Raw genomic sequence first — 72,089 nt, 5'->3', positions numbered from 1 at the left:
TTCTGTAGATTATTCTTCTCATCCCTGCAAACGCAGCAAATATTAGGCCTTCCTTTTCAAATCTTCTGAACACTTTTTAGACACGGACCCTATTCTACCTATGTCTAGCCAACACTAAAACGAAAAATTAATAAACACCTATCTAAAAAGCTAAAATTTTAAGAAAACTCCTAAATCGAAAAGAAAATCATATAGTTGGCTAGATTGTACATCTTGGGTTGCCTCCCAAGCAGCGCTTGATTTAACGTCGCGGCACAATGCAGACACCTTGATTACTCAGACTTCATCAAGATAATAGGCCCTATCACTTCATGCACACTTTCAGATTTCCCCAAGTAGAATTTTATCCTCTGTCCGTTCACCTTTAACCTCGTCCCTTCGTTGTTCTCGAGGTCAACCGCTCTATGTGGAAATACTTGAGTTACTCTGGATGGCCCGGTCCACTTGAACTTGAGCTTGCCAGGAAATAAGCACAACCTTGAGTTGAACAAGAGCACCAGATCACCGGTAACAAATTCATGCTTTTCAATCTTTTGATCATAAGGTTTCATATGCTTTTAGGCGAAACTCATCCAGCTCATTCATGTCCTTCAGCCTTTGACTCGATGCGGAGCCCCAATCCAAATTCAACTTCTTTAGCGCCCACATTGCTTTATACTCTAGCTCTACATGAAAATGGCATGACTTCCCATATACAAGTTGGTAGGGGGACATACCTATGGGAGTCTTGAATACGGTTCGATAGGCCTATAGAGCATCATCAAGCTTTCTTGACCAATCAGTTATTTTGGCGTTCACAGTCTTTGCAAGGATTTTCTTTATCTCTCTATTTGACACCTCAACATGCCCACTTGACTGCAAATGATAAGGAGTAGCTACATTGTGACGAACACCATATTTCTCTAATAACACCTTGAACAACTTGTTGCAAAAGTGACAACCTTCATCGCTGATAATTGCCCTAGGTGTACCAAATCTGGAGAAGATACTCTTTTTGAGGAATGCGGTGACACTATATCCCTCATTGTTTGAAAGCGCAATTGCCTCCACCCATTTTGATACATACAGCCAACCACAACAAAAATATACGCCATCGCATGCGAACTCACAAACAGAACCATGAAGTCAAGACCCAAGACATCGAATAACTCAATTACCAATATCAGGTTCATAGGTAGCTCTTGCTTCTTTGAAATTCCTCCTTCTCGTTGACAACGATCACAAAACTTGGCAAAATCATGAGCATCTAGTGGATGGTAGGCCAGTAATACCCACACTGCAAGATTTTATGAGCAGTCTGAATACCACTATGGTGCCCACCAACAGGCGATGAATGACATGCCTTAAGTATACTCATCATCTCAACCTCAGGAACACAGCGACAAATAATCCCATCAGCACAAATACGAAACAAGTAAGGCTCATCCCAAAAGAATTTCTTCACATCAAACATGAAATGTTTTCTTTGGTGGAATGACAAATCTGATGGAACAAAATCACTTGCCAAGTAATTAGAAAAATATGTGAACCAAGGGATAAGATCATAAGAAGAAGCCAATACTTGTTCATCAAGGAACACATCATTAATCTCAACTCCATCCTCAAACTTGATCATGGATTCCTTCTATAATCTAGACAAATGATTAGCAACCTAGTTTTTTGTGCCCTTTCTATCTTGTACCTCAAACTCAAACTCTTGCAACAAAAGCACCCATCTAATCAACCTTGGTTTTGCATCCTTTTTAGCCATCATATACTTCAATGCAAAATGGTCAGTATGCACTATGACTTATAACCAAGCAAGTAGGACCTAAATTTCTCGAATGTGAAAACCACAGTAAGGAGTTCCTATTCAGTTACAATATAGTTCGACATAGTAAATCAGATGAAGAATCTTCTCTCGCCTCTGTCCTAATACTACCTTAAGCGCCGGCCCACTTGCATCACACATCACTTCAAACGTTTGTCCCCAATCCGGTGAAATAATGATAGGTGTGGAAGTTAACTTGCTTTTCAGTTCTCCAAATGCTCTCAAACAAGCATTATCAAAATCAAACTTACACTCCTTTTCGAGTAGTTTACCAAAGGGTGTGCAATTTTTGAGAAATTATTTATGAACCTCCGGTAGAAACCTGCATGCCCAAGAAAACTCTAAAAACCTTTGACAGAGATGGGTGGTACGTGGAAGCTTTTCTATTACCTAAACTTTGGCTTTATCAACCTCAATACATTTCTGTGAAATACAATGACCCAAAACTATACCCTCTTTCACTATGAGGTGACACTTTTCCCAATTGAGCACAAAATTACACTCTTTACATTGTTTTAGTACCTCAGCCAGATGCATTAAACAACCATCGAACGAGTCACCTACCACAGAGAAATCATCCATAAATACCTCAATTGTGTCCTCCACCATATCTAAAAATAATGACATCATACAACACTGGAAAGTCCCTGGAGCATTACACAACCCAAATGGCATCCTTTTGAAGGCGAAAGTCCTATAAGGACAAGTGAAGGTGGTTTTCTCTCTCCATATCGACTAAGGTACACCCAGTAGCAAGGAATGGTCTCTCTAAGATGATGGGGACCTCAAAATCAACCTCACAGTCAAGTATCACAAAGTGTGTCGAAATGATGAACAACTCCACATTCACAAGAACATCTTGGAGCACTTCAATGGGCCTCTTCACAGTTCAATCGGCCATAAGTAGACACATCACAATCGGTTTTGGATCCCCTAAACCCAACTTCTTATAAATGGACAATGGCATCAAGTTAATAGTGGCACCTTAATCACACAAATCTTTCACAAAGTGCATAACCCCAATGGTACAAGGGATAGTGAAAGCTCCAGGATCCTCTTTCTTTTGCACAAGTGACCTAGTAGCAATAGCACATCAATGTTGCATCCTCTCATCATTCTCAAAACTAACAGCCCTTTTTGTTGTCACCAAGTCTTTCATGAATTTAGAATACCCATGCATTTGTTCCAAAGCTTCTATTAATGGGACGTTTATGGACAGTTGCTTCAACATAGCTATGAACCTGTGGTATTTTCCCTCTTCGGTCATTTTCACCAGTGTCTGTAGGAATGGAGGTAGAGGTCTAGGCATGGGAATTACTTTTTGGGTCACCTCAGCTTCCTTTTCAATATCATCGTTTGGAATTTCAGTAACCTCAATCTCATCCTCATCATTTTCTATCACTCATTCAACCTCACACGGCATGGGGGTTAATGGTCTACTTTCCTATGCTAGTAGTGACTGTCATACAATGCCCATCATTTTTCAGATTCTGGATGATGTTGCTAGGAAGTGTGCCAGACTGACGTGAGTTCACAATGGTGGACAACTGACTAAACTGCTGCTCAAGTTGCTTGATCGACACTGCATGTGCATCAACTCTTTGACCGATTCTAGACAAGTCATTTCGCATCTGTTTCACATTCTCATCAGTTCCATGAAACCTCTTCATCATCTTTTGCATCATATCCTCAATGTGTGACATACTATTTGTCGCGCCCAATTTTTTCGCAAAATGGGTTTTGGTGCATGACCTAACAACTCTTTTGGGCTTTGGGTTATTGAATAGTCACCACCTAACGAATTAAGGCGCGTTAGGGCACCTATCTAACCTAGTTAAATCTAACTAAGGTCAACGAACCAAAGATTAGGGTAAGGGTTCAAGTTACCTCGAGGGGAAGGTGCTAGGCATCCCTCGAGGTCCACAAATGTGGGTCCCGTCCATATCTCATGAAATTTATGTGGGGTTTACAAATAGCATTTAAGGTCACTTCATTTATTATTTTATTTAATTAGCATGATGACTAGGTGATAACTATGATTAAACAGTTAAGATTAATTAAATTATCTACTTTATTAATTAAGCATGCAAGACTAGGTGATATAATAAATGAGAAATAAATATTTAAACAATTAATAAAAAAGAGGAGCGAGGAGACAGAAATTGCACAATCAAATAGAATAAATAATTTTTATTTTTTTATTTAAACTACCCCAAATAATTATAAGTGTAAAAAAGTAAAGGGAGAAAGGAAAGGGAGACTCTGAAGAACTTTACGAATCAACACTCGAATTTTCTTTATTTCGGTCGGTTACTCGTAGGGACAAACAAAACCAAGGTTTGTCATTAAGACCGAGTCGATGTCATCATCTCCATAGTGCCTAAACTACCCCTACCCCACCACCGTATGCTTTTCGTCTCTAAAATGTGTCTAGCGTCCCCGCTTAAGCTCCAAGAGGCATTGGACTACTATTAGGAAGAGTTTAGACTAAAATAAACTCCTAATAGGCCCACCTAGACACCAAGTCAAACAAGTTGGATGATCATTTAGCACGTAAAGTCTCAAGTTGGCCTCTAGATTTTATTAGACATGCTAGCAAACACACATAATTGTGAAAAGGTTTCATGCTAAGTGTGTGAACATACAAACAGATATTATAACAGTACTGTTAATATTAGAGGGGTAGAAAGATACAACAGGTTGCAGAATTTATTTAATTATTAGCACAGATTGGTCAATAACAAGGGCAGAAATATTTAAACAGAGGCAGATTTAATTGGTAATTACTCAACTGGACAGATTAAAGTATGCAAAATATTATTATTATTATTAAAAGTGGCAGGATAGTGGTCAAATACATGAAAAAACAGTTATAGAACAGTAGCACATGGTAATATTATCAATGCAGAAATCACTTTAAGTGGCAGTGCAAATGCAGAAAATAATTAATTTTGGGAATGATTTAATTAGGTCAGCAAATTTAAAATAGCAGATTTTAAAGATACGCAGAATATAATTATTAGTTAATTTTAGGTGATTAGCAAATAGATCACAAAAATGCGAGAAATATATATTTATTTATTTATTTTTACAAAGCATGTAGCATATCAGAATGAGTTATTAGCATTTTCAGTAGCAAAACAAATCAGAACCTAATTGATTTGGGCCAGATTCAATCTAGGAAGCAGACTATAATTTTAAAACAGAATTTTACTCTTTTTATTTATTAATATGTTTATCAACATCTCAACTTATTTATTATGTCCTATAGGCATGATTTCTAAGTGTGAATATGTTGAAAACATTATCAAACCCATAAGCATGATATCTATTTCATTTAAACAAATTGTTAACCATATAGGCATGATATTTATTTAATATGTAACAAAGGTTAAACTTATATGCATGATTTCTAAGCCCAAAACATATTGAAAATTATTTAGATCCTATAGACATGCTTTCTACCTTTATTTCACTATGCTTATATTTTATATATACAAGGGAAAAAATGTCATTAATAAGTGATCGGAATATATTCAAGACAAATTCATTTCAATTATTTAACATGCTGAAAGAATGACTTTAACAAGTTGTTCTATTGATGTTATTAGTTAGATCCTATAAGCATAATTTCTAAGTGAATAAGTTGGAATTAATTAATGAAGCTCGCATTTGGTGAAAGCAATTTTTTTTAATTTTAAACACAATTTATTTTACCATTCTGAGATCTAGGCAAGAGTCTATAATTAAAATACAATTGATTAATATGCAGAAAATTTATTTACAATCCTATAATCACTAATGCTAAATGAATCTGATGAAGCCTATATGCATAATATTTCAACCCAAATAGTATATTAAGAATTACACAACTCCTATAGACATGGTATCTAAGTGTGCACAAGTTGAGATTATTTTATTATCTTAGACATGTATTAGAGCTATTTAATCCTATATGCATAAATACTACACAGAAATAATATGCTTTAAAATTTTTTATTTAAATCCATATTGATATGATTTGTGAAATGATAGAATTATTGTAAAACAAAATAAGTTAAGACAATGATCACACTAATTTATTATATGTAAGGATCTTGGTTTAAGTAAATGAAGCAAGGAGCAGCCATACGTTATCTTATTTATTATTATTGATGAAGAAAGCGATCATGTAAATCAACTAGAGCAAAACATTTAACTACATGGTTAATTTTACACTAAAATTGGGCAAGCTTTAAGTAGGTGATTGGTGACAAGTAATTGATTTTATTTTGGACAGATCTTGAGCGCAAATATTAGAATAAGAATGATCAAACATAACACAATCCTATAGGCATGCTTTCTAACACCAAGTGAGTTTGCGACAAAGTAGCAATTATCACGTAGACCCCCCCTTGGATGATCCCCCAAATTATTTCATATATAGAAGAGAGTTTTAGAGTTATATAAATATTACAAACCAAAAGTAAATAAATAATATCTACACCATTAAAATAAACTTAAACATAATAGTCTTCGTCTGGAAATCTCTTCTAGGCGACTCTTCAAACATCTTGAACCTTTAAGTTCAAACCCTGTTAAAGTTCAATGAAAAATACGGGTAAGTAATGACACATAAAAGACGATTTAATATAGTGACATGATAAATAAAAATATATGGATACACATAATATTAATTATTTCATGTACACAAGTAATATATAGGCATGTAAGAACTAAACAAGTTCTGGAGAATATATAATCACACATCGAGAAAGAAAATGATAGGAAAACTAACCCAAATGCTTCTTTTTATTTATTAACACCCAATTTGGACTTAAGATGGCTAAGATGATGCAGAACAAAAATTAAACATGTATTAAGGATACTAACCAGTTATGCAGTAAAACAAATCAGCAATGAAGATCCACACTTAATCCAAAACCAAACACAACAAAATAACAAGTAGAGAGGAGCTTTTATGTTTACCGGAAAACTTAATTTTTAAGAGTAGAGAGCAATATATTTTTTAGTATTCAAGTATGAGCAAAGTCAAGATCTGCCTCTGAATGAACTAGGGAAGAGTCTCATTTATAGTGAATAGGAGGACACACAATAAGGGAAAAATAAATTAAGGATCAATTAACATTTTTGTTATTAAGGAGGAAGACAAATTACTTATTTTACTTTATATTTTTTACCAATTACAACTAAATACGAAATCTGCTTGATTTTAAATAAGATACAACTAATCAGCCAAATTCCTTTTTTCAAAATTAAAAAGATTACCATAAACTAAACATGTAAGAATCTATCCTAATTTAAACTAAGGGAAGGGAGTCAATTAACAAACTTTCCATTTAGAATCACAACACAAACAAACGAGAATTTTTACATCTCAAACAATATATATTTCATAATTTTACCAAACAGACAAATCAAAGATGTGGTAAGAGACGATTATGGCAATAATATCAATTTTAATGAATCAAGCAACAATCAAATCAATTTAAACAAATCGTATTGCCTTAAAGCAAGCAAAAAATCATGCTTCAAGCGTTAGAAAGATTTATTGAGTATTTTAAGTAGTCAAATATATGCAAGAAAATATTAACAGATTAGCATAATCATAAGAAATCAAAGTACCACATTATTAACCGAAATCTGTCAACTCTTTACTAATATTATCTCATATGACAGCAGGTCATATTCAATCGAAAGGAGCAATATTAACATTTGAACTATTGGGACATATTTAAGCATAACTCACATAGGAAATTACCCAGAACAATGGCAAGCTTCATATCTCCAAGAAATTAATGGAGAGAATAAGGACAAGAAAATAGAACTGCAAAAATAAAAAGTTTAGAAAATCATACCTGGACAAATCTGTTCAGATCTGTCAACATCTTAAATCGGTAGAAATTTTTTTTAAAAAAAGTTAACCTAGAGTTCTTGTTTGTTGTTGTTGACTTCTTCGATTTTCACCAGAGAAGAGAGGGGTAGACCTACTGGTCGGAGTGAATCTCACCGAAGTTCAAAGCTGGTTCTCACCGGCTGGAGCTGCTACTGATGGCCGGTGCTGTCTTCACAGGTGGGAGTTGTTGGTGGTCCTTCAAAGAGATGAGAGAAAAGAGAAAAGAAAGGGAGAAAGGGATGAGAGGCAGAGGGAGATGAGAGGGAAAAAAAGCACCGGAACTGTTGTTGGTCGCTGCTCGTCGACGCTGCTGCTGATGTTGCTACTGTTTTGGCGCTCGCTGGCCGGAGAGGCGGCTATTGCTACTTCGTCGAGCTGCTGGTCGGAGCAGTTGTTGATGCTGCTAGCTTCGCCAATGATCACTGCCTCATCGAGAAAGAGAGGAGAAGAGAGCAACGAAGAGAAGGAGAGAGGGACGACTGCCACCAGCAGGCGAGGGCAATTTCGCCGGAAAGTATAGAGGGGAGGGGCTGCGGCGCTTGAGAGGGAGGAGAAAGAGAGAATGAAATCATTTTTTAGTGTTTGGGTTCTTTTCTTTAGAATAAGAAGGTTTTGGAGGTTTAATTTGAACCATTGATTTTATTAGAGATGAAGGGCTAGGATTCGATCTTGGACCTAACTTAAAAGATGGACGGATGAGATTAAATCACTTGGAATATGAATTTGGAATAAGAAAGGCTAAAATTGAAATGGAATTGGCTAGAATTAACATGAAAGCGTGGCTATAATTGCAATACAATTGAAATTGAATAGGCTATAATTGAAAGGAATTAGAATAAAATAGGCTACAATTTAAAAAAAAATTGAGGAAAATTAAAGAAATGTTATCGATTTAAAATATTACGAAATATTATAATTAAAATTACTTACATTTTTTAAAAATATTTTACTAATGTTTACAATTATTTTATAAAGCATGCATATTAAAATATATAATTTTTAGACAAAATCTATTAAAATTTCAAACTCGGCATTTTTTTAAAAATACGTATTTAATTGAATAGCATTTCCGAAATTGCTAAAGGTCGGTCAAAATTGGGTGTCAACACTATTACCAAAATCTCTATTACCAGGAGGAACATAGGGTACAACCTTATCATTCTTGCTGTCATAGTTGTTCCAGTTGTAATTATTGTCACGATTGTAGTTCTCATCCCGGACATAGTGACCCTCACGGTTGTAGTTTCCATAGTTTCGACCTTGGTTTCCTTGACCTTGGCACCAATTATTCGAGTTGCAACCTTGGGCGTTGGTTCGGAAACCCCTCGTCTGATCATTTACTAAATTTGCATCCCCCTCATATTAGTACTCCTCAACTAGTGGTTGTGGAGATCTAGTCAGATAATTCACAACATTCACTTTTTCCACACTACCACTCACATGTTCTAGTACCAAACCCAATTTTGTTCTCATTTGAGCCATCTTTTCTCAAATGTCATCATTAGCTTGGTTGGGTGCAGTTTGGACAGCGAACATGCTCCTACCACTATTTGCCTTTCTAGTGCTCTAGGCTTTATTGTTTTGGGAAATCCTCTCAAGCTTTTTAGCGATCTCCTCAAAAGTGCACTCACAATATGATCCTCCAGCAATAGTATCTAACACAGCTTCGCCATTGTCATTATGTCCTCTATAGAAGTACTCCTTCAAAGACTCATCATCTATGCGGTGATTCAGACCACTTCTTATGAACCCAGTGAACCTATCCCAAGAATTGCTTATCGACTCTCCTGGTAATGCCGTAAAGTTATTTAGTTTATCTTTATGATTTAACTTCTTGGACACCGGAAGATATCTTGTTGTAAACACCTTGTGTAGTTGATCCCATGTATAGATCGAATTATATAGTAGCTCAAAAAACCACATCGCAGCATCACTGGTCAATGATAGTGGGAAGACCCTCAAACTGATGACATATATATCTAACTCTGGTCATCCTACACAACTCTTACACACACCGGACAATTTAGCCATGTGAGCGTATGGATCGTCCAAGGCTAACCCATCAAACAACCCTCTCGTTGTAAGCATATGTATCAGATTTCTCGTTACCACAAATGTATGACCTGGAGGTAGAGGAGGAAACAATAGGCCCATCTAATCCAACTGTATTATAGTCAGCCCTTTAATGCTCATGAAACCTTGGTGCTGGCAGATTCTGAACCCTTTGTGCATTTTCGATTAAATTACCACCATGAACCTGAGTGGGCACATTAATAAAACCTGGAGGCTGCAATTATACTCTATCTCCTACACCCTCTCCGATTGGATTGTTTTATACCCCTTGATTATTCCTTTTTCGCAAAGATTTACTCAACTCTGGAACGTAAGGGGTCAATGGTTCACCTCGACTCCCTGTACTTGTCATACATTAGAGTAGAAACATGTAGAAAACAAAAACAAAAAATCAGGAAATACATGACTAAAGTTCAATAATGTAGTTAAACTTAATGTGAAAGCCAAATTCCCCGGCAACGACACCAAAATTTGATACACTCAAATTACACCCCTAAAGAAGTATAAGCGATTGTTGTCAAATAAAGAACCCAACTTGTAGGTTGAGGTCGATCCCACAAGGAATATGGTTTAGACTTAACTTTAACTCACAATTATATCTTTTTAGTCAAATTATTTCCGTGGAAAGTAAATAGGTGGTTTGTTGTAACTAAGTAACAGAATGTTGTTTAAGCAACAAGTAGACAAACTTCACGATTTGAGTTATCAATATAAAATGGAAACTAGGGTATATGTGTTCCCCCACAAGCTCTTAACGTTGTAATCCTAATAATAGTAATCCTATCTTAGTGTTTTTCATGCAAAGTTGGTAAGTTAGGTATTCCTAAGCGATTGGTCCTCCAAGTAGGGAATTTCACCACGCAATATGGTCCATCTATGAGTGTACGCTTTACTAATCCTTACCTTTACCTCAGATTAGTCATTATACCAATTTAGTTTAGTTTTAACCCTCACTTAATTGAAATCAGACTATTAGATAACATCCACTAAATCTATGTTGTTTAATCCTTTTCTCTTTCATTACCTCCTTAGTCCGGAAAGGAGGAACGAGGTGAGTTCTAACCTGTGCACCCGTTAAAAAGACTGCTAAGCGAAACAATTATCAATACATGCATAAACACTATTCAAGATTTACATAATTATTATTCATACTTTGTTAATTGCTCATAGTTCCCACAGCCCTAGTTGTGGATTTAGCTACTCATGCTTGAGAGTTCACAATTCATATTTACGTTAAAAGAATTCACGAACTTACAATGAGAATAGACGAAAACCCGAATCTTGAATTGAAATTCAAAGTAAAACTTGTATGAAAGGAATTTCAGAAATTAAATTATTAAATGTTTGCAAAATAATTCTGACAGACCCAAAACTAGAACTATACAAAAATGTCTAACTCTAAAAAATGAGGATTACAACTCCAATTTATAGAAAACAAATCCCAAACTAAACAGGAAACAAAATAAGGAAATAAGATGCGGTTTATGTTGATACCTCGACCTACGGTCCATAGGTCACCCTCCGTAGTCCAATACTTGGAAAATAAAATCAGGTACCGAAACATCAACTCTCTTATCCCCAACAACGGATGTGTAGGACGGTCCATGGGTCAACCTACAATCCGTTGATGCCTTCGTGGTTCCACACTTGGTCAAACTTTTCTGATCTTCCACCTATGGTCCGTGGATTAGACTACGATCCATCGTGTCACTTCGTGGTTTGAGTACTAGAACTCAACTTCTTGACCAGGACCTACGACTGCCCATCAAAGGCCCGTCATTGGACCTACAGTCCGTCGTTGGCAACTTCTGCAATTTTTAGCTCGCATCTTCATCAACTGCATCCAAGCCTATTTCCTGCAATAATTACACACAAAACATTATTTTTAATAACAAAATAGCCCAAGACACACACAAACTCTGAGTGAAACGCATCAAAAATACTGTAAACTCACGGTATATCATGAGTCCCATGTACTTTCCCTTAATTTAGTTGAGTTTAGTCCGACTTATCTTTTGAAGAGGAGCCTATAGCCAGTTTGGATAGACAGGTCTGAAAGATTAGGACAAAAGAGATTGTTTCAGTAAAGGTGCAGTGGAAGCATCGTCCAGTTGGTGCCTTCATTGGTTCCAACGGTGGCAGCTGCGGAATCTGCTATTGGGTTAACTATGAGGCGACTTGGATAGCAAAGTCTGATATGTATATATGTTCAGCTTTTCATAGCTCTAGTTTTTCTCTTTTGCTTTATGTTCGAGGATGAACATGATTTTTAGTGGTGGATAATGTAATGACCTGATTGGTCATTTTTGGACAGTTTCGTGAATATACCATTTTGCCCTCCCGTGATTGACCCCGAGTCTTCTATGATTGAGATTTTAAAAGTTGTTTTTGAACATTGAGTCAAAAGTTTAGAATTTGGTAGGTTTTCAGTTTGAAAGGCTAAGAATTTAAGAAAGTGCTTTTTGGTGTCTTTTAGAGTTTTGAGTGTCGGAATGGAATTTCATCGATTCCATCAGTCCAAAAATGTGTAACCTAAGTTGTGACTGTTATTAGTTTTAGATTCCGAGTCTTTTTGAGGATTTGAGGTCCTAAGTTGCGAAATTGTGGAATTTTAGCCTTTTGATTGACTTTGGTCAACATTCGGGATTCAAATACTCATATAAGAATTCTGAGAGTTTTATTGGTTTTGGGGATGATTTTACGCCTAGTTGAGGTCTTGGTTGATTTTTGTGAGGTTCCAAAATTATTTTAGCTATTTTAGGTGTTGAGTAAGTTTCGTGTGGTTTTCACAGATGTCGGATCAAGGAGACCTCATATTTGTGTTTTGATAGTTCCATTTAGTCCAGAACGTCTAGTATAATTGATTTGCAAGTGTTTTTTTATGTGCACGGGGTTTTGAACAAATCTTGAGGGTCTTTTAGATGATTTAAGATTTGGTTGTATTTTGCTGGCGTCTGCAGGCCACGCTTTTGAAAGGTTGGTCGCTTAAGCGAGCTTCGCAAAAGCGAGAGCCTCTTGGGCTGATTTTTGTGTCAGTTGTAGTTTGAGGAGGTTCGGTTAGAGAGTAAGAGGTATTAGATTTCTAGCTAGATGTCTTTTTTATTAGGTTGCTTGCTGGGTACCGTGTTGTTGGTACTCACCCCTTGCTTCTAGACTTGTGTAGGTTTCGAGGTCGGACTCGAGTGATCTTCTTCTTCTCCTGATATTTCAGGCTCGTTGAAGGACTTTAGAGGTAGTTGTTTTTCATCCCGGTGGGCCCTCTTTTCCTTCTCTTTAAGCTTTTTTCTACTTGTGAAGCACATACATTTAAGATTTTTTTTATTTTTCTTTCGAATTCTATATTTTCATTAGTGACTTGTACACGTGACAATCAGAATTTGGGGTATTGTTTAGAATGAACAAGTTTTCCACCCTTGTCTTATTCTTGCTTTATTGTTTTTTCTAGATTTATTTCATTTTAGTTGAGTTGAGGATGACTTGTCTTGATGGTAATAGACAAGTGTCATCATGTCCATTTTTTGCTAGGTTGTGACAGTTTCATTTCTCAATGCATATGGCTTTTTTCAAGGCCTTAACTTATATCTATTCTAAATAATTTATAAATCATTTTGAGGGAAGAGATCCTATCCACTAATTGTATCCAAAATTACCAATTCATTATGTGAATGAAGCTTGATGATTGGGATAGAAGATTAAGGAATAATATGGAGTTTTACTCGTTGTATGATAGAAATAGGGGTGTGGCCTCCTCCTCTCTTTTTCACCATTTAGTGATATTAGTTTATTATAGCATAGTTTCTCAGCATTATATGTATATTACTATGGTCAATTGCTCATTTATTTTGTATCTTGCTATTTTAATTATATATTTTCTTTAATCCTTCATTGAATACTTTTATTTTAAGTAGAGGTTTTTTGAAAATAATCTCTTTACCACCATTAAGGTAAGGATAAAGTATTTGTACTTTCTACTCTCTCCAGATCTCACTGGTGAATTATATTTGGTATGTTATTGTTATTGTAACCTCCAATGTGAATGAAATTTCAATATTCAAAAAATACTACTACAATATTAATTTTTTATCTTTGTTACAATACTTAAGATAAACAATATATCTGTTTCTCAATAGTTTTTAGGTACTAACAACTAGTTGTAAAAAAAATGGGAAATATTTTTTCTTAAGTTTCAAAAATAATAAATTCTTTTAGGTTTGACCTTTTAATCTATTAAGGAAAAAATATAGATACATTTACAATATTATTTTAACATATTATATATAGAACATATATATGATTCTGAATTAGAATATAATAATTATTTTATCTTATAAAGTTTCATAGATCTCATCCAAGTTAAACTTTTGAATAACTTTCCAACAAGGAAACAAATTAAAAATATATAAAAAATAAATGAGTTTGATTTTACTCTCTATTTTAATTTAACAAAATCTGGTAAAACCACACTATAAATAGTCTCTTGCACTCTGCACCAAAGTATACCATTGAAATTAACTTGAGATTAATTTTGATTAAAAATGGTCATGTTTTTGAACTTTGCTCTTAGTTTCCTTCTCATTGTTTCAGGTTTGTCTTTTATATTCTTTAGCTATTTAAAAATTTGAGATTTAGCCTCTTTAATTTTATGACATATGATAATTAAACTTCTGAGTAATAAATTTTATATACTGATAATGTGAGGAACGTTTCATGATAGATATGTATAATATATATTACTCTATATTAGGAGTGAGAATCAGAGGAGCTTTGGGTCAAGATGTTACTTTGGTAATTTGTTAATTTTTTTGTCAATTAAATTTCTCCGGATGGTGTTAAAATGCAGCTTCATGTTTTTTGGTTTTCATGGATAGCCACGTGGGGTCTTGTCATAAATTTCATTAGTTGGAAATTCTATTCATTTTGGTAACTAATTTTATTACTTCTTTTGTTTTAATTTACTTGTTTCCTATATTAAAAATAGATAATTCATCAATTTTAAAATTTGACTATTATTATTTTATGTAGTTACTTACAACTAAGAGTAGCATGTGGTTAAAAGTAGCAAAATTATCTTTATTTAAAAACAGACGAAGTAAAATATAATATTTAAAAATATAGTTCAAAGAATCACAATAATTAACTACTATTTTTATAAAAAAAAAGCATATTAAAAAATTAATTAACTTTCAAAATTTTACATGTGACACAAAATTATGACAAAGAAAATAATATATATTATTTGAAAATTACTATAAATCATAATAATTAAGAATTTAAAATATTTAAATTATTTAAAACTTACGTTCAAATAACTATAAATCACAATATTTAATAATTTAAAACATTTTAAAAAAAATATGGTTAACTCACAAAATTTTACATGTGCCAGATAGATTGAGACATGTATTATTTAAAAATTACTATAAATCATAATAACTAACAACTTAAAATGTTTAAAGATTATATAAAAGTGTGTTGACTCTCCTAATTACATTTGTGTCACATAAATTGAGATAAATAAAACAATATATATTGGGTCTCGAGCTATTTATCTAGTATATAAACATTTGAAGTCACTAAATCAACATTTTGTCATTCTTTTTGCTTAAACTTCACAACAGTTTACAACTCTTGGATAGCATAGTATTTTCGGAATCGGCTCCCCTCCAGTGGCCATCTTCTCCAGTTCGTTCAGTGCTACCTTATATTTGTTACACGTGTCTAGTTTGTGACTCAACGGACATGAATCATTTACTAACTAAAATATCTTAAACTATAGTCTCTCCTATTCTCATGACATTGTACCAGAGTTAGTTTCTTCTTTCTTTCAAATGTCTCGGTCGCAGTTGCAGGGAGATCCCTCTTCTCCTCCGCCGGCAAACCAACCTTATCCACCTAGAATTTCACACTTGCAAAATAAAATGTTGAATTTTCATCACGTATTGCAATTTATTCGTTGATATTGTCAAGACCCAGACCGTCCTGATTGACACCCACACTAAATCTCATGTGAGAGAACCACTACTATAACTCAAACCAAGCAACTAAACCAAAAATAAAGCATTTAAGTTACGGAAGAAAGTTAAATACTAAGGAAATAAATAGAGTTCTCATAAACTCTAACAAAAGCCCAACAATAATAAACTAACAATGCGGAAGTAATGCCTAGAACCTAAAAGTCAATGTACCAAAACATCTAAGGTTCAACAAGTCTAAACAAGAAGGGGTGCAACCCCAATCTAATGAACTAATCAACTAACTAGAACATAGTATATGTCCGGAAATGGTGGAAATAGACGAAAGAGAACACATGGCAGCCAGGAATAACTGGCTCACCCTTGAATTCGAACGATCACTATCTCCTAAGCGAGGTCTGTCAATAGCCGCTTGAAGATACCATGTACTCAACAAAAATAAGAGCAAGTGCAGTATCAGTACACAACCACAATGTACTGGTAGGATCACACGGATATCCCACTAAGTGTAACATACATTAGTCAATACAACAATATAATCGCATGCACATACCGAACATATACAATATCATCAACATATACGAACAATGAACAACTTCACATTTCTCAAGATACACAATTATATCAAATCATTGGTCCTCTCATGGAACTCAAACCCAAACACTTAGCATACTGGAACGTGGAGTGATTATGCCGGAACGTGGCAAACGATCCAAATTAGTTATGTCAGAACATGGCAACCGATCCATTCAACACACCACAATCACAATCACAAGTATATCCTCAAGATCATACATTTAAGTCATGATTTCATGGTAACCATCATTCATCTATCTCATTTATAACAAGTGTGATCAATAATGCAACATTAATATACATATATGTATCATAATGAAGCAAGACCAAACATACATCACACAATCATAGAATCACAACCATCACCTACCTCAAAACAAGCTTGAAACCCTAAGAAACTTGATCCTTCCCTTTCCAAATTTGTTCCGCTTGTTCTTGGTTTAAAACAATCAATATAATACGGGAATCAATAAACAACCACTAATTACCCGAATTACCAACAATTACATGAACCCTAGATCAAACCCATGATCCCAATTATCAGGGTTGTTTCCACCATAGAATCTATAACAAAACGCTCCCGTATCAATATTCACCCATTCTATTACGTTCTACGGATCAAAAAATGGATTCGGGGAGTGTCAAACTTACCTTTCGCTTCAAGAATGGTGAAAAACGAGTAGGAGTCTCATGTGGTTCGTTCCTTAGTTCTAAAAATCAAAAAGTGCCGAATAAAGTCGTTTAGGGGTTTATTTACAACTTTAAGTCGCGTCTGGCCTGCCACAGCGACCCTCATCCCACTTCAGCAACCCCGCCACAGCGGCCGAAATCCCCGCCAAGGCGGCTTGCACGAAACAGTGAGATATTTAAAGAAAATCCAAAACCCCCACTTCACAACACACCTCTAACCCACGACACTCAGAAAATACCCTTCACGCTAAGATCGATTCCGGGAGTTCTACTCGCTCGAATTCAATTCTATAAAGTCGTATGGGTTCTTTAATGAGTTATCTAACTACTCATGTAATCAAAATCACAATTAACTCACCCGTTTGTTACCATATTTCCCTACACCTTAAAGACTCTGATTTCATCCAAATCTCGACTAGGTTGGGAAACTCTAAATACTACGAAAATGTTTTCTGGCCCCAAATTTTCCTCCGTTGGCATTTCTATAACGACGGGAATAGGTCGTTACAATAGATACCAATTTACCCATCACTCGTCCCCAAGTGACAAAACCTAGGAAAATAGGCTAAGAAAGGAATGAAGTAGTACCAGAATCGACGAACAATTGGGGATACTTGTCTCACATGTCTCTCTCGGTTTCCCAAGTAGCTTCCTCAACTGATCGATGCTTCCATTGAACTTTCACTGACTTAATCTCCTTGGTCCTCAACTTACATATATCACGATCAAGAATTGCAATCGGTTCCTCCTCATATTGGAGGTCCTTGTCTAACACAATTGAGTCCCACTTTATGATATAATCTGCATCACCATGATATCTCTTCAACATAGAGACATGAAATACCGGATGAACTCTCGATAAATTAGGAGGTAAATCCAATTTATATGTTACCGGTCCCACACATTCAAGAATCTCAAATGGACCAATGTATCGCAGACTTGGCTTACCTTTTTTACCAAATCTCATCACCCTTTTCAAGGGTGATACCTTAGGAAGAACATTCTCACCGGTTCGAAACGCCATGTCGTTTACCTTTTGAGACGCATACTTCTTTTGTCTACTCTAGGCTGCTAAAAGCTTAGCTTGAATGCTCATCACCTTATCTTGAGCATCTTTCACTAAATCAACCCCCCAAAGGTTTCACATCTCCAGCCTCAAACCATTCTATGGGTGATCTACATTCCCTCACATAGAGTGCCTCAAATGGTGTCATATCAATGCTGGAGTGATAACTATTATTATGGGAGAACTCACTCAAAGGTATGAATTTATCCCAATGCCCTCCAAAATCAAGCGCACATGCCCTCAGTATGTTTTCTAATACTTGAATAGTCCTCTCTAACTGCCCGTCTGCATGAACTTAGACTCTAAGGTCTGAATTGCTTTAGCCAAAGGTCGCTTGGATACATTCAAGCACGCTAAACTACCCATACTAACCGTTTTTCGACTCAAAGCGTTTGCCACCACATTAGCCTTGCCTGGATGGTATTAAATGGTCACGTTATAATCCTTAAGTAACTCCATCCACCTTCGTTGTCTTAAATTCATATCCTTGTGAGTGAACACATGCTACAAACTATGATGATCAGTAAACACTTCACACTTAACACCATAGAGGTAATGCCGCCATATCTTAAGAGCAAACATTACCGCTGCCAACTGTAAATCATGTGTTGGATAATTTCTCTCATGCACATTCAATTGATGCGAGACATAAGCTATAACATTCTTATCCTACATCAACACAGCACCCAAACCAGAATGTGAAGCATCACAATAAATAATAAAATCCTTACCTTCAACCCATAATGCTAGATTGGGTGAGGTGGTCAAGAGAGTCTTGAGCTTGTGAAAGCTCTTATCACACTTTTCAGTACATTCGAATGGTACCTCCTTTTTGGTCAAGTTAGTCAAGTGAGTGGCAATGAAAGCAAATATTTTCACAAATAGACGATAGTAGCTAGCGAGCCCCACAAAGCACATAACTTCCGTCACAGAGCTAGGCCTCACCTAATTCTAAATTGCCTCAATATTTTGGGGATCTACCATTACCCCTTCTTTTGAAACTACGTGCCCCAAAAATGCAACCAATTTCAACCAAAATTCACACTTAGAAAATTTAGCATATAACTTTTGCTTCCCAACAACACCCAAAACACTAATAAGATGGTCGGTATGCTCTTTCTCACTTTTCGAATAGACCAAAATATCATCAATAAACACTATAACAAACGAATCAAGGAACGATTTGAACACCACATTCATCAAACTCATGAAAGTTGCAGGCGCATTGGTCAAACCAAACGACATAACCAAAAACTCATAGTGCCCATAGCGAGTTCTAAACGCCGTCTTGGGCACATCCTCAAGCCTAATTTTCAATTGATGGTAATCGAATCTTAGATCAATCTTAGAAAAAACTGATGCACCTTGTAATTGGTCAAAAAGATCATATATTCGAGGTAAAGGGTACTTGTTTCGAATAGTGACCATATTGAATTCTCAATAATCCATACACATTCTCATACTACCATCTTTTTTCTTAACAAACAAAACTGGAGCACCCCATGGGGAAGCACTAGGACGAATAAATCCTTTATCAAGAAGTTCTTGGATTTGAGCCTTAAGCTCTCTTAATTCTGCCAGAGCCATACGATATGGAGGGATAGAAATGGGACGCATACCAGGATCTAAATAAATGCAAAAATCTATATCAATATTCGGAGGCATACCAAGCAAGTCATTAGGAAACACTTCTCTAAATTCTGACACCACAAGAATAGATTCAATAGATGGAGTCTCAACCTCAACATCCCTAATATGAGCCAAATAAGCCAAACAACCCTGCTCTTCTAGCCCGAATGGAGGATACGATCTTATCTTGTTTAGGCTTGTACACCCCTTCCCACTCTAACTTTTCCTTTCCCGAAATTTCTAGACTTACATACTAAGTATTACAATTAAGCACAGCATAATAGGGGGACAACCAAGTCATGCCTAAGATTATATCAAAATCGGTCATATAAAAAATCACCAAATCAGCCCAGCTTTGAAAACCCATAAACAAAATAGGACAAGCACGATAGACATGGGTAACTATGACTGACTCTCCAACTGGGGTAGAAACATGGATAAAGGTATCAAGTATATCAAAAATCATATAAAACTCTGAGACAAATCGCACAGATACATAAGAATAAGTAGAACCCAGATCAAATAATACATTAGCCATCCAGTCACAGACAAGAATAGTACATGTGATCACCGCGTCAGGCGCCTCTGCCTCATTCTTACCCAGAAAGGCATAATACTGAGCCCTATCATCTTGAAGAAGCACTTCCCTACCTGGTTGCACGTTACCCCTGTCAGCATTACCATTTCCTCTACCTCCACGGTCTCGCTGATTAACTCCTCACCAACCTTATGGATGCCCTTGACCATTATTACCATTTCCCATGGGTACCACTGCTCTAGTTTGCTGCTGCACGGACTCAAACACACGTGGGTGGGGACAATCTCTCATCATATGACCAGGTTCTCCACAATTGTAACAAGTACAATCAAAAGAGGGCCTGCAGCCCGTTGAAGCCGTGACTCCTTGGCTATCGTGAAAATTATGAGATGGAGTTTTCGAGTAATTACCTGTAGAGGTAGGCATAGCGGACTGAATTGGCTTGGCTGCAAGCGTTGCCCTTTTGGACCCCTTGGAATAAGAACCTTGAAAGTTACCCGAGTTCTTGGCCCTTTTTGCCCATGCCTTAGCTTGACCATCTCACCTCACCCCCTCCACTTTCTTAACATAGTATGTTACCTTATTAAAGCTCCTTCCTATAGAAGTCATATGAATAGATAATACTTGCAACTCAGAATTTAGTCCCTTAATAAATAATTGGATCCTCTCCTCCTCAGTAGTCACCAATTGAGTAGCATATCTAGACAAAACATGGAACTTGGCCTCATAAGCAGCCACAGTCATACCACCTTGCTCCAACGCCATAAATTCATCCTTCTTGCGAGCCCTCAAAGTCCTAAGCACATAATTCTCCCAAAACAGAGCATGAAATTGGGTCCAACTAAGTGAGGTAAAGTTGAAGATCTACATTCCATATAAGCTCTCCACCACTGCTTAGCCTCACCTTGAAGTTGAAAGGACACAAACTCAACCAGATGTTGATGGACAATTCCCAACTTATGAAGCCTCTCATAGCAATCTAAGATAAACTCATAAGCATCCTCATTGTCAGAACCAAGAAACACAAGAGGTTTTAGCTTCAAAAACGTAGTCAACATTTCATGCTCATTACTAGTCATAAAAGAACCCAACAAAGGACGGAAGAGAGCATCATTACCTCCAGTCCAACCCACCTTGGATGCAATGCTACTAACATGAGGATTACTAGGAGCTTGAGTTGCTTGAGCAGAAGGAAGCACTCCAGGACCAAACAACCCCTTCAAGAATGACATGATATGTCAAGCTAACACTGGGTCTATCGGGGGAACATCGGTAGTCTCAGCCTGCACCTCTTCCTCTTGTCCCACATCCTTAATATTCTCAATATCAACATTCTTCTCTTTAATCTCTTTATGATATGCAGGAGGGTTCTCCTTCACAGGAGCATTCTCAATAGAAGCTCAATTCCCAACAGGCGCTACTCTTCCACGGCCTCTACCCCTAGCTCTTCCTCTGCCCCTGCCTCGATCGTGACCTCTCACTACGGATTCCTCAGCTGGAGCATTGATGGGAGCTACGGGCCTGACGCCGTTGTATCTAGTATTAACCATTTGTGGACAGAAGAATGAAGTAGGTTACATACCAATTTAATTAGACATATACCAATAGGAATCAAGTTATAGAATGAAAGGAGACAAGAGATAAATAATGAGATTTCCTAAAGTCCTATAGCCTCTCGAAAAAAAGTAAAGGCGTCCTTGTACCGTTCCGTGAGACTCTACTAGACTCGTTTTGGTACATTGAGATCAATGAACCTAGGCTCTGATACCAACTTTGTCAATACCTAGACAGTCGTGACTGGTACCCACACTATCCCTTTGGTGGGAGAACCACTACTATAACTCAAACCAAACAACTAAACCAAAACTAAGGCATTTAAGTTACAGAAGCAAGTTAAATACTAGGGTAATAAATAGAGTTCCCATAAACTCTAACAAAAGTCTAACAATGCGGAAGTAATGCCTAGAACCTGAAAGTCAATGTACCAAAGCATCTAAAGTTCAACAAATCTAAACAAGAAGGGATGCAACCCCAATCCAATGAACTAATAAACTAACTAGAACATACTCTAAGTCCGAAAATGGTGGACATAGACGAAAGAGAAACCATGGTAGCTGGGAAGAATTGGCTCACCCTTGAATTCGAACGATCACTGATATCCTAAGCAAGGTCTGTCAGTAGCCGCTTGAATATGCCATGTTCTCAACAAAAATAAGAGAAAGTGCAGTATCAGTACACAACCACAGTGTACTGGTAGGATCACGCGGCTATCCCACTAAGTGTAACATACATTAGTCAATACAATAATATAATAACATGCACATATCGAACATATACAATATCATCAACATATACGAACAATGAACAACTTCACATTTCTAAAGATACACAATTATATCAAATCATTGGTCCCTCATGGAACTCAAACCGAAACAGTTAGCATACTAGAACATGGTACTCGATCCAATGATTATGTCGGAACGTGGCAACTGATCCCATAATTATGCCGGAAAGTGGCAATCGATCCAAGTTAGTTATGTCAGAACGTGGCAACCGATCCATTCAACACACCATAATCACAATCACAACTATATCCTCAAGATCTTACATTTAAGTCATGATTTTATGATTACCATCATTCATCTATCTCATTTGCAGTAAGTGTGATCAATAATGCAACATTTATATACATACATGTATCATAATGAAGCAAGAACAAACATACATCACACAATCATAGAATGACAACCATCACCTACCTCAAAACAAGCTCGAAACCCAAAAAAACTTGATCCTTCCCTTTCCAGATTTGTTCCGCTTGTTCTTGGTCTACAAGCAATCAATATAATACGGAAATCAATAAACAACCACTAATTACCCAAATTACTGACAATTCTATGAACCCTAGATCAAACCCATGATCCCAATTATCCAAATTACGGTTGTTTCCACCATAGAATCTATAACAAAACCCTCCTCCATGAACAATCACCCATTCTATTACGTTTTACGGATCGAAAAATGGATTCGGGGAGTGAAAGGCTTACCTTTATCCTCAAGAACGGTGAAAAATGAGTAGGAGTCTCCTGGGGTTCGTTCCTTAGCTTTAAAAATTGAAAAGTGCATAATAAAGTCGTTTAGGGGTTTATTAACGACTTTAAGTCGTGTCTGGCCCGCCACAGCGACCCTCATCCCACTTCACCCGCCCCGCTAGAGCAGCCAAAACCCCCGCCAAGACGGCCAACATGAAATAGTGAGCTTGTTAAAGAATTCCAAACTCTCCACTTCACAACACACCTCTAACCCACGACGCTCAAAAAATATCATTCACACTAAGATCGATTTCGGGAGTTCTACTCGCCCGAATTCAATTCCGTAAAGTCGTACGGGTTCTTTAACGAGTTATCTAACTACTCATGTAATCAAAATCATAATTAACTCACCCGGCTGTTACCAGATTTCTCTACACCTTAAAGACTTCAATTTCATCCAAATCTGGACTAGGTTGGGAAAATCCAAATAATATGAAAAAGTTTTTCGGCCCCAAATTGCCCTCCGTTGGTATTTCTATAACGACGGGAGCATGTCGTTACAGATATCCTGAATAAAATTAGCCTTAACAATCTCGAAAGAATACATAAATTATGAAATATAGTGTTGTTCTAACCTGTAAAAATGATACATGGATCTAACTCATTTAAAGTAAAACTAGTCTTACTATACACTGCAAGTAGAAACAACGTGTTTTGAAGTAGTCATCTTCCAAATTATCACTTACTCGTTTGACTTGAAAAAAGATTCAAGAGTTGTTAGCTTTCAATTGTTGTTACCAATTGTCTGTCCATGATTGAATTCCATATCTTCTTTTATTAGAGACCTAATTTTTTTATTTTAACCGGCAATTTGTTCCCTTTTTGTTGAAATCGTTACTTTAGTTTTACTTGGTGGTAGATTTTTCTTTGTGCAATTCAATTTACAAACTTTTATTTATGGGTCTTATCAATTACAGTGTTATGAAACAATAAGAGAGCCTATCGATTATGCCGACGGAACTTCTCGGGGATGAATATGGACTCAATACAATTGGGCAGATTATACTCTGTAAATACTCTCTTAACTATGGTTAGTATATAGTAGTTAATAAAATAGATCAGATCCATTGAAATTTTAAGTGGACACATGTAACAAATATAAGGCAGCACTGGACAAATTAGAGAAGATGGCCAGTGGAGGGGAGCCGAGTCCAATATTTCCCGAGCAATGAAAGCTTTCCTTCACGTCTCAACCACCCAAACCACAGGAAATTTCTAGAAAGTTCTTCAATACAATGGATCAGATTTTTTGAAATAACAACTATCCGTGCTCAGAATGTATCTATCGAAAATAACCTATGCTCAGGATTTTGTATTTTTGGAATCCAGATATATCTTCTTAATTTTATAATCGGCTATGCTTTTTAAAAAATATATATTATAACTTGGTGCTTTCATATCATTTAAAACCTCTACTACCTAGCTCGGTGTTGGTCACTAGTTTTATTAGTATCATTTGTTGGCCTTGATTCATTACTAAAGGTTGACTATGGGTAATTTCTCATCAAATGATCCAAAGAGGGTTTTATAGTAGTCAATCACTTCATCTTCAAGTTGTACAGGTTGAGTGACTTCCAGCAATCCTTAGCATACTTATTATATTCTGAGCTACTAGCAATCCTTAGCATACTTATTATAAAAGAAACATGTTGAGAGTGAGTTTCGAACTCATGTCAACAACACTAAAACAACCTTAAGCACTCACCATGAATCATTACACCAATCAATCCACTTGTTTACCAGGTGCTCTATGTTAACTTTATACCATTGCTTCTTAATTTATACATAGATATATATAGTCTGATACAAGATTAATGGGTGCTCGAGCACCCGGTGAATTCTATGTGGGTCTGCCTCTGACTGATGCATTATCGATGCTTGGGGCAGCAGTGACATAATATTATTTGTTGGTGATCATACTCAAAAAAGAGTTTAATGATGCATTTAATTGAATGGTGAGTTAGTTACCTAGAGGGATATTTAGGGATTAATTCTCACTTGATAACTTTTATTTCTTCTTTTTTTAGTGGTGAATTCATATTCTATAAATTCTAAATCTTACTATGAGAGCACGTATATTTATTTTAACGACCATATACATTACTTTTGGAAATAACCTCTAATTAAAGGTATGTATACATCTTATTCTTTCCTGATTTTTCTTTGTAAGGTTGCACTGAATATGTTATTGTTATTGTTGACCATATATGTTACTACTTGTTAATACTTAATACAATAATTATATCAGTTAGAATATTTCAAGTCTTAGGCATGATATCTAAGCAAATCGGCTATACATTATATCAAGTCAAAAGAAAAATCATGAATGATGAAATTGTGAAAGATCAATTAAAGATCAACAACCATACGTCATGTTAAATTAAAGTTGATTGCAATAATGAAATTAGAGCATTTAACTACAAGTTTATTGCAACAATAAAGTTAATTATTATTAAGCAATAATGGAGACTTATTAATTAGTCCTAAAGGGGTGTCACATGTAATTATAATCATTTAAAATTTATTAAATATAAATTTATAAAATGATTTTAATTATATTAAATTCATGATTATATTAGTTCAAATAAATATTATCGATTAATATAATTGAGTTAATTATTTAAATTCAATAAATATGAATTTAATTAAAGTCCAAATTAATTGATTTGTGCTACTATAGATGAACTCAGTTTACTAAGCTCAATGTAATTTCATCCTAGAGGCCCATTTTGGTGCCACAATATGGCAAATGTTGTGGCATGCCAAGTCAAACAAAGAAGCCAATAAGATCATCACATGTGTCAAAAATGACAAATCCGCTCCATAAAGTACATATGTCATGTCACTTAAATCTAATTGAGCGAAGGAAATCATATTTCATACACAACTTCTCTATTCTGAAACTATAAATAGGGGTCCTCATACTTCAGAAAAGGGAACCGAAAATTCTAAACAAGAAGCTAGAGAAAGCTCGTGGTACAAACGCCATAAATTTCTTTATAAGCTACAAGTTTATGAATTCAAGCATTCAATTTCAAGAATGATCAAGATCAAGACAATTAGATTCAAGAACAAGCTCGAAACCCTAGAATTCAATGAAAAAATAAGATCAAGATAAAGTTTAAGTTCAACGAAGATTAAAGAACAAGTTTTAAAGCCCTTGAATCCAAGATAAAGTTCAAAACAAATTCAAGATCAAGCTCCAGAGCCCTTGAAATTATTTTTGAAAAGACGGAATCAGAGAAATCATAGAGATTGTAACACTCACACTTTGAAATCAATAAATATAATTGTTGCATAATTTTTCTGTCTTGATTATTATTTTCCGTACTCGAATTTTATTGTCTACAAATCAAAGTCTAATTAATTTATTTGTTCTATAATAGATAAGCCTAGTTTGCTAAGCCTAATGTCATTTCAACCTAGAGGCCCATTTTGGTGTCACGGGGCAAATGACCTGGCATGTCAAGTCAAACAAAGAAGCCAATAAGATCATGACATGTGTCAAAAATTATAAGCCCGCTCTATAAATCCCATATGTCAAGTCACTTAAATCTGATTGTGGAAGGGAATCATGTTCCAATCAGAACTTCCCTATTCTAAAACTATAAATAAGGGTCCTCATAATTCCAAAAAGGGGACCAAAAATTCTAAACAAGAAGCTAGAGAATGCTTGTGGTACAAATGTCATAAATTTCTTTATAAGCTAAAAGTTTGTGAATTCAAGTTCAAGAACGCTCAAGATTGTCATGCCCGGAGCCTACACTTTGGACGTGGCCGACACTCTAGAACCATTTCTCGCCCTAAGCAAATCCTTGACCTGACTCAATACTCAGCGAAAGACTTACTCAACAATAGAGGTACTCAAATATAAAGCTTTAACTCAATATCTCAAATAGATAAACTCAGAATATTTAGAATAAAACATTAATTTGCCAAAAGAGGCAACTCAATTCTAGAACATTAACAACTGAAAAATGAAATAGACTTTCCAACTACTACTGTTTATAAAGCCTCTAATACTGTGAGGGATGTCGTGACAAGACCCCGATCATCCAAACAAAACTAAAATAATAGAAATTAATGAGGGATCCTCTGAAAGCAAAGAGGCTCATCAAACAACTCTGGGACTGCAAGTGGTATCAATGAAGCGTATGTTGATGACCCTAATTACCTGTATCTACATCATTTCATAATGCAGGCCAAATGACATCAATACATTCAATGTATAAGAATGTAAGGAGAAATCTAAAACATGACATAAGCTTGAATTGAAATTGAAGATACATACTCACCTCGACTCAACTTAACCTCAACTCATCGACACTCAACTAAATACAATATAAAACAACAATAAAGATGCGGTTTATATAAAGCATTTAAAATAGTAGATAGAAACTCAATGTATTTAAAATTCAATAATAACTCTTATCTGTATGTGAAGATACAAAATACTCAATTTAGGAGATTCTGTAACCGACAACCATCACTATGAGCTATGTCATGATACAACGTCTCGCCCACGTGGCTAGAACTGTTCTATACCTTGTCGGAGTATAAGACATCCTCAACTAAGTGGATTCACTAAGCTATGATTAAAAACCAATAAGGAATCATCTAAAAAGTGCGACCCTTTCTACTCACATTGGATACATGATTTATGAGGACTTTGAGTTGTTTGACTCATCCCCATATTGGTGCTCAATACTACTCCAAAAATATAACTTAGCTCATATGTTTAAAAATAGTTCATCATCCTCAAACTTTGAGATTATTACTCAAAAGGTTTCTCTTAAAAGAGATAGTACTCAAAACTCCTCATGAATCTCTTAAAAGAGATAGTACTCAAAACTCCTCATGAACTCTTTTGAAAATCGATGTTTTCTCTCATTTTAAATGTTAAAACATTTACTCTTGGGAATACTTATACACTCATTTTGAAAAAATGAAACTCAACTCTCCTGATTCTCATACTCAAGCTCAAGTCTTAAAACAAGTTTTAAAAGGTTGTAAAAGACTTCTCATAATGACTCGAAAGAACTATCAAGACATTACTCTTAACTCTACCTTGAATTTGAATTATAATTATAAATTTGAGGGTTATGATTCATGTTATGAAGGATCTCTTGATGTTTAGATGTAGTTTAGAGTAGTTAGAATCAGAAATGAGTGAAGGTACACTTTAAACGAACTGAGACTGAGCAAACGATTGAAAACAGGATGAGAAGGCAACCCCTGGCGCACTGAGTGGCATGGGGCGCCAACCCCTGAACTTCAGAGGCACAGTTCTGGTGCACTGGTAGCGCGGTGCAGTAGCCCCTACCCAAAAAACCTGATGAATTTTTGTTTGTCGTTTTCTTACCCTAATTCCCCTAAAATCGGTTGTTTTCCTCAAATTTTCCTTAGATTCAATTACCCAATACAAGTACATGAGAATTTACGCAAAAACAACCCTCAAACTCATAACATTTATCTCAAGAACTCATCAAACCTATCATAAACGATTTAAGAATGAAACTTCAAGAAACTCATCTAGAATTCATCAAGAACTCAATATTTCCAATCTTATGGAAAAAATTCGCAAAAGAAACACATCATTGGCATGTGGGTGAAAGAACCCAACACTATAAAAATTTACATACCTCGATTTGGCAAAGCAAATCCTCGATTAGCAAGAAATTTTGATTGTTCTTCCTTTTCTCCTCTTTTATTTTCTTTAACTTCTCTTTAAAACCCTAAGCGTAATTTAGGATTGTAAAAATTATCCAAATCAATTTAGACCACTAAAATATTGCTAAAAACGTTTAAAGCTAATGGGGTAAAGAAAAGACCAAAATACCCCTCACTAATTCAGGTAAATTTCCCTAACTGGACATGCTGACTTCAAACGGACATGTCTCCCTCATTTGAACTCAAAATTTAGCAAACTCGGTGCCGTTGGAAAAAGGATTCAAAGAACTTTCATTTGATGTATTATGGGCCTCCTAACTCATATTGTACTGAAAGTTATAGTCGTTTGAAGTTTACCCAAAACTCACAACTTAAGCATAACTTGCCAAATTCTCAATTTGGCTCTTTTCCAATTAAGTTCTTTCTATAAATAGCTCTTTCTAAGACCGATGTGTTACAATATCTCTCCCCTTGGGAACATTCGTCCTCGAATGAGATCACTCTAAGTAGACTAAAGGTGGCAACATCTAACACCCAGATCAAACACCCAACATGAAATTTTAACACAACATAGCATATCCATTCAAAGAGTGTGTTACAAAAAGTCATTACCTTGGTTTGGAACTTCTTCGAAACTAAAGAGATGTGGGTAGCTCTTCTTCATGTCGTCCTCAGCTTCCCAAATATCTACCTCAAGAAACTGGTTCCTTCATAAGACCTTCACTAATGCTACCTCCTTGGTTCTTATCTTGCGAACTTGACGATCAAGTATCTCAATGGGGATCTCCTAATAAGATAGGTTGTCCTTAATACCAGTATATTCGGTAGGTATAATGAGTGATGGATCGTCCATACACTTCTTCAACATTGAAATGTGGAATACCAGATGGACTGCTGCTAACTCTGGCGGTAGCTCCAACTCATACTCTACATTGTCAATCCTTTTGGATATCCTGTAAGGTACAATGTACCAGGGACTGAGCTTCCCATTCTTACCAAATCTCATAACACCATTCATAGGGGAACACCTTCAAGTAAACCCAATCATCCACCTCAAACTCCAAGTATCTTCTACAAACATCGGTATAGGATTTGTGATGACTTTGCATTGTTTTCAACCTTTGTTGAATGATCTTCACTCTCTCCATAGCTTGATGAACTAAGTCTGGTCCTATCAACCCAACTTCACCAATCTCAAACTATCCAATAGGAGATCTACAGCTTCTCCCATATAGAGCCTCAGAAGAAGCCATCTAGATACTAAAGTGATAATTGTTGTTGTAAGAAAACTCAATTAGAGGAAAGTGATAATCCCAATTACCCTTGAAATCAATCACGCACGCCCTCAACATATCCTTTAAAGCCTGAATTGTGCGCTCTGCTTGACCATCAGTCTCGGGATAAAAAGTAGTACTAAGGTTAACCTTCGAACCAAAACCTTTCTAGAAAGACTTGTTGGAATTTATGTGTTCACCAGTGACCATGAGACTAAGTCCCTCAACAGAATAACAGTGCAGAAAATAAATATCACAATGTAAAACAGGGAGAAGAGTTTTACGTGGAAATCTCCTTGCTCAAGGGAATAAAACCACGACCTGTCTCACAGGATTTTCCAAACTATTTTTACTAATCTTCTCAAACAAAAGTAAAACACAGCTTACACCACAACAATGAGATTAACCTCCTAATCTCACACTAAGTAATACAACTATTACTTAACTGAGCCTAATCAATGCCTGCATTGCCCACTATATACACTAGTCCTCAACGATAAATATAGATTTTTACAGTGAGACACAAAGTTACCCATAACTATGTTCTTACAACGGCTCTCACAAGTTTTGAAACGTTTCTAACACAAGTGAAACGAATCATACAAGTTAAGGACAAATACAAACAATCAAGAACAACAGTAGATACGGAAAACACTCCATCAGTTGATCAAGTCCTTGTTGTAGGTGTTCTTGTGCTTAAGTTCTTCCTTGAAGATGGCCTTCTTTTCAAGCTTATGAATTTTCAGAGAAGATCCAAGTTTGTTTGCCAAATCTTAAGTTTGTGTTTATGAGAAGAGACTATATAAAATCAACACAAACTCGTTGATACAACCCTATTGGCTGAAGGCCTATTGTTTAGAAAGGTTGTGCATCTACCACATCAGAGGTGGCAGCTTTTCTGACAACTATCTTGTCACCTTTTCATGTAAGAAATCTTGCAAGGACCAGGTCCCTTGCAGTGTTCTTTGTGATTTCTTGAAAGGCTTGTTGGCTCACTTCCTCCTTTGAATGAATGAATTTAATATGTTGTTTGTCATGTTGAAAATATCAACCATAAAGAGTTATTACACGTTGAACAATCACCCTCGTCCATTCTGATTGGTTCAGTACACTGGCGCCTCACCAACCACTAACAGGATAGCTTTATAGATGTACCCCATTATGCACTGATGGAGAAAACTCTGCCAGGGACCAGGACTCTGCATTTGTGAGCCACTGAAACAGACAATCTCATCATCTCTTCCTATTGGTGCAGTACAGTGCACTTTTCACCTACCACCTGACGTGATAGCTTTACAGTTGTACCCCATTTGGATCTGGACGAGAGCACTCTGCCAGGGACCAAGTCCCTGCATTTGTGAGGATCATCAACACACTTAGAATATAAAATTTTCCCCTTTTTTGATGATTATACACAATTATTCCTCACACTGAGTTTATTAATTCATTTCACTGTCATCAGTCCCAATAACAAGGATTTGATTCCTTGTTAGATCTCTAAGTTTGTTAAATAATCAAAACATAACATTAGCTCTAAAATAACATTTCCCTCTTTTTGATGATAACAGACTTTTTCACTAGTTCCCCCTATCAACAAGAACTCTTCAGGTAATTGGAGCTTCATCATCCCCGAAGTTTGTCAAATCATCAAAACATCAAAATGGCATTTTCCCCCTTTTTGATGTTGACAAACAACTTATTCCCCCTATCGGCATGACTATGTCCTCTTCAAGTAGCTAGCATTTATTCCTCTTATCGGCATGACCATGTCCTCTTCAAGTAACTAGTATTTATTCCCCCTTTCGGCATGACCATATCTTCTTGCAAGTAGCTAACATCATTGATCTCATACCTTAACAATTTTCCCCTTTTGACATCATAAAAAAGAGTTAAAGCAATAAATCAAGTTGATAGAAATACAGTTCAAGCAAATTCATGGCCACTTGGGCATCACTAAGGATGAGTAAAAATGCATAAAGTAATGAGACAAGTTAGTAGAAACAAGACATTTTTTCATTCATAAACAAAAGATCAGCAATCAAAGCATTGCACATATTATTACGAATGAGAACTAAGCCAATGTCTACTAAGTTCTGATTGAAAATGAGGAGGACTGACGTAGGAGTTTAGGAAGAGAAGGGATGACTTAGGAGAAAGGGATTGAAAGAATAGAAGTAGTAGAGCATATCCCTTAGCCTGGTATTTGCAGAAGTCTCTTTTGAAGGTCACATTCTTTGCTGCCCAACCTTCATGTTGAACCTTCAGGGCTGCCAATTTTTTTTAAAAAAATTTCAACCTGGTCCCTCTGATAGTGCTATTTCAGAAGTTGAGCCTTTAGGCAACCCATTTCAGTAACCTTGTTAGCAAGAGCAACTGTCATATCTTCCAATAATAGCATGAGTTTCTCATGACAGAAAGATTGGTAAAATCAAACTTACTCAAGGCCTCTAAGATGAATAGATCAATAATTGAGGAACCATTTAAAAACAATTCTTTTTCAATTTTTTTTGTTGTTTTTTTTTAAACAGACATCCTCCTATTCAGAATACTTTGAGTTCTCAAATATCAACTTCTTCCTTTTTGAACATCAACTTTTCCACTTCTTCATTTTGCTTGGTGGAACTGGTCCCTCTTCACACTTAAAAACATCTTTATCAGAAAATTCTCCAGTAAGAACAAAAGGGTTTTACCATTTGAAGTGTTTTTAAGAGAGGAGAAAAGAGGGTTTTAAAATTTTTTGATTTTGGAAGGAGATTTAAAAAGAAATATGGAGTATAAAGGATGTTAAATGGTGTATTATGTGGAAGAAAGTGTCATTTTGGTATTCAAAAGATGGGACAACGGTCAGACACCTGAATGACAGACATGTGGCAATTGCAACGGTTCACATGCATAATTCAAACTGCATTATTAAGAGTGCTAACCTTTGAGAACGGATCGGATCCCTCTCTGTAGTTTGAATGTGATTGCCTAAATATATCCTGACCTCCCTTTTGCTTCATCCTTTTGCCATGTGTGTATACCTACAAAAGGTATAAGACTGAACTTGCTAAAACATGCATAAATGAAAAACAATGATACCTGCTCCCTTTGCATAGTCATGAGAGAGTTGATTGTTTCAGGCAGGATCCATTCAAGAAAGTTTCAGCATTCCCAACATCAATTTGATTATCTCAGCCATGTCTTCTAAGAGCTTCAAGATGTTGCTTGATCCACAAGAGTTGAGCACATCAAGCTACACTTGCCACATTCTCTACCTCAATTGTTGAAAAAGCAACTAAATTTTGCCTTTTAGTTCCCCATAAGTGAGAGATCAGCCTATAACATAAGCCACTCCTGAGGTACTCTTTCCATCAACTCGATACCCAGCATAATCAGCATCACATGTTCCTCCAAATCAAAATGACTCATGATGGAAAGAATATAACCAGGTCCCTGTTTTCTTCAAGTGTCTTTGGATTCTCTTACCAGCCCTGAAATGTGATTCCTTTGTACAAGAATGGGGTTTCTGAACTAGGTTCATCAGCATCCAGCTTCAAGTTAGTGCCCATGAGAGTATGAATTGTCTAGGCAACTATAACATGAAACCTTTTCAGCAGCTTCTCTGACCTGGTGCTAGGTCCCTGTCTCAGATATCAATTGCCATGAACGTTGTGCTATTTTCTTCCCTATAGCTAAGTTTCTATGAGAGTATACAATTGGTCCTTGCTTAGAGCTTTAGTGAAGATGTCAGCCACTTGATCTTTCATTTTGCAAAACTTCGTTATGACATTACCCCTCTTTAACATTGTCTTGACTTCAAGTATGTTAAGCCATTTTAGCAGCTCATTGATGTACATTTTAGCAGCTTATTGATGTGCCTTGAGAGAGGAAGTTTTGTAGTCTTCTCAGTCATGTGATTTAAGCATCCACTATTCATAAACCAACACTGACTGATGATACCTTCTCTCACTTGCATAGTTAATCACTAGTTAGCCTTGAGAACCCACTTGAGACGGAGTTCCCAGTAAGCAGATAACGGAGTGATAAGAAAATCTTTTGTCCAGTAAGGCAGACTGGCTTTCTTCAACTTGGGACCATAAATAGGACCAGGTGCCTTCTTCAGTCTATTCCTCTGTTTGGAATAGATTGACGCACTTCCTTCATATTTTTACAAAATAGGACAATCTCTCTTAAGCTGTCCATCTCGACCACAGTGCATACACAGCAGATCATCCGCATCAGAAACAAATTTACGGTGAGTATTGTATGCAGGAGCTATCTTCTCACAACCCAACCCTCTTCTACTGTTGTTGCCTTGAGCAAGTAGATTTGTAAGGATCTTAGAGGAATTGGTCTGTTTGACTGATTTTTCAAGTTCCTCTTTTACACGGACCAGAACCTTCTCAAGATTTCTCTCTAGAGCCAATTTGATCTTCATTTCAGCAATGTGCAACTTATTTTCAAGCTCCAACTGCAAGCTGCTGGCCTCGTTCTTTCCTTTAAAAATTGTAATAGTCGCCCCTTTTATCTTGTCCTTCAGTTCTAGATTTTCAGCTTCTAGAACAACAATTTGACTTTCAATACCAGATATTTGGACAACTAAAGTAATTTTTCCATCTTAAGAAATGTCTAGGTTGTTGTTCATGAGATCCTTCTCAATTGTCAGCTCACTTATCAAATCAAGTAATGCAACAACTAGCTTTCTCAATTTACTAGTACAAAAGATATTCAAGTTTTGCTTGAAATCTGATAGAGTTACCTTTTCATTGGCATCTTTCTCATCTGACTTTGGCATGAAAACATCATCTGAGTGTTCAGAATCATCTGAATCACTTGAGGAATTTTCCCATGCAACCATATCCTTCTTCACCGCCCGAAAAAAGGTTTCTCTTCTGCTTATCTTGGGAAGGACCTAGTCCCCCTCTCTGTCTTTACCTTCTTTAGTCTTGACATATTCTCTGTGGTCAGCCTTGCACATAGGATAGTTTCCAATGGAGTGACCTAGTTGATCACACTTGTAACACACTTCACTTGAGCTGGTAGCCTTGTCATGATTTTCTTTCTTCTAACAAGTATAATCAGTCAGATCTGCCCTCATGTCTTCACCCTTGAGAATGAGACCCTTCTCTTCTCTATGCATCTCATGAATTTGAATATGCTCAAATAGTGCACACATTATCACTACTTCAGATTTTCCTTTTCATTGCCAGTTACAAAATCATTTGTCCAAGATCTGGGAAGAGTTTCTAGTATCTTGGAAACTTGCTTTCACACGGGGACTGGTTCTTCAAGGAACATAAGCTCATTTGTAATGGTGGAGAATCTGGTGCATATTTCATGAATGGGTTCACCTTTTTTCATAGTAAAGCTTTCGAACTGAGTAGTAAAGAAATCTAGCTTAGATTTCCTTGTTTCCTCAGTGCCCTCATAGGTAGTTCTCAGCAGATCCTAGATTTCTTTGGCTGATTCGTATAGTGAGATAAGATCGTATTCAGTCATTCCAATGCCACACATCAGCAGCTTCCTGGCTTTGTGATTTTTCTGGACTAGTCTTTTGTCCGAGTCATTATATTGTTGTCGTATTTTGATAATGATTCTTGTGATCTCTCCATCCTTAACCTCTGTGGTTGGAACATAAGGACCTTCACATATAATGTCTCATACTTCAATGTCCTCAACCATGAGATAGTCTCTCATCCGAATCCTCCGGTGTCTATAAAACTAACCATAAAAAATAGGAGGTATTGTGGGAGGCTGACTTCTTTGCATGCTCACTAGTGTCGTCATATCTTTCAGGAATCTCTCTCTTGGTGTTAACTAGAGAGAGCGCCCAAGCTCTGATACCAAATATTGGAATGTATGCATCCACCAGTGACCACGGGACTAGGTCCCTCAGCAGAATAACAACGCATAAAGTAAATATCACAATGTAAAATAGGCACAAGAGTTTTACGTGGAAACCTCCATGCTCAAGGGAGTAAAACAACGACTTGTCTTTTAGAATTTTCCAAACTATTTTTACTAATCTTCTCAAGCAAAAGTAAAACACAATTTACACCACAATAATGACAATATCCTCCTAATCTCACACTAAGTAATACAACTATTACTTAACCGAGCCTAAGCAATGCCTGCATTGCCCACTACACTAATCCTCAACTATTAATATAGACTTTTACAGTAAGACACAAAGTTACCCCTAACTATGTTCTTCCAAAGACTCTCACAAGTTTTGAAACGTATCTAACACAAATGAAACGAATCCAACATGTTAAGCACATATACAAATAATCAAGAACAACAACAAGTACGCAAAGCACTCCTTCAGTTGATCAGGTCCTTGTTGTAGGTGTTCGTGTGCTTGAGTTCTTCCTTGAAGATGACATTCTTTTCAAGCTTATGAATTTTAAGAGAAAATCAAAATTTTGTTTGTCAAATCTTAAGTTTTTGTTTTTGAGATGAGGCAATATAAAATCAACACAAACTCGTTGAAACACCTATATTGACTGAAGGCCAGTTGTTTAGAAAAGTTGTGCACATTCCACATAAGAGGTGGCAACTTTTCAGACAACTATCTTGTCACCTTTTTATGTAAGCAATCTTGCAGGGAACAGGTCCCTTGAAATGTTCTTTGTGAGTTCTTGAAAGGCTTGTTGTCTCACTTCCTCCTTTGAATGAATGAATTTAATATGTTGTTTGTCATGTTGAAATTATCAACCATAAAGAGTTATTACCCGTTGGACAAACACCCCCGTCCATTCTAATTGGTTCAGTACGCTGGCGCCTCACCAACCACGGACAGGACAATTTTATAGTTTTACTCCATTATGCATCTGATGGAGAGAACTCTGTTAGGGACCAGGTCTCTACATTTGAGAGCCACTGAAACAAACAATCTCATCCGCTCTTCCTATTGGTGCAGTACACTGCACTTTTCACCTACCATCTGACGTGACAACTTTACATTTGTACCCCATTTGGATCTGGACGAGAGTACTCTGCCAGGGACTAGGTCACTGCATTTGTGAGGATCATCAAAACACCTAGAATATAACATTTCCCCCCCTTTTTGATGATTATACACAAATATTCCTCACACTAAGTTTATTCATTCATTTCAGTGTCATCAGTCCCAATAACAAGGATCTGGTTCCTTGTTAGATCTCTAAGTTTGTTAAATCATCAAAACTTAACATTAGCTCTAAAATAACAAAACTTTTTAAATTGTGTGGTGAATTGCTCACATCTATTCGAAATAATGGACATCGAAACTCTATGAAGTCTGACTAACTCTTGAATATATAATCTTGCATAATTTTCTACAGAATAGGTAGTCTTTACTGGCAAGAAATGTGCTGATTTAGTCATTCTAACCGCAATCACCCAAATTGAGTCATGTTGCCTGCAAGACCGCGGCAAACCAGTAATGAAATCCGTATTGATCATATCCCACTTCCATTCCTAAAGATCTATGTTTTGAGCCATACCACCGAGACTCTAGTGATCTACCTTGACTTGTTGGCAATTCGGGCACTTACTAACAAGCCCTGCAATACACCTCTTCATGCTACTCCACCAATAGACTTCTCTCAAGTCACGATACATCTTTGTGAAACCATGATAGATAGAGTATTTTGAGCTATGAGTTTCATCCATGATCCTCTCTTGGAGTTAATCCACCTTTGGTACACACAATCTACATTGATACCTCAATACACCATCTCCCCCTATTCAAAAGCCATCACTTTTTTCATATGAACATTTGACTTTGATTCAAGCAAAACAAGGTATTGGTCAAGTTACTCTTTCACTTCAGGCACTAGTGATGATTCAGCCTCATTCATCACCATTACTACTTTTTTATTGGGATCCATTAGCTCGACCCCAATCGTGCAAGTTTGTGCACATCTCTTACTAACTCTTTCTTGGTTTCCTTAGCACAGGAAGTACTTCCCATAGACAATATGCTCAAAGCATAAGTAAAAACATTAGCCTTACCTGGGTGATAAAGAATAATCATGTCATAATCCTTGAGTAATTCTAACCACCTTCTCTGTCTGAGATTAAGCTCTTTCTGACTGAATACATACTGAAGACTCTTCTGATCGGTGAACACATCTATATGAACACCATAAAGGTGGTGACGTCATATTTTTGAAGAAAACACTACAGTAGCCAATTTTAGATCATGGGTTCGGTAATTCTTCTCACGAATCTTAAGTTGTGTCACTACCCAGGGGTACCCCCTAGATGTAACAAGGCATATAGAACCTCTAAAGGTACCATGTAAGCATCTTAGTGTATCACAACATAAGTATAGAACAATATAAAAGAAAACACATTTCAAGTCTTAAGAAATTTTCATAAAAGCAAAGCGGAAGTCTAGACTTGTCTCAATTAGCCATCTATTACAATTTAAGTATCAAATAGGGTCACAGCCCTACCAACATAGTTCACAAATGAAATGCTAGAAAAGAAACTAGAAAGAAACATCTTCCGTCCTCGAACCATGAGGACTCACCAAAAGCAAAGAGAATATTCGATCAAAGCTTTGACCAAGAAGGAGATCATCTCAACAACCGAACCCTACACTTAATAAAAATGTAGAAAATATGGGTTAGTACAATTGTCATATTGTGAGAAAACCTTTGACATCATGTCATATTGTGAGAAAACTTTTCACATCATGTCATATTCATACATAGGTTTGCATATGAGGATAACATCCAACAACACAATAACTAGATCATAATCATAATCACTTTACTCTCAAAGTAATCTAGAAGGATGTACATAAGTCTCATAATCATGCATAATTCTCATACATTGCCCTGCAAGGACCATAGATCATAATTCACCAACACATCTAGAATTACTACATTAGACATGGATGATAACATAATTCAACAAACTTGATTACTATAAGAATGATTTCATGGCATTCATCTATAATCAACAATTCACCTCATAAGACTATAATTGAGTAATTTGGGGAATTCATGGGTTCTTGGGGAAATTCAACATAAAAACCATAGGAATTCATCAATTAATCCATAATACATCATAAATCAATCATTAGAAACATTTTTGAAAGGAAGCCATGATGTTGAAGACAAACCCTAGCTTTTGGGATTTCTAGTTTTGAAATTGGGGTTTTGGAGGGACTCTCTGGAGGAATTCTATTCATAGATGAAAAGCTACCGTACCTTGGTGAAGAATTCCCATGAAATTGAGTAGAAAATATTGCTCCTTCAACCCTAGCTTTCACCTTTTTCTTCTTCTTCCTTGGAGTTTTAGAGAGAGGACTTTGGAGAGGGTTTTGGTTTATGTTTTGGGGATTTAGAAATTATGAAGAAGATGATTTAGTTTAGTGAATTAAAAAAACCTTATATAGGTGTCCTAATTATGTATAAAATGATGTCACTTAATCCCACTTAAAATAGGAAATCCCCATAATACCCCTAATTAAAACTACCTTTTGGCAAGTACAGGCCTCACCCATGACCACACGACCACGGTCCGTGGATGGACCCATGTTGTATGCTGGTGAACCATATGTTGAGGTTTTGGGGGTTGTTTTGGCAAGCCACGACCCCCCACCCATTGGGGGTAGGCTGAACCACGAGGCGTGGGTGCCCTCCGTGGGTCACTACCAGGCAGCCTCTGTAAGGCTTTTCCTCAAGGACCCATGGTTGGTCCTTGGGGTTTAAACCTTGACGTTCTAACATGTATACATGAATTTTAAGGTACGAGGAGGTACCTTCACGGCTCTAAACCATAACGTCAAACTCTAGTTGATGTGCTGTGAAATCTTGGCATATTTGATGCTTGAAAATTAAGGATTAATACTAGAATCGAGTGTATTTATATGGATATGATGCGTTTATGTGGATATGATGTAAAACAAGAAAGAAAAGAAGAAAATGCAAAAAATTTAAGAAAGTACAGACCACTGACTGAGGTCTTCACTACTAATCGCGGAGCTACTCTTAGAAGTCGAACGAGTTCTTAGGGTTGGAGGAGCTGAAAGATGATTGAACCAAGTGAAGACCACGGATGACCTCACGGACCGTGGTCCTCAAAACAGTATGTGGTGATGGTTGTGAAGATGATCCAGTGAAGGGTCATGGAAAAGTTAAAGATGGAATTGGTCAAGTGAAGACCACAGACAACTATACGGACCGTGGTCTCTTTGACGGTCCGTGGTATTTTCTGCGGTACCTATCCAGTGTGTTGGCTTTGAAGATCCAAGTTTCAAATGTGCCAAGTGAAGATCACGAAGGGCTTCACGGATCATAAAGGTGTCTGTGGAGTTGCTTGGCAGTTCACTCCTACTTCGTGTAGGACTCTTTTTAAACACTTTATTTGAATTAATTAGGTTGATTTTAGTTTGTATCTCATCTTATCTAGAACGAATGACTAAATTTCAAATATTCTTTGTTGTAGTTTGTGTTGATTAACGTTGAATCGATTTGGAAGGTTGGATTTCCGGTTTTGAATTATCAAGTGCTTATCAATTTTTGCATATTTTCGTAAGTACTTTTTTATCGTGTTTTCATCATATAATTTTATATGTTTACGTGAAATCATGAGTGGCTAAATACCACAACTGGGATTGTGGGATCTACGACGTAACTCTAAGTGTAATTTTGTAAGATAAGTGGAAGGCAATTTATATTAGCAAATTATAATTTAGCTTTCGTTATTCATGTATTCTAATGAGTGTATGCATTAGAGTGTAGCCTGTATCTGTCATTTGTCCGAAAGAAAAATGATGGTTGGGAAAAAGCTAAACTAACCTGACGAAATAGAGTCAAAGTTTGAGTCCGAGAGGAAAGAAATTTAACACTATTATAAGCAAGCGTAAAACATGTTGACACTCTAGGATCAAGAGGAGTTGAGTAAAAATTATCTAATTAGATTGAGAAGTGTTAGATATATCTGGCTCGCCTGTATTTTGTAGAGACTAATTGCCTGAAACTCAATTACGAAAGAACATTGGATGCAACATTATGGGGAACACAGTCCTAGCTTCATTCAATCATAAATACAACATTAAAAATCAAAACTCTATTAATTGTTAACTCAGGCTTTCGCTTAACAACCTTCATTACTATAATTTTAGAACTAAACCCATTTTACTTTCCGTAATCTTTCCCATTAAGAAATAATAACAACATTTGGTTAAACAATGAAATCATTTCTATAAAGAAATTCTCTATGGGATCGACCTTAACTCACGTTGAGTTCTATAAATTGACTTCGCCCGTTTATACTTCTTAATTTAAGTGTAAGCTTGGACGTAACAAATTTTTGCGTCGCTGCCGGGGAATTTCAATTCATAAGTGTTTTACTAGCTTTAGTCAAAGCGCAGTTATATTTCCTAATTTTAAGCCTTGTTCTTTGTCTGTGTTTCTTATAGGTGAGTTCGACTGTGTATGCCAAACACCAGAAGTAAGGGAGCCCCATTGATTCCATACGATCCAAAACATCAAAAAACAATCTGGAAAATGGTCAATGCACAAAAACTTGAGGCGCACAGGCAAAGATTGGGACTTGAGGCTGAGACCGCTGCAAGAGGTGCTCAGCAAAATGTTGTAAACAACCAGCCTAGGGTGGTGGGGGAAAATGTGAGAGTGGATGAGATAGTCCCTCCCCACCGCCAACCACTAGTTCGAAGGGGTAGAGCATAACATCTAGCTCACATGATGTACGAAGAAGATGACTTGGACTTGGCCGGAGCCGGAGCCACAGGAGCGATAGTGTTACCTGTAGTACCTCTAGGTATGAAGTTTACAATCACCAGCACTATGATTCAATTGTTGAATTTGAAAGGTATGTTCAGAGGTGCAGTTGATGATGACGCGAATTAGCATTTGATGAACTTTGTGCCGATATGCAAATCGCATGAAATTCCTTGAGTGAGCCAAACAACAATGAGATTGAGGTTGTTTCCATTGTCTCTTACTGGGGAGGCAACCAATTGGTTGAATGAAATACCAGATGACTCAATCAGATCTTGGACTGAGTTGAAAGAGACTTTCTTGGAACGATTCTTTCTTGAATAAAAAAAGATGCAGATGAAGGATGAGATAAGTGCCCAATCTAGTTCTTAATTGGGAGAAGTGTCATTTCATGGTCAAGGAAGGTATAGTCCTTGGTCACAAGGTATTTCAAAAGGGTTTAGAGATCGACAAGGCCAAATTTGAGGTGATTGAAAAGTTTCCCCCACCTAACTGTGTGAAAGGGTGTTAGAAGTTTTTTTGGACATGCCGGATTTTATAGGCATTTCATCATGGGCTTCTCGAAAATGCATACCCCTTGTGCAAGATTTTGGAGAAAGAGGTGAAATTTGTTGTTGATAAGGCACGTCTAAAAGCCTTTGAATGCCTGATGGAGAAGCTGATTTCTGCCCTAGTGATCATTGGCCCAGACTGGGCTAAACCATTTGAGGTAATGTGCGAATCTAGTGGTACTGCCCTAGGAGTTCTGTTGGGGCAGAAGCGCAACAAGATGTTCCATCCGATCTATTATGCTAGCAAATCACTAAATGGGGCACATCAAAACTACACAGTCACTGAACAGGAACTACTGGTTGTGATGTATGCTTTCGAGAAATTCAGAGCTTACTTGATGGGTACTAGAGTGATAGTCCACACGGATCATGCAACTCTGAGATATCTCATGGCAAATAAAGATGCCAAGCCAAGGTTGATCAGATGGGCGTTGCTGCTTCAGGAGTTTGTTTTTGAGGTTAAGGATAGGAGAGGTTGTGAGAACCAGGTGGCTGACCACCTGTCTAGATTGGATGCTGAAAAGAAAAAGGAACTTGAGCTAGAAATCAGTGATTCGTTTTCGGATAAGCAGGTATTAGCTGCAACTCTTGATATTATTCCTTGATTTGCTGATTTTGCTAACTTTCTTATTAGTGACTTGATACCTAAGGGGTTGAAATTTCAGCAAAGGAAGAGGTTCATGCACGATGTGGGTAAGTATTTTTGGGATGAACCTTATTTGTACAGGGTGTGTGCTGACAATATCATCAGGTGATGCATCCCTAAGGTTAAGATGATACATATCTTAGAGGCTTGTCATTCCTCTCTAGTGGGTGGCCATCATGGAGGCGCTCGAATAGCCCACAAGGTACTTCTGAGTGGGTACTACGGGCCTACAATTCATCAAGATGCAATGGATATAGCAAGGAGTTGTGATGTGTGCCAGTGACAATGAGCCATCTCTCGGCGCCACGAGCTACCCATGACACCTATTTTGGAGGTAGAGTTATTTAATGTGTGGGGAGTTGATTTCATGGGCCGATTTGTGAGCTCTTATGGGCAGATGTATATATTGGTGGCAGTGGACTATGTGTCCAAATGCGTTGAGGCATCTCCTTCGCTTGAGAATGATGGCAAAACTATTGCTAGCTTTCTGAAAAAGAATATCTTCTCAAGGTTTGGTACACCTAGAGTTATTATCAGTGATGGTGGTTCCCATTTTTGCAATAAGGTATTCAATTCTCTTTTGGCCAAATATGGGGTTAAACAACGAAAGGTGGCAACACCTTATCACCCGCTGACCAGTGGCCAAGTGGAGGTTTCCAATAGAGAAATAAAGGTGATTCTGGCGAAAACAGTGAATGCCAACAAGACAGATTGCACACGGAAGTTAGATGATGCTCTATGGGTATATGAGACAGGTTTCAAGACGCCTATTCGTATGTTTCCATATCAATTGGTGTTTGGAAAGACATGTCATTTGCCGGTTGAGCTTGACCATAAGGCACTCTGGGCTTTGAAGAAGCTAAATCTTAGTTGGAGTGAAACTAGAAACCTGAGACTGGATCAAAACAATGAGATGGATGAGTTTCACTTGAGAGCATATAAGAGGTCTGCGCTTTACAAGGAAAATATTAATTTTGTAACGACCTGAGAGCACCTCCTAGTCGTTACCGGCGTTTTCGACCTCGAAGAGGTCTTATACAAGCCCTTAGCATTCATCATAGCATGCATCATAGAATAAAAACACGGAAAATTTAAAACTTTTACTTTGGAAGTTCAACTTCACTTCATATATGAAAACATAATCTAACTTCGTCACAATGTACCATCTAGACATAGAGGTATCGAAAATGGGACTTACCCCTTACATCAATAAGAAGTCAAGAAATAGGAAAGTACAACAATGTCTTTCAACATAAGCAAAGAACTAAACATAGAAGCTAGATCATAGGGTCTTGTCCTCGGACTTGAGGACTCACCAATTTGGGGAAGCAACTCCAAGTGTCTTAAGAAGTAAGCTTGAATCCTCAACGGCACGAACCTAAATGTTTGGGGAAAATGGAGAAAATTATGGGTCAGTACAACACACGTACTAAGTATGGCTACTATGCATAAAAACCATTGAAACATGCATAAAAGGTCATTCTAGTCAAAACATGCTTTTTACCAAGTAAATCCAATATGCACACAAAGTAAGCATCATAGTACAAACCAACATAATATCATCCCAACACGTAGACAACCCAAGTAATACTAGTGCAATGCAAGGAATAGAATCCCATAACCCTATTCAAAGCCAAGTATTACATTAAGCAACCTACTTCATGCATACATACATAAGATCATACTTCATCATAACTTACCATACTCATAATGATCATACATAACGTAGCTTCAACTTACATAAGTCATAATCATCATCATCATAAGAGAACACTACTACAACCGTCTCTTAGGATCCCACAAGTGCAATGTGCAAGAGAAGTCACATACCCTCCCTTACACAATGTAGAAACCCTTAAGAAAGCCCTAGTAAGAGTTCACACCTTACATTAGGGAGATATTTCCATAACCGCCATAGACCATGAGAGCTACATGGAATCCGGTGTTCTACGCCCACACCGAAAAGAGAGGGTTAACAATTGCCTAAGGTGTAACCATTCGTACATAGCAATCTAGGTGGATCCACAACTACATTTTCTTTCCCAGGGTTGTAAAGACACTCATATCATAATCTTTGAAGAGTTACAACCTCCTCCTTTGTCGGAGATTCAATTCTTTTTGGGTAAAAACATATCGAAGGCTCTTGTGGTCGGTAAACACATCGACATGTACCCCATAGAGATAGTGTCTCCAAATCTTTAAGGAAAAGACTACAGCCGCTAGCTCAAGGTCATGAGTTGGATAATTCTTCTCATGCACCTTGAGTTGTCTCGAGGCATAAGATATAACCTTACCATGCTGCATGAGGACACAACCCAAACCCACTTGGGAAGCGTCACAATATACTACTAACCCTTCGGTGCCCTCCGGTAAGGTCAGAACCGGAGCAGAGGTGAGCTTATCTTTTAACAATTGGAAGCTCCTTTCACAAGATTCCGACCATTCGAACTTTGACTTCTTTTGAGTTAAGGCCTTTAATGGAGATGCAATAGATGAAAATCCCTCAACAAACCTCCGGTAGAAACCTGCCAAACTCAAAAAGCTTCGAATGTCAGAAGGACTCAAAGGTCTAGGGCAACTTTTGACCGCATCGGTTTTCTTTGGATCAACTTCTATACCCTCACTAGAAACAATGTGACCAAGGAAAGCAACCGACCTTAGCAAAAACTCACACTTGCTAAACTTAGCATAGAGTTGGTGATCTTTGAGGACTTGCAATACTATACTCAAATGATTCATGTGATCATCCTCACTTTTTGAGTTTATCAATATGTCATCAATAAAGAAAATAACAAATGAGTCTAGAAGATTTCTAAACAGACGGTTCATAAGGTCCGTTAAAGCCGTCGGGGCATTTGTAAGACCAAAGGACATCACTAAGAACTCGAAATGACCGTATCTTATTCGGAAGACTATTTTCGGAACACCTCTCACCCTAAGTTGGTGATAACCCGACCTCAAATCAATTTTTGAAAAGTAACTAAATCCTTGAAGTTGATCAAATAAGTCATCAATCCTAGGGACTGGATACTTGTTCTTAATGGTCACCTTATTTAATTGTCGGTAATCAATACACATTCGAAGAGATCCATCCTTTTTCTTCACAAATAACACCGGTGCACCCCAAGGAAATATACTAGATTGGATGAAACCCTTATCCAACAAATCCTTGAGTTGAGTTTTTAATTCCTTCAACTTCGCTGGGGCCATCCGGTAAGGAGGGATTGAAATGGGTTATGTATCTGGCAATAAATCTATGCCGAAATCTATTTACCGTTTGCGAGGAATCTCGGGTAAGTCATCGGGAATGACTTCCAAAATATCCTTCACTACGGGGACCGACTCCAAAGGAGGAATCTCGGACTCAAGATCCTTGACCTTCACAATGTGATACAGACAACCCTTAGAAATCAACTTATAAGCTTTTAGACATGAAATGATCCTTCCCCTAGGTATGGAATTTCCTCCCTTCCATTCTAAAATGGGTTCATTAGGAAATGAAACTTCACAATTCGGGTCCTACAATCTATGGACGCAAAACAAGCATGAAGCCAATCCATCCCCAATTTAACATCAAAGTCTAACATATCAAGTTCCACCAAATCAACCAAAGTGACTCTATTGGGCAATGATATGGGATAACCCCTATACACTCTTTTAGCAATTATGGAATCACCCACCGGGGTGGAAACCGAAAAGGGTTCAATTAAGACATCGGGAAGCATAACAAACTTCTTAGCCACCAAAGGGCTTACAAAAGACAAAGTGGCACCGGGATCCAACAATGCATAAACATTAATTGTAAATACTTGTAACATACCGGTCACAACATCCGGAGAACTCTCTTGATCACCTCGGGATTGGAGAGCATAGAAGCAATTCTTCTTAGGAGCATCGGGATTTGGGCCACTTGCTTGTGCTTGAGCATTTTCCCTTCCTTGAGCCTTTAGCATAGGGCAGCCCCTCATCATGTGGCCGCTCTTACCACAACCATAGCAATATCCCGTGCCAACTAGGCACTTGCCTTCATGTTTTCGGTCACACTTGTACAAATAGGCTTCTCAACATAAGGACCACCACCTTTTGTTTCTTGAGGCTTGGGGGTAGACACTTTACCTTTGTTGACCCTTGGAGTGTTAGGAGGACATCGGTTGGGAAACCTCTTTCTGAACTTTGGTTTATCTTGGATTTCAAACCTAACCTTAGAAGAATTTCCATCATCGGCCCTTGACCTCTTCAATTCTCTACAAACTTTCTTAAGCTTTTGCTCCTCAATTTGTTCGGCATGAACCATAATATGAGAAATGTCAATGCTTGGGATTAGCATAGCCGACCTACATTCATTAACCACAAGATCGGATACTCCCATAACAATTTTTTTTAATTGTAGCACTAGAGTTTGACACCAAAGTAGGAGCATGCTTGACAATTGAGTGAACTTGAGGTCATACTCCTTCACACTCATACTCCCTTGACGAAGCCTGATGAATTCTTGCATTTTCCTCTCCCTTTGTTCCAAGGGGAAAAACCTATCAAGAAAATTCTCTTGAATGTAGCCCAACTTATCGGACCCTATCTAATAGGTCTCCCCTCCTTCCATTGTTCATACCACACTTGTGCCACATATTTGAGTTGATAGGCGGCTAACTACGCCTTTTCTTGAGAAGACACACCCATAGCCTCTAGAACCTTAAACACTTGGTCAATGAATCCTTGTGGATCCTCTTCCACCTTCGAGCCAAACAAAGTAAGGGGATTCATCCTTGTGAAATCCCTTATCCTAGAAGCGGTAGTGCTAGCATTGGGGTTACCTGCACCCTAGCATCCCTAGCAACTTGAGTGGCCAACACTTGAGTCAAATTATGCATAGCCGACCTTATCTCAACATTAGACATAGCTCTTTCTTCAATAGGAACTTGAGGGTTTTGAGGAGCTTGAGTGGGAACCGCCTCATTCACATTCTCCTCACCGACCCTCCTTGCATTGTTCCTTCTTGTATTCATTGTCTATAAGCACAAGAAAAGGATTAGAAGAGAAGGACTAGATAGAGTTAAGACTCTTAAGCACGACTATGGAATAACAAAAGAGTGAAAGTTCCTAAGCATCTCGTAGCCTCCCATTCATAAGTGTGGCGCGCTTCACATCCATGAACAAGACTGTACTCGACGTGGTATCTTGTGACATGGATCCTACATTATTCTCAACCTTATGCTCTGATACAAACTTTGTAACGACCCGAGAGCACCCCCTAGTCATTACCGGCGTATTCGACCTCGAAGAGGTCTTATACAAGCCCTTAGCAATGATCATAGCATGCATCATAGGATAAAAACACAGAAAATTTAAAAATTTTACTTTGGAAGTTCAACTTCACTTCAGATATGAAAACAGAATCTAACTTCGTCATAATGTACCATCTAACACAGAGATTTCGAAAATGGGACTTAGCCCTTACATCAATAAGAAGTCTAGAAATAGGAAAGTACAACAATGTCTTTCAACATAAGCAAAGAACTAAACATAGAAGCTAGATCATAGGGTCTTGTCCTCGGACTTGAGGACTCACCAATTGGGGGAAGCAACTCCAAGTGTCTTGAGAAGTAAGCTTGAATCCTCAACGGCCCGAACCTAAATGTTTGGGGAAAAAGGAGAAAATTATGGGATAGTACAACACACGTTCCAAGTATGACTACTATGCATTAAAACCAATGAAACATGCATAAAAGGTCATTCTAGTCAAATAATGCTTTTTACCAAGTAAATCCAATATGCACACAAAGTAAGCATCATAGTACAAACCAACATAATATCATCCCAACAGTAGACAACCCAAGTAATACTAGTGCAATGCAAGGAATAGAATCCCATAACCCTATTCAAAGCAAAGTATTACATTAAGCAACCTACTTCATGCATACATACATAAGATCATACTTCATCAAAACTTACCATACTCATAATGATCATACATAACGTAGCTTCAACATGCATAAGTCCTAATCATCATAATCATAAGAGAACACTATTACAACCATCTCTTAGGATCCCACAAGTGCAATCTGCAAGAGAAGTCCCATACCTTCCCTTACACAATGTAGAAACCCTTAAGAAAGCCCTAGTAAGAGTTCACACCTTTCATACCTTCATTTAGTTTTACATTAGGGAGATATTGCCATAACCAACATAGACCATGAGAGCTATATGGAATCCGGTGTTCTACTCCCACACCCAAAAGAGAGGGTTAACACTTACCTAAGGTGTAACCATTCGTACATAGCTATCTAGGTGGATCCACTAAGCTAAAGTCCTATGTGGGCACATAGTTAAGGGTCAAGGAGATTGCTCCTAGAAATCCTGACTTACTAAACGTGGGTGATTTCCATCTTATGAGACAACACATACCGTGGGTAATCCGAACTTGCTAAATGTGAAGAAACCCATGTGGGGAGCCGGACTTACTAAGCGTGAGACCCCCATCTTATTTACATGCCCTTTCGGTGCTAAGCATCTAATTTCCTTTTGTAATCATCTTTAGTCATCACATAAGTTCACATTAGCATTTACTAGACTCTTATGTAAACATCTTACTTAATAGATCATATGTTTTCATAAGTGAGTAACAATCCTTTACTTTAGAAACACTTAGTAAGTGAGTAACCCTTCACTTTACATTACACTATAATCATGAGAACTATTTTCAATCATATAGCAATCATACCATAACATACATACATATTCATAGCTAATTCAAGTGTAGAGGGTTAAGGATGAGGAAACTAGGTCATCAAACCATAACAACACATTAGGTATAGCATCATTACAATCTAAGTAATTCACTTTCATACTTGAGTTCAAAGAAGAACCAACCTTTAAACCTTCTTGCCCTTCATAGGACATTCATACTACAATCACCAATCAGTCATAACCAATACAAAATACAAGGTAATTCACGAAGTAATACTTAATCAACATCAATATAAGCAATTGACAAATTCCCTTCATAGCCTTCAAGCTTCATTCAAGCTCAACCCTAATTTCATAGAAATTATACATAACCTAGAGTATAATCATCATACAAACATGAATTACATAACATCACATTCGATTCGTAGCCTTCACTCAATATCCAACACAAACTAGGGTTAGAATTAGGAAAAGAAGGAGAAACATGGGTCTCATGGGGAATTCTTCAAGAAACCACAAATACAACATAAATTCATTCATAATTGTTCATATAACATCAATCAAATTCAGTTTATAACATCAATTTCACTTTAGAAAGAAGACCACGTTTTTGGATTGAAAACCTAGAAATTGGAGATTTTGAAATTCATCTTGAAAGGACCTCTGGGGAAAGAAACCCAAGAGTGATAAGGAACCAAACCTTAGTTTATTCCTTGAGAATCAATGGAGAAACTCCAAGAAATTTGGGAAAGAACCTTGAAACCCTAGCTCCAATGTATTCTTCTTCTTCTAAGGTTTTTAGAGAAAGAGTTTAGAGAGAAGTGGGAGAGTTTTGATTTCAATTGGTGTTGTGTATAATGACCAAAACTTGTGAATTTAGACTTAAAAACCAATATATAATTAACCTCTAAAAATACCCAAAACACCCCTACTTAAATAGGACTTAAAAGGAAAAGTCCAAAACTCTTCATTTAAATGGTCCCCGTCAGGGACCACGGCCAACATTCACGGACCGTGAAAGTGCACCACGAGCCATGGTACTGCCCGTGGTCTTGGAGGCAGTGGCTCCCCTTTTCGTGCACAAGCCAACACTTGGCCAAGGCAACACCACGGAGCCTCCCACGATCCGTGGTCATGACCACGGTCCGTGGTGATGGTCTTGGTCATGACTTGGCCTTGTGGAGGCAAGGCCTTCAAGCCTTGGTGCCAAGTGATGTTCACGAGCCACCTCTCTCCCTCGTCAAGCACACACAGCCCGTAGTGGTGCTCGTGGTGCCTTGGGCAGTAGCTACCCTAACAACCCCCAACTCCCTAAAATCTAAGAGGACTCCACGCCCACCATCACGAGCCATGAAGTGGACCACGACTCGTGGTCCCTCTCATGAAGGGTGAGGCAGTGTTTGGGACACTTGGAGGTCCCTCTCCCTCGACCAAGGAAACTCCATGAAGCCTTCCACAGTCCGTGGTCATGACCACAAGCCGTGGTGATGGCCGTGGAGTTTGAGGCAGTCGCTCCAAATTTGGGGCAGACTTGGCCTTTGGCCTTGGCTTGCCCCTTTTGTTTGGCACTCTTCCCTTAGGCCTTAACTCATAGACCACCATAGCACACCTAGATGGTCTAATAACTTAGGGGAATTCATTTTATACCTCATTGACACTAGTTTAGGCTCTAGTTCAACCTACAAAATTTCTGGGGTGTTACAAACTTGTACCATGATAAGCATATCGAGAAAAAAAACTTCACTCCTGGTGACTTCAAGTTGATTTTCAACTCTAGACTTCGTCGTTTTTGGGAAAGTTGAGATCCAAATGGTCTAGACCTTTTAAGGTAACTCAAGTGTTCCAGTCGGGTGCCTCTGAGCTTGAGAATTATAAGGGTGAAAGGTTCAAAGCTAATGGGCAACGAATCAAGGCATACTTGGGTGTTCCGGAAGAAGTGAAAATAGTGAAGGAATGTAAGCTTGATGAAATCTGAGTAATCAAGTAATCTGCGTCGCACCGCGACGTTAAATTGTGTGTTGTTTGGGAGGCAACCCAAGATTGTAATTGTAATAGGTAATTTCCTTTTTCTCATTTTTCTATGTTTTTATAGAGTCACTGTGTTGTTGTGCGCAGGAAAGATTTGGACTACAAATTGCAGAACTGGTGCACGAAGCCTTTCAGGGACAGTCCCATGGGCCGTGGTGTCCTTCACAGGCAACTACATAGCCAGTCACAAGCACCAACTTCAAATGAGGGCTACTGGAAATTGCAAGAAAAAGTTCACGAGAGGGTTCACGGTCCGTTAGACTTTGTACAGACCGTCTAGCCTCTTGTGTATCTCAGGTAAGTTGTCCCTAACCAAGTCATGTCCACGAACGTCTCTACAGACCGTGATGCCCTTCACGGGAAACTTCACGGTCTATTGCACATAACCCAGCAGTACAGTAAATCGACTCGACCTGCGCGCATAGAGAAGTTAATTTGAAACGTTAATATAGTTCATCAAGTGCCAAGGGTCAGTTTTTTTTTCTTTTCATTCTCGTCTATAACGGTTCCTAAAGTTATAACAAGGGTTTCCACCTTACATAAGTTCTAAACTCATCAAGGATTTCAAAACCCTAGATCTAAGGATCAAGAAACTCAAGTCAAGATCATCTTCTCTCTTTTTGGGTGAAATTTTACTCTAATTCCAAGTAAGATCTTTTATAACTTTTTATAAGTTTGATCTTGTCTAAAAACAAGTTAGAGTTACCTTGATTTAGTCGAATTTAGCATGATTATGTGATGAATGATCTTTGTTGATGTGGAATTGTTATGGGTTGGTTGCAATTGGGTGAGTTTGATTGTTGAGGGTTATGGGTATGATGAATTCTTGAGAAATTAGTGTGAATGATGATACGAGTATGTGCTTGAATCCTCTTTGTTAGTATGTGCTAATAGATCTCATAACTATGTGATTGGGTGAAGAAATTGAATAAAATTAAGCATAGCTTGTTGTTGGGAGGAGAAGAGCACTGGAAAATGGTCAAGTGTCAGTCCACGATGGGTTTCACGGACTGTGGGATCATCTACGGGCTGTAAAACCTCTAGTGGACCATACTTGGCACAAGACGAGTACACTGGATAGGATCAGGATGGTCTTCACAGACCGTGGTTCACTCCATGGACCGTGAAGTCGTCTGTGATCCATTCCAGTATATTGTCCCACATAGTCAATTCACTAATTGTTGTTCATGAGGGTCTTCACGGACCGTGGTACCCACCACAACCCGTCTTGGCTCCCGTACATATATAAAAAATATAATATATATATATTTTCTGTACTTTTATTTTTGTTTTGTATTTCCATTATGTGGCCCTTCCAAATGATAGATTGGGTGACGACTTTATTAAGGCAAGGCGTCACGTTGTAATTACACAGGGGAAGTCTTAGTACCGAATATTGTGTCATTTTACTATTTTCCAAACTAATGGGTTTTTGTATTTCTCAGGTACTATGGCTCCTCGAAGAAAGAATGCAACCAAATATTCCTCACCCACTGCCTCTCAATCAGAAGATCACAACGCTTTGGAGTCTAGTAGTTCTGAAATTCAAATAAATACCACCATTGAGTAGCACTCACCTCAAACTACTAGATCCCAAACAGCGAGGGCAATTCTCAAAAACACTCATTCCCAGTGTGAAGAGGAAGGTAGTCGTTCTAGTAGTAGTGAGGAATCAGGTAGCCAGTCTGATAATGGCTCGGGAGGTAGTTTAAAGTCTGCAAGCAGCTCTTAGGAGGATGTTACAACCCCTCCATTTGCAGTACACATAGAGGTTGAAACTGGAGCACGGGAAGAGGCAGGTATTGTAGAAGAGGATATAGATATTACCACCAATGATACCACGGTACAGTATGTGCACATCAACGAATACGACCCCACAGTGAGACAACAGTTAATTGACTGTTTCCATTCTATGTGGACTGTGAACTGGTCCGAAGATTTTTTCAACAATGGTATTGTGAACAAGAATGGCAGTTGTAAGAAGCGACCAATCATGCCTGAGACTAGAGTGGTGGTGGCTGATATCAAATCATTCCCCGACATTTATCGATATTTCAATTTCATCAGTTTGACTGGATGAACAATGCACCGGGAGAATATTCTAGCCACCTAACCAGAGAGTTTTATGCATCTTATGTAGCCACATTGATGAATTTTATTGCTAAAACGGAGACAACTAAATGGGGGTAGAGATAAATTGCCAGTACCTAGGTCCACTCAACTCAATTATGGTTCGGGGCATATCGATAGATCAACAGGATGCTCCATGTCCCAAAATACACAACATCAACTTCAGTTGGCCTTTTTAAGGGTAAACATCATGCAGTCACCAGTGAAACTGAGATGGAGGTTTAGAGTTCTCGAGAACGGGTTTTGCACTGGATTGCGAGGCAAATTGCATTAGAGGGGGAGAATGCAACTTGGGTTACAGGAACGCCGATACTCATTAGTAAAACTTCACTATGTTTTCCAGCCAAGGTTTGGTGGGCTTTTGTCCGTGCACAATTGAGACCTACAGGTAATGATAATACCTTGTCTCCCTCACTGGCCTCTTTGGTAGCGTGCCTCATGGCTGGTTACCTGGTAAATATGGGGCCGATCATGGCGACCGAGATGAGAGATAGGGCACTAAATGAGAGAGCCAGACTTCCATTTCCTTGTCTGATAGGGAAATTGTGTCGACAAGCAAACATTCCCCAAAACAGTCTAGTTGACAGATGTGGTGAGGCATTTAGACTCACCCAAGCCTCTAAAATCAAAGATGTAGCTAACCATCTCTTTGGTGTGAAATCTGGAGTTCTGGGTTCTTTGGCAGTTGTTTCTCACGTACTAATTGACATTCCACATGTGGATAGAGGGCTAAAGTAGGGAGAGTCATCACAGCCATCTACAAAGGCACCACCACCAACAGCTTCACCCTCACAGGCTCCAGGCACCTTTTTCACTATTCCTATTTTATTCCTTGAGAAATTGGTTGCAAATCAGCGCCAAACTAGGACCTTAGTCAACCAGATTGCACATCGGATGCCTATCTAATAGAGCGAGATGTGTTAGATGTGGAGAAGAAGATAAAAGATGTGATGCGGAAAGAGATAGCTGTTTTAAAAGACAAGATGGATGGTTTGGAGATCATTGTCTAGGATCGGTTGTAGGCTGCCGGTTCAGTAAACAGTGAAGATTTCAAGACACAATTGGCTGAGATGCGAGCTGAAGTTGCTAAACTAGCTGAAAAGCCAATACAGGTGCCCACTCCGGTCATCCCAGAGTCCTTGATGCAATTGTTCCGTCATGCACCCTCCAATCAATCACCTGACGATTTCTGGGGTGAACTACCCAAGACTAAGTCCGACAAGAGGAAACACAAAGCCGGAGATTCTGATGAGGAGCTGTCTGCCGACCTATCCAAGGCAACAAAAGAAAGCCCGCAAGGCTTCGAGAAGAATGGAAAGAGAAGTAGAAGCATTTGTGCAACAACAGCGAGATGCAGTGTTAGCTAGGGCTTCTGGTAATGGAGCACCTGGCCCAGTCAGTGGTAGCTAGCCTGATCTAGAGTTGGATTCTGAAAATGCACATGTTGATAAGGGTACCGACACTGATCCAGCTACATGTACCTAGAGCGCCATATGTATGACTCTTCCTCACAACACTATTTTGTTTTTCTTTATTAATTTTGAGGGCAAAGTCCTTTTGTTTGGGGTGGGGGTGGTGAGAAACCTGCCATTTTAGCTGTTAGAATGAATGGAGGTTGACTCAATTTTTGTTTGTGATCGCTGTGTTTTTGTTTTTGAGAAAATTGTGCAAGTTTTTTGGTGTTGAGTTGTGCAGCAGCTAGTTATGTTTGACATGATAGCCTGAATCTGAAATTTGACTGCTAGGCTCTTTAGATGACATCTTAGGTACTCATGTGTTGAACATTGCTTATTTGGAAATAAATTAGTGAACCAAGAAACTAGAAAATGTAGTCATGTGTCATATGTGTGTGCGAGGTTTGCTCGAAGTCTAACGCTAAGAGCAAAAACTAGAACTTGCCCAAGTAGTCTTGCTTAAATCTGAGAATATCCGGATAGGAAAGGATCAGTAGGCTATTTTTGCTAAGCCATTAAAAAGCCAAAATAAACCAACCAAATAAAAAGCTTACACTTGAACCTGATTTGAGCCTGAAAATTAATTTTTTTTCTTACCCATTAAATATCATATCCTTGGGTCTCTGAAGATAGGATGTCACAACTCAGGACAAAAGCCTAAGTTGAGGGTGATTTCAACCCGAGCAGAAAAAAGAAGTGAAAAAAAAGATTCAACCAGTTAGCTGAAAGCATAAATAAATAAATTTAGAAAAAAAACAATGGTTGTTGGGATGTACTGAAATGAACAAAAAGAGGGAATCACTCAGAAAGAGTTGTGTGCAAATGAAACTTTGGAGAACCAAGGGACTACTCACGTACAAACCCAAATATACATTCCTTAGCGTGAGCTTATGTTACAAGTCGATAAAGTCCTACAGTGATCCTATTCCGGGTGTTTGAAAGATAGATCATGGAAAGCAAGGGAAAGCCTATGGTCTTTTGTTGTTAGTGTTAGAAGTTCTTTGAGAGTGTGAGCGTAGAACTGAGTCCCAATTATCATGAGTGAGGGACTTCTTTGGTGTGAGGACACAGTGATTGCATTTGATAGTAGATTGTGTTAGCTGATAGTACACAGGCATAAGCATGGTCGACTGTGAGTAATAGGATGTCATATATTGATCCTTGCATGTTTGATTGATGGTTTTGGATATGATTTGTGATTGAGATGAGTGTTGAATAGTTTCAAAAAGATTGTGAATGTTTGAATGTTGAATGTATTATTTTTCTCATCACTTGAGGAGAAATAATGGTTCTAAGTTGAGGGTGTTGATGTGCCGCGAAATCTTGGCACATTTGACGCTTAAAAACTAAGGATTAATACTAGAATCGAGTGTATTTATGTGGATATGATGTGTTTGGTAATGTTTGTACACGTAAAGAAGGTGGATGTAAAAGAAGAAAATGCAGAGAATTTAAGCAAGTAAAGGCCACGGATGGCCTCACGGACCGTGGTCTTCACTACTGATCGTGGAGCTACTCGTAGAAGTTGAACCAGTGCTTATGGTTGGAGAAGCTGAAAGATGATTGAACCAATTGAAGACCACAGACGACCTCACGAATCGTGGTCCTCACAACAGTCTGTGGTGATCGTCGTAAAGATGATCCAGTGAAGGGGCATGGAAAAGTTGAAGATGGAATTGGTCAAGTGAAGACCACATACAACTATACAGAATGTGGTCCCTTTTACGGTCTGTGGTACCTATCCAGTGTGTTGTCTTTAAAGATCCAAGTTTCAAACGTGCCAAGTGAAGATCACAAAAGGCTTCACGGACCGTGAAGCCCTTGACGGATTGTAAAGGTGTCCGTGGAGTTGCCCGACAGTTCAGTCCTACTTCGAGTAAGACTCTTTTTAAACACTTTATTTGAATTAATAAGGTCATTTTTAGTTTTTATCTCGTCTTATCTAGAACAAATGACTAAGTTTCAAATATTCTTAGCTTTAGTTTGTGACGATTAATGTTGAATCAATTTTGAACGTTGGAGTTCCTGTTTTGAATTATCAAGTTCTTATCGATTTTTGCATATTTTCGTAAGTACTTTATTATCATGTTTCATCATATAATTATTTATATTTACGTGAAATCATGAATGGCTAAATACCACAATTGGGATTGTGGGATCTATGACGTAACTCTAAGTGTAATTTTGTAAGACGAGTGGAAGCCAATTTGTATTAGCAAATTATAATTTAGATTTCGTTATTCATGTATTCTAATGAGTGCACGCATTAGAGTGTAGCCTGTATCTGTCATTTGTTCGAGAGAAAAATGATGGTTGGGAAAAAGCTTAATTAACCTGACGAAATGGAGTCAAAGTTTGAGTCCGAGAGGAAAGAACTTTAACACTGTTATAAGTGAGCCTAAAACCTGTTGACACTCTAAGATCGAGAGGACTTCAGTGAAAATATCTAATTAGACTGAGAAGTGTTAGATATATCTGGCTCGCCTATATTTTGTAGAGACGAATTGCCTGAAACTCAATTACGAAAGAACATTAGATGCAACATTATGGGGAACACAGTCCTAGCTTCATTCAATCATAAATACAACGTTAAAAATCAAAACTCTGTTAATTGTTAACTCAGGCTTTCGCTTAACAACCTTCATTACTATAATTTTACTACTAAACCCATTTTACTTTCCGTAATCTTTCCCGTTAGGAAATAATAACAGCATTTGGGTAAACGCGAAAGTGAAATCATTTTTGTAAAGAAATTTTCTATGGGATCGACCTCAACTCACGTTGAGTTCTATAAATTGACTTCGATCATTTATACTTCTTAAGTGAAGTGTAAGTTTGGACATATCACTATTTTAGGCTACTAGTTTCCGGGGTGTTACAATATGTCCCGCTTGGGAACATTCGTCCTCGAATGATGATCTAGACACCTTACGGAATTAAAGACTCAAGACTAGCAGTCCGTCATGCATGAACATCAAAATAATGCACAATTCAAAGGAGGAAACTTCAACTCTATCTCAAACAGAAACAATGCAACACAAGGAAGTAGGAACTACATCTACAACCCATCATGCACAAAACTCATCATTTCACATATCTATAGGAGGAACTACCTTATCCAACTAAAAGCATGCTCAACACACTATCATGGAGCCAATATGCAATTACTCTCAAAAGCATACTAAAGCATGTTCATCAACTCATCTCATTAAGTCAAATATTCAACTCCTACTAAATGCACAACAACATGAGGAACACATAAATCATAAAAACTCATTTTCTTACTAAACATGAATTTCTCAAGAACATGCATAACATAAGGAAATCATGGAAACACATTTAGCACACCTGAATCCCACAACACTAAACTCAAGAGGAACAACTTACCTTAAGCTTGAATAGGAGCAGAAGGAAATAGATGAGGATAGCGGGACTTCATATCGGCCTCGGCCTCCCAAGTAGCACCCTCAACTACATGGTTCTTCCACAAAACCTTTACGGAAGATTTTCCTTGTTTCTCAATCTCTTAACTCTCTGGTCTAGTATCTCTACCGGAACTTCCTCATATGAAAGACTCTCATCAACCCCCAATCCTTCTAGGGGAATGATGGATGCCAGATCTACGATACACTTCTTAAGCATAGAAACATGAAATACCGGATGAACCGGAGTCAACTCATTTGGTAAATCTAACTCATAGGCAACTTTCCCAATATGCTTCAAAATTTGATATGGGCCTATATACCGGGGACTAAGTTTCCCTTTCTTGACAAACCTCATCACACCTTTCATAGGTGAGATTTTGAGATAGACCCAATCATTGACTTCAAATTCTAGATCCCTTCTTCTCACATCAGCATAAGACTTTTGTCTACTTTGAGCGTTCTCAACCTTTCTCTCATAAGCCGAACTTTCTCAATGGCTTCATAAACTAGTTCGGGAACTATCAAAGCAATTTCACCTACCTCAAACAAACCAACCAGAGACCTACATCTCCTACCATACAAAGCTTCAAAAGGAGCCATACCGATGCTTGAGTGATAGCTATTATCATAGGCAAACTCTATTAATGGAAAATGGTCATCCAAATTATCCTTGAAGACTATAACACATGCCCGCAACATATCTTCTAATGTTTGGATGGTACGCTCCGCTTGTCTATAGATTTGGGGATGAAAAGTTGTGTTAAGCTTAACCTTAGTACCAAGCTCTTTTTGGAATGACTTCCAAAAGTGTGAAGTAAATTAAGTACCCCGATCCAAAATAATAGATAAAGGAACCCCATGTAACTTCACTATCCCTTTGATATACAACTTGGCACAATCTTCCGCCAAAAAAGAAACCTTGACGAGAATGAAGTGGGCTGATTTTGTCATCCGATCTATGATGACCCATATAGAATCATGTTGCCTTCGAGTGCGAGGCAAACCCACAATAAAATCCATATTCACTTCTTCCCACTTCCAAGTGGGAATATCTATGTCTTGGGATAAGCCTCCCGGCCTTTGATGCTCGGCCTTAACTTGTTGACAATTTAGACATTTGGCAACAAATCTCGCAATATCTCTCTTCATACCATTCCACCAATAGACTTCACGTATGTCACTGTACATCTTGGTGGCTCCCGGATGAATAGAATACCAAGAACTATGAGCTTCTTCTAGAATTTGCTCTCTCAAACCATCAACATCCGGAACACATAACCGGCCTTGGTACCTAAGCACCCCATCTCCCCCTTGGGAGAAAGGCTCAATGGACTTTTGAGTACCGACTCTTTCAACTCTACTAATATAGGATCAAGATCTTGTTTTAGAATTCACATCCATCACAAAGGATGATTCGGACCCATTATAAACCATGACGCAACCCTTGGTGGAATCCACTAGTTGAATACCTAGTTGGGACAACCTATGCACATCACGAACCAATTCCTTCTTTTCATCATCTACATGAGCCACACTACCCATGGACAATCTACTAAGATCATCCGCTACCACATTACCTTTGCCAAGGTGATAAAGGACACTCATGTCATGGTCCTTTAATAATTCTAACCACCTTATTTGCTGAAGATTCACGTCCTTTTGACTAAACACATATTGGAGACTCTTGTGATTGGTAACACATCAACATGCACCCCATATAGATAATGCCTTCATATTTTTAAGGCAAACACAACCGCTGCTAATTCAAGGTTATTGGTCGGATAATTCTTCTCATGGACCTTAAGTTGCCTCGAAGCATACTCAATCACATTACAATTTTGCATAAGCACACATCCCAACCCAACTCTAGAGCCATCACAATACACCACAAAACCATTCATACCCTCCTGTAAGGTCAGCACCAGAGCGGAAGTAAGACTATCTTTCAACTCTTGGAAACTTTTCTCACAAGCTTGTGACCACACAAAGTAAGCCTTCTTTTGAGTTAAAGTCGTCAAAGAAGAAGCAATGGAGGAAAACCCCTCAACAAACATTCTATAGTAACCGGCCAAACCCAAAAAGCTTCTTATGTCAGAGGGAGTCAGAGGTCTAGGACAACTCTTGACCGCATTCATCTTCTTAGGATCTACTTCAATACCCTTACTTGACACAATATGACCAAGGAATGCTACAGACCTTAACAAAAACTCACACTTGCTAAACTTTGCAAAATGTTGATGGCCCTTAAGAACTTGCAATACGACCCTCAAATGGTCAACATGCTCATCCTCACTCCTTGAATAGATCAAATTATCATCGATAAACACTATCACAAACATGTCAAGATATTGTTGGAACACTCTTTTCATTAAGACCATGAACGCCACCAGAGCGTTAGTCAAACCAAATGACATTACTAGGAAATCATAGTGACCATACCTCATTCGGAAAGTCGTCTTGGGAATATCAACCCCTCTCCCTCAATTGGTGATAACCTGAACGTACATCAATCTTGAAGAAATAACTAGCCCCTTGAAGTTGGTCAAACAAGTCATCAATTCTAGGAAGGGGATACTTATTCTTGATGGTCACTTTATTCAATTGACGATAATCAATGCACACTCTAAGAGACCTCTTTCTAACAAACAACACCAGAGCACCCCATAAAGAGATACTCGGTTGAATAAAGCCCTTGTCTAGCAATTCCTTTAGTTTCTTTTTCAACTTCTTTAGCTCCGCCGGAGCCATTTTATAAGGAGCAATGGAGATAGGTTGCGTATTCGGAAGAAGTTCAATACCAAAGTCTATTTCCCACTGGGGAGGAACACCGGGAAAATCATCAGGGAAAACTTTTGGAAACTCATTAACTACCAGAAACGACTCTAGAGAAGGGGTTTCGGAATCCACATCCCTCACCCTAACAAGATCGTAAATACACCCTTTGGAGATCATCTTCCTATATTTAAGAGAAGAGACAAATTGACCTCTAGGCATAGAATTTCCTCCTTTCCAGTCTAAAATAGGCTCATTCAGAAATTGGAATTTAACCACTCGGGTTATACAATCAATAAAGGAATAGCAGCATGTTACCAATCTATACCAAGAATAACATCAAAGTCTAGCATGTCAAGTTCTATCAAGTCAACAAGAGTAACTTTATGGGACATCTTCTATAAGCCCCCTTAGCTACCACAAAATCACCAACTGTGGTAGAAACCATAAAAGGTTCTAATAACTCTTCCAGAGGAGCATCAAACCTCACTGCCACATAAGGCGTCACAAAAGATAAAGTAGCACCGGGATCCAACAAGGCATATTCATCAATAAGAAACATTTTTAACATACCGGTCACCACATTCGGGGAGCTCTCTTAGTCACCTCGGGATTGAAGAGCATAAAATGGTTTTTCTTGGGAGCATCAGAATTTGTACCGCTAGGAGGAACTTGCTTGCCTTATCTTCCTTGAACCTCAAGCATTGGACAATCCCTCATCGTTTGACCACTTTTCCCACAACTATAGCAACCATCCGTGCCAACTAGGCACTTACCATCATGTTTCTTACCACACTTAGCACAAGTAGGCCTAGTCATAGAAGATCCACCACCATTGCCTTCTTGAGGTTTAGGGTTAGACACCCCATCTTTGTTGAACCTTGGAGCATTAGAGGAACCTTGGTTGGAGAACCTTCGCTTGAACCTTGGTCGACCTTATCCGTCGGACTTAGCATTGGAGAAATTCCTATCACCGGTTCTAGCTTTTTTTACCTCCCTATTCTTGTCTAGGAGTTTCTCATCCTCCATTTATTGGGCATACACCATAAGACGTGAGATATCCATATTATCATGGAGCATTACCGAATGGCATTCTTTTCTTACCAATCGAGACACGCCCGTCAAATACCTACTCATCATGTCCCTAGAATCCGCCACCAAAGCCGAAGAATAATTGGAAAATTGAGTAAACTGTAGAGAATACTCTTGAACACTCATACCTTATTGACGAAGGTTGATAAACTCTTCTATCTTAGTTCCCTCAACTCTCGGGGAAAGAATCTATTAAGGAATGTCAATTTGAATACTTCATATTCGATGGGACCCGCTCCTACTGGCCTACAACTATTTCATTACTTATACCATACTTGAGTAACACTCTTCAATTGGTAAGCGGCTATCTCCGCCTTCTCTACCAAAGTCACCCCCATAATGTCAAGTACTTTTTAAACCTCTTCCACAAACTCTTGAGGATCTGCTCCTACTTTAGAGCGATGAAATTTAGAATGGTTCATTCTAGCAAAGTCCCTAACCCTTGATGCAACCGAATTCATATTAGCATTAGCCGGAGCAGCAACTTCCCTATTGGCTTGGGCCATCATGGCTTGGGCTTAAGTTGTTACGGCTTGAGCTTGAGTCATCATGGCTTGGGCAAATATTTAGAGAGCCAGCCTAACTTCCACATTAGACATAGTCGTGAGATTAACCAGAGCTTGGGGAACTTGAGGATCTTGGGTAGGAACTCCCTCATTCACATTATCCTTTTTCATCCTTCTTGTGTTAGTTAGCCCTTCGTGTATTCATATCCTGAAGACGCAAGAGAAGGGTTAAGAGAGGGACTTTATAGAGTTACAACTCTAAGGAACAACTAAAGAGTAATGAAAGAAGTGAAATTTCCTAAACATCTAATAGCCTCTCATTCATAAATGTGGCGTGCTTCACCCTAATAAATAAGACTCTACTAGACGTGGCGTATGAGACATTTCCTAGAATCATTCCAAATCTTGTACTCTGATTACCAAGTTTGTCATGACCCAGGGGTACCCCCTAGATGTAACAAGGCACATAGAACCCCTAAAGGTACCATGTAAGCCCCTTAGCATATCATAACATAAGAATAGAACAATAAAGAATAAAGTACATTTCAATTCTTAAGAAATTTTCATAAAAGCAAACCGGAAGTCTAGACTTGTCTCAATTAGCCATCTATTACAATCGAAGTATCAAATAGGGTCACAGCCCTTACAACATAGATCACAAATGAAATGCTAGAAAAGAAACTAGAAAGAAACATCTTCCGTCCTTGAACCATGAGGACTCACCAAAAGCAAGGACAATATTCGATCCAAACTTTGACCAAGAAGGAGATCACCTCAAGAACCAAACCCTACACCTATTAAAAATGTAGAAAATATGGGTTAGTACAAAGATGCACTAATTATGATAGCCATGCACGAAAATAGTGAAGGCATGCTAAAAAGGATACTTTAGTTGAAAAGCATGTATTTTACCAAGTTAAAGAATCATCAAGAACATTTGTGTAGGAGCACAAGTCATAAGAATATTCAACATAAAGATCATTATAACATAGTTGAAACATGCCATAAATACCCTCAAAGCATACTTGTGCAATGCATGAATAAGATCACATAATCCCACCCATGCTAAGTAAAGATTCTTGAGTAACCATAGTTCATAATTCATGTTCTTGTTCATATTTCATCATGGTGGGAATAAGCCTTATCCGACATAGACCATGTGAGCTAAACATGGAATTTGGTTTTATGCCCCACACCGAAAAGAGGTGTCCTACTTGCCTAAGGTAGAACTAAAGTTTGTTAGCTTTTAGTTGGATCTACTAGCTAAAGACCTATGTGGAAATATAGTTATTGGATACGGAGATTGCTACTAGAAACTCGGACGTGACTGAGGTTGAAGGTTTCCATCTCATGAGATACATGTTTTGGGAACCCGGACTTAACTGCCGTAGAAGGAACCCATTTGGAAAGCCGGACTAACTGGTGTAAAAGCTTCCATCTCATATTCAAATCCACTCGGTGCTAAGCATAATTCCCATTAATTTCATGTTAAGTCTTGGCTTAGGTTCATGTTTATGGAAGAATGCCTTAACACTCAATCCAACACAATTAATAATATCGCTCATAGATTCAAGAGGTGAGAATAGCCTTTCAACCTTAGAATCATCATATTGTGAGAAAACCTTTCACATCATGTCATATTCATACATATGTGTGCATATGAGGATACCATCCAACAACACAACAACTAGATCATAATCATAATCACTTTACTCTCAAAGTAATCTAAAAGCATGTACATAAGTCTCATAATCATGCATAATTCTCATACATTGCCCTTCAAGGACCATAGATCATAATTCACCAACACATCTAGAATTACTACATTAAACATGGATGATAACATAACTCAACTAACTTGATTACTATAAGCATGATTTCATGGCATTCATCTATAATCAACAATTCACCTCACAAGACCATAATTGAGTAATTTGGGGGATTCATGGGTTCTTGGGGAAATTCAACATAAAAACAATAGGAATTCATCAATTAATCCATAATACATCATAAATCAATCATTAGAAACGTTTTTTTACAGGAACCCATGATATTGAAGACAAACCCGAACTTTTGCGATTTCTAGTTTTGAAACTGGGGTTTTGAAGGGACTCTATGGAGGAATTCTATCCATAGATGAAAAGCTACCATACCTTGGTGAAGAATTCCCACGAAATTGAGTAGAAAAGATTGATCCTTCAACCCTAGCTTTCACCTTCTTCTTCTTCTTCCTTGGAGTTTTAGAGAGAGGATTTTGGAAAGGGTTTTGGTTTTTTGTTTTAGGGATTTAGAAATCATGAAGAAGATGATTTAGTTTAGTGAATTAAAAAAACCTTATATAGGTGTCCTAATTATGTATAAAACGACGTCACTTAATCCCACTTAAAATAGGAAATCCCCATAATGCCCCCAAGTAAAACTGCCTTTTGGCAGTTACAGGCCTCACCTACGACCACACGACCACGGTCCGTGGATGGACCCATGTGGCATTATGGTGAACCATGGGTTGAGGTTCTGGAGCTTTTTTTGGAAGGCCTTGACCCACGACCCCCCACCCACGAGGCGTGGTCTGACCCACGAGTCATGGGTGCCCTCTGTGGGTCACTGTCAGGCATTCTCTATGAGGCTTTTCCTCAAGGACCCATGGTTGGTCCTTGGAGTTTAAAACTTGTCATTCTAACATGTATACATGAATTTTAAGGTACGGGGAGGTACGTTCACGTCTCTAAACCTTAACGTCAAACTCTAGTTTAGGCTACTAATTTCTGGGGTGTTACAAGTTGTCTGGAGGCATAAGCTATAACATTGTCATTCTGCATCAATACACAACCCACTCCAACTCTGGACGCATCACAATACACAATAAAGCCTTGTGTACCTCCGGTAATGTCAACACTGGGAATTAGTCAACCGCGTTTTCAATTCCTAAAAGCTTTTCTCACGAGCTTTAGACCATTGAAACTTTGTTGTCTTCTAAGTCAACTTGGTCAATGAGGATGAAATAGATGAGAACCTCTCGACAAACATCCTATAATAACCAGCCAATCCCAAGAAACTCATAATATCAATGGAGATGTGGGTCTAGGCCAGTTCTACACTGCCTCAATCTTCTGAGTGTCAACTCGAATCCCATTACCAGAAACAATGTGGACTGAGAATGCCACAGACTCAAGCCTAAATTTGCACTTGACAAAATTTAGTATACAACTCCTTGTCCTTTAGAGTTTGGAGAACTACTTTGAGATGACTAGCATGATCTTTCTCATTCCTCAAATAAATTAGAATTTCATCAATGAATATGATAACAATATATCAAGATGTTGCAGGAGCAGTAGTCAAACCAAAAGATATGACTAGAAACTCATAATGGTCATAGTGGGTCCTAAAAGTTGTCTTTAGAATATCACTCTCTCGTACTCTCAACTGATGATAGCCAGATCTGAGGTCTATCCTAGAAAAACACATGGCACCCTGAAGTTGATCGAAAAGATCATTAATTCTTGGAAGGGAATACTTATTCTTTATGGTAACCTTGTTCAATTGGCGATAATCAATAAATATCCTAAGTGAACCATCTTTCTTCCTCATAAATAAGACAGGAGCGCCCCAAGGTGTGACACTTGGTCGAATGAAACCTTTATCAAGAAGGTCTTTCAACTGCTCTTTTAACTCTTTCAACTCATATGGAGCCATTCTATATGGAGGAATAGAGATAGGATGGGTATCAGGAAGAATATCTATACCGAAGTATACTTCTCTCTTAAGAGGGACTCTGGGATGATCATCTGGAAAGACCCCAGGGAACTCACTCACAACTAGAACTGACTAAATAGGTGGTGTCTCAACACTAGAGTCATTAACTCGGACTAAGTGATAGATGCACCCCTTGGAAACTAACTTTCTGGCCTTAATGTACGAAATAAAATGACCCTTAGCACTATTAAACTACTCTCCACTCTATAACTAGCTCATTAGGAAACTAGAACTTTACAACTCGAGTTCTACAATCAACTGAAGCATAACAGGCATGAAGCCAGTCCATACCAAGAATAACATCAAAGTCCACCATATCTAGCTCAACTAAGTCATGTATGGTGTCCTTGTGATTGACATAAATGGTACAATTACGATAAACTCTCTCAACTAGAATAGACTCACCAACAGGTGTAGAAACACGGATTATCAAACCTCATAGCAATATACGGAGTCACAAAAGATGGACTCGCACAAGGATCAAGTAAAGCATAAACATCAAAACTAAAGACTTTGATCATACCAGTGACAACATCTGGGGAATTCTCTTGCTCTTGGCAACCAGTGATAGTATACAAACGGTTTGCTCCTCCGCTTGTCCCTGAAGTATCTCCTCTTGGTGTAGCTCTATCTTGTGGATCCACTGAAGAAGATTGGGCTCTATTACCCCTATTGCCATTACCTTGCCTGTTCTTAGGGCACTCTCTCATGAAGTGACCTGCTTGGCCAAACTTGAAGCAACCAATGAAGCCATCACGACACGCTCCTGGGTGGTTTCTACAACACTTAGCACATGTAGGAGTCCAATTACCTCCTCGTTCCATACTACCTTGAGACTGTGCAGGTCTAGCTCTGAAATTCTGAGAATTTTGATCCTTGAACTCACCTCTGCTTTTTGGTGCAGGTGCACTAGCAGATGATGGAGCCGGTCTATTTGGCTTGTGTTGAAAGGATGACAGGTTCGCATTGCTCTTCTCCTACCCAGACTCATTTCCTGTTGTCTTAGCCTTCTTGTTCCGAAACTCTTCTCTATCCCTCAGCTTATCTTCCTTAATCTACTGAACATGGATCATTAGCCTTGCTATGTCCTTGTCCTCTATCAACATTACAGCCTTAACCTTTTTGCTTGACAGACGAGTCAACCCAGACACAAACAAGCTCATCCTGCTACAACTATCTCTGGATCATAGCAGGACAGTTGAGTGAACTTGAGGCTATACTTATGCACACTCATGGATTCCTGCTTAAGAGTGAGGAATTCTTCTACCTTTGCCTCTCTCAGTTCACGGGAAAAGAAACGCCCTATGAAGGCCTCTTCGAACACATCTCAGCTCACAATTGGTGCACTACTCTTCTTCCATTGGTCGTACCATACTCTAGCAACACCCTTGAGTTGGTATGCAGCTAGTTCCACACACTCAACATCTGCAATATGCATCACCTCAAACACTTTCTGCAACTGCTCCACAAAATTTGCCAGATCCTCAGTGACACTTGAACCGGTGAAATCTGGAGGATTCATCCTGAAGAACTCACGGATCTTGGATGTATCAACCACATTTTGTCTATTCCCTCTTTGTTTCCAAGCTTGGTTGGTCACAACTTGAATCAACATTCAGATAGCATCCCGAAACTCAGCATTAGTGACTTCTCCTTGGGGTAGAACTTTTGGTGCATTGGGGACCCCTTAATCCTGATGGTCAATATTTCTCCTAGAAGGGCAACCTCGAACAACTCTTCATCGAGGCCTGATCTGATAGACAAACGCAAGCAAGAATTAGAAGGAAACTTTTTATAGAGTTGAACTCTATCGCACGAAAAGAAGTGAGATAGTTCTTAAATGTCGTAGCCTCTGAATTATAGATGTAGCACGTTTCACACCGATAACTAGGACTCTACAGACACGGCTTCATAGACACCCTAGAACTCTTGAACTATGTGCTCTGATACCAAATTTGTCACGCCCTAAGCCTATACCTTGAACGTGGCCGGCACTCGGGAACCATTGTTGGCCCTAAGAGAACCCTTGGCCTGACTCAATATTCAGCGGAAGACTTACCCAAAAATAGAGGAACTCAAATATAAATCTTTAACTCAATATCTCAAATAGATAAACTTAGAATATTTAGAGTAAAACATTCACTGGCCAAAAGAGGCAACTTAAGTCTAGAACATTAACAACTGAAACAGACTTCCCAATTACTATTGCCTATGAAACCACTAATACTATGAGGGATGTCGGGATAAGACTCCCAATCATCAAAATAAAACTGATATAATATAAATAAATGAGGGATCCTCCAGAAGCAAGGAGGCTCACCAAACAACTCTGGGACTGCTAGTGGTATCAACGAAGAGCCTATTGATGATCCTGATTACCTGTATCTGCATCATGAAACGATGCAGGCCAAATGGAATCAGTACATTGAATGTACGAGCATGTAAGGGGAAATATAAAACATGACATAAGCTTGAACTTGAACTAAATAAACATACTCACCTCAACTCAACCTCAACTCATGGACACTCAACTCAATACAATATAAAAATAATAATAATAAAGATGCGGTTTATATAAAACATTTAAAACAATAGATAGTAGTTAAATGTATTTAAAAATACAATAATAACTCATATTTGAATGCAAAGATACAAAATACTCAATTTGGGATATTCTCTAACCCACAACCATCACTATGAACTATGTGATGATACAATGTCTCGTCCACGCTGTCAGAACTGTCCTATACCTTTTCGGAGTATAAGACATCCTCAACTAAGTGGATCCACTAAGATATGCTTAAAAAGCAATAAGGAATCATCTAAAAAGATTTTAAAACATCTCCTCATTCTCAAAATTTGAGATTATTACCCAAAAGGTTTCTCTTAAAAGAGATAGTACTCAGAACTCCTCATGAACTCTTTTAGAAATCGATGTTTCCTCTCATTTTAAATGTAAAAACATTACTCTTGGGAATATTTAGTTCCCATATATTCAGTTTGGAAAATGAAACTCAACTCTCCTCATCCTCATACTCAAGTACTCAAGTCTTAAAACAAGTTTTAAAAGATTGTAAAAGACTTCTCAAAATGATTCGAAAGAACTCTCGAAAATTTACTCTTAAATCTACCTTGAACTTGAATTATGAATTATGAACTCAAGGGTTATGATTCAATGTTATGAAGGATCTCTCGATGTTTAGATGTAGTTTAGAGTAGTTGGAATCAGAAAGGAGTGAAGGTACACTTTAAAAAAACTCAGACGGAACAAACGATTGAAAACAGGACAGGGCAGGCGACTCTGGCGCACTGAGTGGCGAGGGGCACCAGCCCCTGAACTTCAGAGACGCAGTTCTGGCGCACTACTGGCGCGGTGCGCTAGCCCCTGCCCAGAAAACCCTACGAATTTCTGTTTCTCGTTTTCTCACCCTAATTTGCCTAGAATCGATTATTTTCCACAATTTTGCTTACACTCAATTACCCAATACAAGTACACGAGAATCTACTCAAAAACAACCCTCAAACTCATAACATTTATCTCAAGAACTCATCAAACCTATCATAAACGATTTAAGAATGAAACTTCAAGAAACTCTTCAAAAATTCATCAAGAACTCAATATTCCCAATCTTATGGATGAAATTCACAAAATAAACTCATGATTGGTGTGTGGGTGAACGGACCCAACACTATGAAAACTTACATAACTCAATTTGGCGAAGCAAATCCTCGATTCACAAGAAATCTTAATCGATCTTCCTTTTCTCCTCTTTTTTCTTCTTGAACTTCACTGTAAAACCCTAAGGGTAATTTAGGATTGTGAAAATTGACCCAACTCAGTTTAGATTCCTAAAATATTAATAAAAATGTTTAAAGATGATGGGGTAAGGAAAAGACCAAAATACCCCTCACTAATTCGGGTAAATTTCCTTAACAGTACAGGCTGACTTCAAACAGGCATGTCTCCCTCATTCGAACTTGAAATTTAGCAAACTTGGTGGCATTGGAAAGAGGATTCAAAGACCTTTCATTTGATATATGATGGGCCACCTAATTTATCTTGTATTGAAAGTTATGATCGTTTGAAATTGACCCAAAACTCACAACTTAAGCATAACTTGCCAAATGCTCAACTTGGCTCTTTTCCTATTTAGTTCTTTCTAAAAATAGCTCTTTCTAAGACCGAGGTGTTACAAAGATCAAGACCATCAGTTTCAAGAACATGCTCGAAGCCCTTGAATTCAAGTAAAAGTCAAGATGAAGATGAAGTTCAAGTTCATCAAAGATTCAAGAACAAACATTAACGCCCTTGAATCCAAGATCAAGTTCAAAACAAATTCAAGAACAAGCTCATGAGCCTTTGAATTTATATCTTAAAAGACGAAATCAAAGGAATTATAAAGATTGTAGCACTCGCACTTCGAAATCAATAAATATGATTGTTGCATAATTTTTTCGATCTTAATTATTATTTTCTAGACTCGAATTCTATTGTCTAAAGTAACTTCAAAAATTATATAGTTGTAACTTATATTAAGTTGATACTAGACATGTATTTTGAATTTTGATATACTAATTTTTTTTTCCTTTTACTTAGTTACAAATGAATCACAGAAATCACTTATTATGACAACAAAAATAAGGAAAATGTTAAAAGAGATGAGCATGCGAGGGTAAAGGTTTAAGGGTGTGTAAATTGTGTTCGGTATGAAGTAAAATGTGTTTCATGATAACAAGTGAATTTATAAATTATTTTGCAGTGTTTGATAAATAAGTAAAAGACACATTATTTCAAAAGCAATTATATGTAATTGAGCAAAATTGTGTAAGGGTGGGGTGGGGTGGAGAGTTTGGGTTTTGAAGTGACGGTGGTAGAATGTTTAAAAGCACTTATAATAATTGTTTATCCTAATTTTATTATGAAAGTTATTTTCCTTTTAACTTATTTTCTACAAAGACAATTTACAAAATATTTGATCAGTCAAACATGAGAAAATTGAAAAATTCATAATTAACGCACCCTAAATTTAGTGTGG

General features: G+C 37.8%; 2 protein-coding genes across 2 annotated transcripts; one reads left to right on the top strand and one right to left on the bottom strand.

The window, feature by feature from the left end:
• Positions 1–41,778: 41,778 nt before the first annotated feature.
• LOC125837433 (uncharacterized) lies at positions 41,779–44,197 on the top strand. The gene is made up of 3 exons (XM_049516557.1): positions 41,779–41,898; positions 42,554–43,135; positions 43,607–44,197. Exons 1-3 carry the CDS (start codon positions 41,779–41,781, stop codon positions 44,195–44,197), a joined length of 1,293 nt encoding a protein of 430 aa, XP_049372514.1.
• Positions 44,198–66,392: 22,195 nt separating this feature from the next.
• On the bottom strand, positions 66,393–68,668 carry LOC125837432 (uncharacterized). Its single transcript, XM_049516556.1, has 3 exons — positions 68,390–68,668; positions 67,634–68,030; positions 66,393–66,451 (listed from the first exon to the last, which is right to left on the bottom strand). Exons 1-3 carry the CDS (start codon positions 68,666–68,668, stop codon positions 66,393–66,395), a joined length of 735 nt encoding a protein of 244 aa, XP_049372513.1.
• Between the last annotated feature and the right edge of the window lie 3,421 nt (positions 68,669–72,089).

This window comes from Solanum verrucosum, unplaced genomic scaffold (genome assembly GCF_900185275.1).
Source record: "Solanum verrucosum unplaced genomic scaffold, falcon-dt-bn FXZP01000147.1, whole genome shotgun sequence".
In the NCBI taxonomy this organism is placed as follows: Eukaryota; Viridiplantae; Streptophyta; class Magnoliopsida; order Solanales; family Solanaceae; genus Solanum; species Solanum verrucosum.
This window is presented reverse-complemented; position numbering and strand designations above follow the sequence as displayed.

Coding starts and splice junctions, on each gene's coding strand:
- LOC125837433 (XM_049516557.1), top strand. CDS start 41,779: ATGGTCAATGCACAAAAACTTGAGGCGCACAGGCAAAGATTGGGACTT. Junction 41,899..42,553: donor CTAGGGTGGTGGGGGAAAAT/GTGAGAGTGGAT, acceptor CGGATTTTATAG/GCATTTCATCATGGGCTTCT. Junction 43,136..43,606: donor ATTCGTTTTCGGATAAGCAG/GTATTAGCTGCA, acceptor TCTTATGGGCAG/ATGTATATATTGGTGGCAGT.
- LOC125837432 (XM_049516556.1), bottom strand. CDS start 68,668: ATGTTGATTCAAGTTGTGACCAACCAAGCTTGGAAACAAAGAGGGAAT. Junction 68,031..68,389: donor AGAAGAGTAGTGCACCAATT/GTGAGCTGAGAT, acceptor GAGTCTGGGTAG/GAGAAGAGCAATGCGAACCT. Junction 66,452..67,633: donor GACAAGCGGAGGAGCAAACC/GTTTGTATACTA, acceptor TGGCATTCTCAG/TCCACATTGTTTCTGGTAAT.